The sequence below is a fragment of the Lepisosteus platostomus genome, chromosome 27, assembly GCF_059453375.1.
Source record: "Lepisosteus platostomus isolate fLepPlt1 chromosome 27, fLepPlt1.hap1, whole genome shotgun sequence".
Lineage (NCBI taxonomy): Eukaryota > Metazoa > Chordata > Actinopteri > Semionotiformes > Lepisosteidae > Lepisosteus > Lepisosteus platostomus.
This window is the reverse complement of record NC_142637.1, coordinates 13,394,699-13,466,787: the sequence shown is the minus strand read 5'-3', so window position 1 is coordinate 13,466,787 and position 72,089 is coordinate 13,394,699. Positions and strand designations below refer to the sequence as shown.

Genomic DNA, 72,089 nt, shown 5'->3' with positions numbered 1-72,089 from the left:
TAATTAAATAAATAAAAATTAGGAAAGTCGTAAAAAAATAAGAACAATTAAAGAGAACTAAAAAAAGAAACAGAAATAGAAAGAACAAAGAACCACTTTAACTAAAAGCAACATTTTCAAATGTTTTTTAAAACAATGTACCAAGCTTAACTGCCTAATAAAAAGTGGAAGTGAGTTTCATAATTTAGAAGCATAAAAACAAAAAGCAGCCTTTCCACTCTTTCTGCATTTCACATGTGGTATTTGCAGTAGGCCAGTATGTGCAGATCTCAGGTCACGTATAGGAACATATGAAGACAGACATTCAGTAAGGTACAGACGTGCTAGGTCGCTTAAAGCTTTAAAAACAAGTAAAAGAACTTTCAAATTTATCCTAGATAATACAGGTGACCAGTGAAGTTTTTTCAAAACAGGAATGATATTCTCTTTCTTGTATTTGTTAGGATCTGTGCTACTGCATTTCGAACAAGTAGTAAGGGATTTATTGTTTTCTTGGGAAGCCCACAAAACAGAGCATTATAATCATATCCACATCAATGTGAGCAATGGAGAAGTCAAATTAACGTGTCCAAATATCATCTAGTTCTATCCCAGGGAAGAGGGCTGTTGCCTACACAGACGACAAGACACAAAACGCTCAACTGTGCAAAACACGCATAAGGACATCAGTCAGGAGGAACAAGGTAAAGTGTTTTTACTTCTTCACCATGGTCATGTAGTTTCACTCCAAGCACTGTCATATGAAATAACTGTGGAAACGACCTCCCCAACATTTTGGGTTGTTGCATTTTGCTTCAATGAATTTTAACCTTTTCTTTTAGACATTAAGAGGAAGGACACATTCACCCTTGGTAGAGATTCAGTTGTTCTATGAGATGTCAAGGTGAGAATTAACCACTTCAGGCATAAGTCAATCCACATGACTGAAAAATGGGCAATGAACAGGATATGGGAATTTTGCTAGTTATAAAGTACAATAATCATCATTACATGATCTAAGACTACTGAAGTATAAGCTGTGTCCCTGACTGATTAATTAGCAAATTCATCTTTGTAGAGTGCAGCTACTATCTATTCAGTGGCATTTCCTTAAAACAACTGTATTCCCACATTCTGAATATGGAGTGAGATCATGTAAGGATGTTGGACTTGTAATAACTAATTGAAGGATAATAATAATCAACGAAAGTGCTTAAAAGTATCAACAAATGCCTTCAAAGTACTTGACACGTACTTTGCTTTCAAAAGTGAAACATAATTAATGCTTACGTAAGATTTCTCTTGACTTCTCAGGAGTATACTAACTCCAAGGACAAGTAACATCACAAACCATTATTTAAGTGCTGATGTTGGAGCTGCAATACTACTACCAAGACAAAAAATGATACAGGTAACACTGCTTTCAGATTTCTAAGAATTGCTAAAATAGTATGTTTACAGAGCATTCAGAGTCTCATAGAGAAAATAAGTTGAGAATATGACAAGTTCCTACCATCTCAAACACTGCCAATCTAGAACAAAAAGAAAGTACTTGAACGCCTGCAGTAATCGAACACAAACCAGAACATATCAGTGCATGACAATGAAATGTAGTCACAAAATGATTCTACCCTTTCAAGTCCCAAAAAGGACCGAGGAACTTACCGGAGGCGATACCTGGATTTCAAAAAGAGTACAATGTAGCCACTGTAGGGGAGAAGATCACAGAGAGCTCTTCTCAGATTGCTCAGAGTCAGCCCCAGCACCCTGTCCTGACTGAAGCAGACAAAGTGGTCAAACAGGTAGGTAGAAATGAGTAAGGAACAGAGAGTATGGTTATTCTTGCATTGTTTGTTCGTCTGTCAAAGAAAAGAGTGCTTCTGACTTTTGTCAATGTTCATCTTTATTTTAGGAGAAGAACAAACGGTGGTATCACACTTTGCTCAAGTGTATGATGCCATGTGTGTACAGCAGACATCACCAAAGGAACAGGAGACACCTGAGTAGAGAACAAGAATATGAAAAGACTGATGAAAAAAAGCACCAGGAGAAATCCATTGAATATGCACAATCTCGTCCAGAATTTCAATGAAAAGTTTCAGTGTTGTTTTTAGTGTCGTCGTATTGCATACATTTAAAACAATGTGTCTTGTTTAATGAACAATTTCATTTACTTTAGTAAAAAGTGTTGTTTACTGTAGTCCTAGCATGGATGCAATTGTTAGAAAAAACGGGAATGAAAAACTGAATGTTTAATACAACATGGGTTTGTGTTAACCCACACACCTAAGTGAAATGTTTGATTACGTTTACAAGACATAACACATAGTTCAGTTGAGTGTGAAAGGGAACAACAGAGAAAGTCACAAACAAAACATTTGTGAAGGACTTGATGAATGTTTTTTCTTTAGAAATTACAAAAAATAAAGAATTTTTCAACAAGATGTCTTTCTATAGCGAGTTTCATTTGAGATAGTCTTTTCTTAGAAGTGCAAGAGTGGTATTCCCTACAACTTATTCCCCAATTTGATCATTCTCAGAAATTAGGAGACGGAAACCACACCTACTGTAATATTAGACCTTGTAACAAGGCAACTAGGTTTCAATGGCTTAAAAGGTGCTTAAATAAAGTGTCTACAGAAAGCGTATACCCCCTTGAACTTTGTTCAGTTTGTTGCGCCAGTGCCAGAGTTTCATGCAATTAAATGAGGACCTCTTTCTCACACCACATATGTTATACTTTCAATGGGAAAAAAGGAAATATTACAATTGTATACATTTTCACCCACATGTTAATATTTGGTAGAAGCCCTTTTCACAGCAATTTCAGCTGTGAGTCTGTTGGTAATGGGCTCCACCACCTCTGCACCAACAAGATTTGATAATATTTGAGAATTTCAGAAGTCTGTCTGGTTTAGCTGAAGAATCAGCTAAGGTAAGTTTCAGGAAAAGCATCTGATTTCTTTCAATAAAGCAGAACAGAGAAAAAACACACAATACAAAATCATGAGAATTTGTATCCATATGACACTTTGACTCGAATACTTTTATCAGACCCACACAGAGTATATACTGTACACACTTTTTCAGCCCAGGTTTATACATTTGATACATTTGGAACTGCCATTTGTAGGTGTCTTTGTGTCTTAGCTCAACACTGTGAAACCTGTAGTTACAAACATGGAGGATGAAGACATGAAGACATATATTGTACCTCTGACCGGCCTACCTTCGAAGAGGTGAAAGATGAAACTTTTCCTTTATCGTCAACTCAGTGAATGTCTTTAAACTTTCGAAAACTGTAACAAAGAATAAGTTAAAAAACTTATTTTCATTGGACCCACAGAAAAGTCAAAGTTGTCCATAGAAATGCCCGTCTAAATCAGAAATCTACAGCACAAAGGCAGTGGCCTTTCGGGACATAAGAATGAAATCAGACTTTACTCAGACGAAGTGCCCTTGGTCACGGACATCTTGCTATCAGTCACTACAAAGATGTTTTCTCTCGTGCCATGGCTTGCCTGACTTGCTTCTTCAGCTGGATGGCTTCTGGTCGCTGGTCAGGATCGACAGCCAGCATGTCCTGGAGCAGTGTCCTTAGCTCCGTGCTTATGGCTCTATTTACTTTCAGGGGATGTGGAACTGCAGCCAGGGGTTCTCATGCAGGGCCTCTCCAACAGGCCCTGACAGACATATGCTCCTGTATCGGAAACACACTTTAGTTCAATTCTAAAATATTTCTCATAGGACTGAAGGAACCTTTGCCTGTTAAGAGTTAACAATTAGGTCCTCAAGAACTGTTTAACGGTTTTCTACACTCCTGGCTGGCCAAGGTCTCTTTAAGGTCTCTTACGTGGAGGTGTAACTCATGTATCCTACATGTGATTTAGCAACATGAAAGGGAATAGCTTCTTATCGGATTATGGTCTTGGTTAACTGCCTAAGGCTGACCTAAGTGCCTAACTTTCTGACTTTCTTTATACCTTATATGTTAAGAAGCTTCTTCTGACCAATCAGAAATGTATGCTTTATGTATGAACATTTTGCTCATCAAAGTGAGTGAGAGACAAGGTTAACAGAAATTAGCCACGGCAGTAAATGACAGCATATTTTTGGGTTCTTAAATGGTCTTTACCTGGCACACCTGCAGTGCAAACTGACACACACTGTTTAGAGAAACAGCTACTCTATTACTAATATTAATGAAACATTTCTTATTCTATGGAACAAAAACAAACAGTAAAACTAAAACACAGATCTCTTAGCTTCCTATTTCATGAACCAGATGACTGAATGACCAAGCCTAACTAGTAGCCAGAACCCCAGTTAACCCTCCGTAACACAAAGTTTAACCACACGACAGGAACTCTTTCAAACTGAGTGAAAATCATAAATGGATCCATAACTTTACATCAATTTACTATGTTGTGCCAATACCTGCATTTACATTTAGAACGAATGATGTCATAGAACCAGCATCACACCAGTTCCAGGTGTCTCCAAGGAGACAACAGAACTTCAGTTGTGTTTGCTAAAATACACACTTTGAAACATACTGTAACACTTAGTTAACATGTCTGGTTTAGTTGAAGAATCGGCTAAGGTAAGTTTCAGGGTTTAATGGTGGGATGGCACCTGTGCTTTTTTCCCCCAACCGCTAGAATATGATTCGCACCAAACCCAAAAGAAATACTGCACAGTTCAGGAACTTCATCAACCTAGCAACTGTAAAATAAGCTTACAAACAACTGAATTGAAATGCCAAAAAGTTCAGAGAAAGGCACAAACTATGTTTACTTGGGGTTTCCAAAATTAAAGCTAACTAAAACTGGAATGATAAACAATCATGCTGCCAATGGACAGAGAAATATCATGTTTTTTGAATAATGTATTATTTGTTATATAGGAACCCAGTATAAGGGAATCCCTTGCGATCCTGTCTGCAGAGATAAAGGTAAGTATTTTTTTCTCTTTAGCTCTGTCACTCCAAGAAATATAATGAACATAAATATATTTGACAATCTTTTCATAGTAATCCAAACAACTCTGCATGTATCTGACATTTGTAATATTTATCTACCGCAGTATAACTCTTCTGGCAAGGCGATTGCTATTGTACCTTGAAAGAAAACTGATTGGAAATGTCATGTACTCTATGGTTTCTATTGATGTCAAGTGGCAAATGTTGACTGGTGATGTTATGTGAATCTTAGGAAATGGTCATTTTTCAATCGAGTCTATGTTTCTCAGAATTTGAGACAGAGAGGTCAATCTCTGCAATCCGAGCTGAGGGCATTTCTTGGAATGGAAAGGTAAGAGCAACGTGTTCTTTGATATTCTCTTAAGACTCTTCGCCAGATTTTACGATGAAAAATGTAAATAATAATAACAAACATTATTTTATATAGTGCCTTGAAAGGTGGCTTCTTTACACAATGACAAAACCAACTACAATAAATAATACACAAGATATGCATGATGACAATACACAGTTAGAGGAGACAGTAGATGGTCATTGTCAGTGTATTCTGAAGGTAGTTTTCCAATTTTTTGGAACAGGGTAAAAGAGGCCACCTCTACTAGAATCTTTGTCCTAACCAAAAATGTAACAAAGTATAATAATAATATTAAAAATAATAATAATAAACTTTATTTATAGAGCACCTTTCATACAAATAGTGCATTGGTGCTTTAAAAACCAAGAGTAAAAATAAAATATTAAAATTGAGAGATATACTTTCAGTTGTAAAGGAAAATACAGCTATACAGTAAAGCAACATACATGTTAATTAAATAAATAAAAATTAGGAAAGTCGTAAAAAAATAAGAACAATTAAAGAGAACTAAAAAAAGAAACAGAAATAGAAAGAACAAAGAACCACTTTAACTAAAAGCAACATTTTCAAATGTTTTTTAAAACAATGTACCAAGCTTAACTGCCTAATAAAAAGTGGAAGTGAGTTTCATAATTTAGAAGCATAAAAACAAAAAGCAGCCTTTCCACTCTTTCTGCATTTCACATGTGGTATTTGCAGTAGGCCAGTATGTGCAGATCTCAGGTCACGTATAGGAACATATGAAGACAGACATTCAGTAAGGTACAGACGTGCTAGGTCGCTTAAAGCTTTAAAAACAAGTAAAAGAACTTTCAAATTTATCCTAGATAATACAGGTGACCAGTGAAGTTTTTTCAAAACAGGAATGATATTCTCTTTCTTGTATTTGTTAGGATCTGTGCTACTGCATTTCGAACAAGTAGTAAGGGATTTATTGTTTTCTTGGGAAGCCCACAAAACAGAGCATTATAATCATATCCACATCAATGTGAGCAATGGAGAAGTCAAATTAACGTGTCTAAATATCATCTAGTTCTATCCCAGGGAAGAGGGCTGTTGCCTACACAGACGACAAGACACAAAACGCTCAACTGTGCAAAACACGCATAAGGACATCAGTCAGGAGGAACAAGGTAAAGTGTTTTTACTTCTTCACCATGGTCATGTAGTTTCACTCCAAGCACTGTCATATGAAATAACTGTGGAAACGACCTCCCCAACATTTTGGGTTGTTGCATTTTGCTTCAATGAATTTTAACCTTTTCTTTTAGACATTAAGAGGAAGGACACATTCACCCTTGGTAGAGATTCAGTTGTTCTATGAGATGTCAAGGTGAGAATTAACCACTTCAGGCATAAGTCAATCCACATGACTGAAAAATGGGCAATGAACAGGATATGGGAATTTTGCTAGTTATAAAGTACAATAATCATCATTACATGATCTAAGACTACTGAAGTATAAGCTGTGTCCCTGACTGATTAATTAGCAAATTCATCTTTGTAGAGTGCAGCTACTATCTATTCAGTGGCATTTCCTTAAAACAACTGTATTCCCACATTCTGAATATGGAGTGAGATCATGTAAGGATGTTGGACTTGTAATAACTAATTGAAGGATAATAATAATCAACGAAAGTGCTTAAAAGTATCAACAAATGCCTTCAAAGTACTTGACACGTACTTTGCTTTCAAAAGTGAAACATAATTAATGCTTACGTAAGATTTCTCTTGACTTCTCAGGAGTATACTAACTCCAAGGACAAGTAACATCACAAACCATTATTTAAGTGCTGATGTTGGAGCTGCAATACTACTACCAAGACAAAAAATGATACAGGTAACACTGCTTTCAGATTTCTAAGAATTGCTAAAATAGTATGTTTACAGAGCATTCAGAGTCTCATAGAGAAAATAAGTTGAGAATATGACAAGTTCCTACCATCTCAAAAACTGCCAATCTAGAACAAAAAGAAAGTACTTGAACGCCTGCAGTAATCGAACACAAACCAGAACATATCAGTGCATGACAATGAAATGTAGTCACAAAATGATTCTACCCTTTCAAGTCCCAAAAAAGACCGAGGAACTTACCGGAGGCGATACCTGGATTTCAAAAAGAGTACAATGTAGCCACTGTAGGGGAGAAGATCACAGAGAGCTCTTCTCAGATTGCTCAGAGTCAGCCCCAGCACCCTGTCCTGACTGAAGCAGTCAAAGTGGTCAAACAGGTAGGTAGAAATGAGTAAGGAACAGAGAGTATGGTTATTCTTGCATTGTTTGTTCGTCTGTCAAAGAAAAGAGTGCTTCTGACTTTTGTCAATGTTCATCTTTATTTTAGGAGAAGAACAAACGGTGGTATCACACTTTGCTCAAGTGTATGATGCCATGTGTGTACAGCAGACATCACCAAAGGAACAGGAGACACCTGAGTAGAGAACAAGAATATGAAAAGACTGATGAAAAAAAGCACCAGGAGAAATCCATTGAATATGCACAATCTCGTCCAGAATTTCAATGAAAAGTTTCAGTGTTGTTTTTAGTGTCGTCGTATTGCATACATTTAAAACAATGTGTCTTGTTTAATGAACAATTTCATTTACTTTAGTAAAAAGTGTTGTTTACTGTAGTCCTAGCATGGATGCAATTGTTAGAAAAAACGGGAATGAAAAACTGAATGTTTAATACAACATGGGTTTGTGTTAACCCACACACCTAAGTGAAATGTTTGATTACGTTTACAAGACATAACACATAGTTCAGTTGAGTGTGAAAGGGAACAACAGAGAAAGTCACAAACAAAACATTTGTGAAGGACTTGATGAATGTTTTTTCTTTAGAAATTACAAAAAATAAAGAATTTTTCAACAAGATGTCTTTCTATAGCGAGTTTCATTTGAGATAGTCTTTTCTTAGAAGTGCAAGAGTGGTATTCCCTACAACTTATTCCCCAATTTGATCATTCTCAGAAATTAGGAGACGGAAACCACACCTACTGTAATATTAGACCTTGTAACAAGGCAACTAGGTTTCAATGGCTTAAAAGGTGCTTAAATAAAGTGTCTACAGAAAGCGTATACCCCCTTGAACTTTGTTCAGTTTGTTGCGCCAGTGCCAGAGTTTCATGCAATTAAATGAGGACCTCTTTCTCACACCACATATGTTATACTTTCAATGGGAAAAAAGGAAATATTACAATTGTATACATTTTCACCCACATGTTAATATTTGGTAGAAGCCCTTTTCACAGCAATTTCAGCTGTGAGTCTGTTGGTAATGGGCTCCACCACCTCTGCACCAACAAGATTTGATAATATTTGAGAATTTCAGAAGTCTGTCTGGTTTAGCTGAAGAATCAGCTAAGGTAAGTTTCAGGAAAAGCATCTGATTTCTTTCAATAAAGCAGAACAGAGAAAAAACACACAATACAAAATCATGAGAATTTGTATCCATATGACACTTTGACTCGAATACTTTTATCAGACCCACACAGAGTATATACTGTACACACTTTTTCAGCCCAGGTTTATACATTTGATACATTTGGAACTGCCATTTGTAGGTGTCTTTGTGTCTTAGCTCAACACTGTGAAACCTGTAGTTACAAACATGGAGGATGAAGACATGAAGACATATATTGTACCTCTGACCGGCCTACCTTCAGAGAGGTGAAAGATGAAACTTTTCCTTTATCGTCAACTCAGTGAATGTCTTTAAACTTTCGAAAACTGTAACAAAGAATAAGTTAAAAAACGTATTTTCATTGGACCCACAGAAAAGTCAAAGTTGTCCATAGAAATGCCCGTCTAAATCAGAAATCTACAGCACAAAGGCAGTGGCCTTTCGGGACATAAGAATGAAATCAGACTTTACTCAGACGAATTGCCCTTGGTCACGGACATCTTGCTATCAGTCACTACAAAGATGTTTTCTCTCGTGCCATGGCTTGCCTGACTTGCTTCTTCAGCTGGATGGCTTCTGGTCGCTGGTCAGGATCGACAGCCAGCATGTCCTGGAGCAGTGTCCTTAGCTCCGTGCTTATGGCTCTATTTACTTTCAGGGGGATGTGGAACTGCAGCCAGGGGTTCTCATGCAGGGCCTCTCCAACAGGCCCTGACAGACATATGCTCCTGTATCGGAAACACACTTTAGTTCAATTCTAAAATATTTCTCATAGGACTGAAGGAACCTTTGCCTGTTAAGAGTTAACAATTAGGTCCTCAAGAACTGTTTTACGGTTTTCTACACTCCTGGCTGGCCAAGGTCTCTTTAAGGTCTCTTACGTGGAGGTGTAACTCATGTATCCTACATGTGATTTAGCAACATGAAAGGGAATAGCTTCTTATCGGATTATGGTCTTGGTTAACTGCCTAAGGCTGACCTAAGTGCCTAACTTTCTGACTTTCTTTATACCTTATATGTTAAGAAGCTTCTTCTGACCAATCAGAAATGTATGCTTTATGTATGAACATTTTGCTCATCAAAGTGAGTGAGAGACAAGGTTAACAGAAATTAGCCACGGCAGTAAATGACAGCATATTTTTTCGTTCTTAAATGGTCTCTACCTGGCACACCTGCAGTGCAAACTGACACACACTGTTTAGAGAAACAGCTACTCTATTACTAATATTAATGAAACATTTCTTATTCTATGGAACAAAAACAAACAGTAAAACTAAAACACAGATCTCTTAGCTTCCTATTTCATGAACCAGATGACTGAATGACCAAGCCTAACTAATAGCCAGAACCCCAGTTAACCCTCCGTAACACAAAGTTTAACCACACGACAGGAACTCTTTCAAACTGAGTGAAAATCATAAATGGATCCATAACTTTACATCAATTTACTATGTTGTGCCAATACCTGCATTTACATTTAGAACGAATGATGTCATAGAACCAGCATCACACCAGTTCCAGGTGTCTCCAAGGAGACAACAGAACTTCAGTTGTGTTTGCTAAAATACACACTTTGAAACATACTGTAACACTTAGTTAACATGTCTGGTTTAGTTGAAGAATCGGCTAAGGTAAGTTTCAGGGTTTAATGGTGGGATGGCACCTGTGCTTTTTTCCCCCAACCGCTAGAATATGATTCGCACCAAACCCAAAAGAAATACTGCACAGTTCAGGAACTTCATCAACCTAGCAACTGTAAAATAAGCTTACAAACAACTGAATTGAAATGCCAAAAAGTTCAGAGAAAGGCACAAACTATGTTTACTTGGGGTTTCCAAAATTAAAGCTAACTAAAACTGTAATGATAAACAATCATGCTGCCAATGGACAGAGAAATATCATGTTTTTTGAATAATGTATTATTTGTTATATAGGAACCCAGTATAAGGGAATCCCTTGCGATCCTGTCTGCAGAGATAAAGGTAAGTATTTTTTTCTCTTTAGCTCTGTCACTCCAAGAAATATAATGAACATAAATATATTTGACAATCTTTTCATAGTAATCCAAACAACTCTGCGTGTATCTGACATTTGTAATATTTATCTACCGCAGTATAACTCTTCTGGCAAGGCGATTGCTATTGTACCTTGAAAGAAAACTGATTGGAAATGTCATGTACTCTATGGTTTCTATTGATGTCAAGTGGCAAATGTTGACTGGTGATGTTATGTGAATCTTAGGAAATGGTCATTTTTCAATCGAGTCTATGTTTCTCAGAATTTGAGACAGAGAGGTCAATCTCTGCAATCCGAGCTGAGGGCATTTCTTGGAATGGAAAGGTAAGAGCAACGTGTTCTTTGATATTCTCTTAAGACTCTTCGCCAGATTTTACGATGAAAAATGTAAATAATAATAACAAACATTATTTTATATAGTGCCTTGAAAGGTGGCTTCTTTACACAATGACAAAACCAACTACAATAAATAATACACAAGATATGCATGATGACAATACACAGTTAGAGGAGACAGTAGATGGTCATTGTCAGTGTATTCTGAAGGTAGTTTTCCAATTTTTTGGAACAGGGTAAAAGAGGCCACCTCTACTAGAATCTTTGTCCTAACCAAAAATGTAACAAAGTATAATAATAATATTAAAAATAATAATAATAAACTTTATTTATAGAGCACCTTTCATACAAATAGTGCATTGGTGCTTTAAAAACCAAGAGTAAAAATAAAATATTAAAATTGAGAGATATACTTTCAGTTGTAAAGGAAAATACAGCTATACAGTAAAGCAACATACATGTTAATTAAATAAATAAAAATTAGGAAAGTCGTAAAAAAAAAAGAACAATTAAAGAGAACTAAAAAAAGAAACAGAAATAGAAAGAACAAAGAACCACTTTAACTAAAAGCAACATTTTCAAATGTTTTTTAAAACAATGTACCAAGCTTAACTGCCTAATAAAAAGTGGAAGTGAGTTTCATAATTTAGAAGCATAAAAACAAAAAGCAGCCTTTCCACTCTTTCTGCATTTCACATGTGGTATTTGCAGTAGGCCAGTATGTGCAGATCTCAGGTCACGTATAGGAACATATGAAGACAGACATTCAGTAAGGTACAGGCGTGCTAGGTCGCTTAAAGCTTTAAAAACAAGTAAAAGAACTTTCAAATTTATCCTAGATAATACAGGTGACCAGTGAAGTTTTTTCAAAACAGGAATGATATTCTCTTTCTTGTATTTGTTAGGATCTGTGCTACTGCATTTCGAACAAGTAGTAAGGGATTTATTGTTTTCTTGGGAAGCCCACAAAACAGAGCATTATAATCATATCCACATCAATGTGAGCAATGGAGAAGTCAAATTAACGTGTCTAAATATCATCTAGTTCTATCCCAGGGAAGAGGGCTGTTGCCTACACAGACGACAAGACACAAAACGCTCAACTGTGCAAAACACGCATAAGGACATCAGTCAGGAGGAACAAGGTAAAGTGTTTTTACTTCTTCACCATGGTCATGTAGTTTCACTCCAAGCACTGTCATATGAAATAACTGTGGAAACGACCTCCCCAACATTTTGGGTTGTTGCATTTTGCGTCAATGAATTTTAACCTTTTCTTTTAGACATTAAGAGGAAGGACACATTCACCCTTGGTAGAGATTCAGTTGTTCTATGAGATGTCAAGGTGAGAATTAACCACTTCAGGCATAAGTCAATCCACATGACTGAAAAATGGGCAATGAACAGGATATGGGAATTTTGCTAGTTATAAATTACAATAATCATCATTACATGATCTAAGACTACTGAAGTATAAGCTGTGTCCCTGACTGATTAATTAGCAAATTCATCTTTGTAGAGTGCAGCTACTATCTATTCAGTGGCATTTCCTTAAAACAACTGTATTCCCACATTCTGAATATGGAGTGAGATCATGTAAGGATGTTGGACTTGTAATAACTAATTGAAGGACAATAATAATAAACGAAAGTGCTTAAAAGTATCAACAAATGCCTTCAAAGTACTTGACACGTACTTTGCTTTCAAAAGTGAAACATAATTAATGCTTACGTAAGATTTCTCTTGACTTCTCAGGAGTATACTAACTCCAAGGACAAGTAACATCACAAACCATTATTTAAGTGCTGATGTTGGAGCTGCAATACTACTACCAAGACAAAAAATGATACAGGTAACACTGCTTTCAGATTTCTAAGAATTGCTAAAATAGTATGTTTACAGAGCATTCAGAGTCTCATAGAGAAAATAAGTTGAGAATATGACAAGTTCCTACCATCTCAAACACTGCCAATCTAGAACAAAAAGAAAGTACTTGAACGCCTGCAGTAATCGAACACAAACCAGAACATATCAGTGCATGACAATAAAATGTAGTCACAAAATGATTCTACCCTTTCAAGTCCCAAAAAGGACCGAGGAACTTACCGGAGGCGATACCTGGATTTCAAAAAGAGTACAATGTAGCCACTGTAGGGGAGAAGATCACAGAGAGCTCTTCTCAGATTGCTCAGAGTCAGCCCCAGCACCCTGTCCTGACTGAAGCAGACAAAGTGGTCAAACAGGTAGGTAGAAATGAGTAAGGAACAGAGAGTATGGTTATTCTTGCATTGTTTGTTCGTCTGTCAAAGAAAAGAGTGCTTCTGACTTTTGTCAATGTTCATCTTTATTTTAGGAGAAGAACAAACGGTGGTATCACACTTTGCTCAAGTGTATGATGCCATGTGTGTACAGCAGACATCACCAAAGGAACAGGAGACACCTGAGTAGAGAACAAGAATATGAAAAGACTGATGAAAAAAAGCACCAGGAGAAATCCATTGAATATGCACAATCTCGTCCAGAATTTCAATGAAAAGTTTCAGTGTTGTTTTTAGTGTCGTCGTATTGCATACATTTAAAACAATGTGTCTTGTTTAATGAACAATTTCATTTACTTTAGTAAAAAGTGTTGTTTACTGTAGTCCTAGCATGGATGCAATTGTTAGAAAAAACGGGAATGAAAAACTGAATGTTTAATACAACATGGGTTTGTGTTAACCCACACACCTAAGTGAAATGTTTGATTACGTTTACAAGACATAACACATAGTTCAGTTGAGTGTGAAAGGGAACAACAGAGAAAGTCACAAACAAAACATTTGTGAAGGACTTGATGAATGTTTTTTCTTTAGAAATTACAAAAAATAAAGATTTTTCAACAAGATGTCTTTCTATAGCGAGTTTCATTTGAGATAGTCTTTTCTTAGAAGTGCAACAGTGGTATTCCCTACAACTTATTCCCCAATTTGATCATTCTCAGAAATTAGGAGACGGAAACCACACCTACTGTAATATTAGACCTTGTAACAAGGCAACTAGGTTTCAATGGCTTAAAAGGTGCAGAAAGAGGCTCATGTATAATGACCTCCAGTGTCCCACAGGTTTCCCAAATCATTTCTTAGACTATGGAAAAAGAGGAAATAAAGTGTCTACAGAAAGCGTATACCCCCTTGAACTTTGTTCAGTTTGTTGCGCCAGTGCCAGAGTTTCATGCAATTAAATGAGGACCTCTTTCTCACACCACATATGTTATACTTTCAATGGGAAAAAAGGAAATATTACAATTGTATACATTTTCACCCACATGTTAATATTTGGTAGAAGCCCTTTTCACAGCAATTTCAGCTGTGAGTCTGTTGGTAATGGGCTCCACCACCTCTGCACCAACAAGATTTGATAATATTTGAGAATTTCAGAAGTCTGTCTGGTTTAGCTGAAGAATCAGCTAAGGTAAGTTTCAGGAAGAGCATCTGATTTCTTTCAATAAAGCAGAACAGAGAAAAAACACACAATACAAAATCATGAGAATTTGTATCCATATGACACTTTGACTCGAATACTTTTATCAGACCTACACAGAGTATATACTGTACACACTTTTTCAGCCCAGGTTTATACATTTGATACATTTGGAACTGCCACTTGTAGGTGTTTTTGTGTCTTAGCTCAACACTGTGAAACCTGTAGTTACAAACATGGAGGATGAAGACATGAAGACATATATTGTACCTCTGACCGGCCTACCTTCGAAGAGGTGAAAGATGAAACTTTTCCTTTATCGTCAACTCAGTGAATGTCTTTAAACTTTCGAAAACTGTAGCAAAGAATAAGTAAAAAAAAATATTTTCATTGGACCCACAGAAAAGTCAAAGTTGTCCATAGAAATGCCCGTCTAAATCAGAAATCTACAGCACAAAGGCAGTGGCCTTTCGGGACATAAGAATGAAATCAGACTTTACTCAGACGAATTGCCCTTGGTCACGGACATCTTGCTATCAGTCACTACAAAGATGTTTTCTCTCGTGCCATGGCTTGCCTGACTTGCTTCTTCAGCTGGATGGCTTCTGGTCGCTGGTCAGGATCGACAGCCAGCATGTCCTGGAGCAGTGTCCTTAGCTCCGTGCTTATGGCTCTATTTACTTTCAGGGGGATGTGGAACTGCAGCCAGGTGTTCTCATGCAGGGCCTCTCCAACAGGCCCTGACAGACATATGCTCCTGTATCGGAAACACACTTTAGTTCAATTCTAAAATATTTCTCATAGGACTGAAGGAACCTTTGCCTGTTAAGAGTTAACAATTAGGTCCTCAAGAACTGTTTTACGGTTTTCTACACTCCTGGCTGGCCAAGGTCTCTTTAAGGTCTCTTAAGTGGAGGTGTAACTCATGTATCCTACATGTGATTTAGCAACATGAAAGGGAATAGCTTCTTATCGGATTATGGTCTTGGTTAACTGCCTAAGGCTGACCTAAGTGCCTAACTTTCTGACTTTCTTTATACCTTATATGTTAAGAAGCTTCTTCTGACCAATCAGAAATGTATGCTTTATGTATGAACATTTTGCTCATCAAAGTGAGTGAGAGACAAGGTTAACAGAAATTAGCCACGGCAGTAAATGACAGCATATTTTTGGGTTCTTAAATGGTCTCTACCTGGCACACCTGCAGTGCAAACTGACACACACTGTTTAGAGAAACAGCTACTCTATTACTAATATTAATGAAACATTTCTTATTCTATGGAACAAAAACAAACAGTAAAACTAAAACACAGATCTCTTAGCTTCCTATTTCATGAACCAGATGACTGAATGACCAAGCCTAACTAGTAGCCAGAACCCCAGTTAACCCTCCGTAACACAAAGTTTAACCACACGACAGGAACTCTTTCAAACTGAGTGAAAATCATAAATGGATCCATAACTTTACATCAATTTACTATGTTGTGCCAATACCTGCATTTACATTTAGAACGAATGATGTCATAGAACCAGCATCACACCAGTTCCAGGTGTCTCCAAGGAGACAACAGAACTTCAGTTGTGTTTGCTAAAATACACACTTTGAAACATACTGTAACACTTAGTTAACATGTCTGGTTTAGTTGAAGAATCGGCTAAGGTAAGTTTCAGGGTTTAATGGTGGGATGGCACCTGTGCTTTTTTCCCCCAACCGCTAGAATATGATTCGCACCAAACCCAAAAGAAATACTGCACAGTTCAGGAACTTCATCAACCTAGCAACTGTAAAATAAGCTTACAAACAACTGAATTGAAATGCCAAAAAGTTCAGAGAAAGGCACAAACTATGTTTACTTGGGGTTTCCAAAATTAAAGCTAACTAAAACTGTAATGATAAACAATCATGCTGCCAATGGACAGAGAAATATCATGTTTTTTGAATAATGTATTATTTGTTATATAGGAACCCAGTATAAGGGAATCCCTTGCGATCCTGTCTGCAGAGATAAAGGTAAGTATTTTTTTCTCTTTAGCTCTGTCACTCCAAGAAATATAATGAACATAAATATATTTGACAATCTTTTCATAGTAATCCAAACAACTCTGCGTGTATCTGACATTTGTAATATTTATCTACCGCAGTATAACTCTTCTGGCAAGGCGATTGCTATTGTACCTTGAAAGAAAACTGATTGGAAATGTCATGTACTCTATGGTTTCTATTGATGTCAAGTGGCAAATGTTGACTGGTGATGTTATGTGAATCTTAGGAAATGGTCATTTTTCAATCGAGTCTATGTTTCTCAGAATTTGAGACAGAGAGGTCAATCTCTGCAATCCGAGCTGAGGGCATTTCTTGGAATGGAAAGGTAAGAGCAACGTGTTCTTTGATATTCTCTTAAGACTCTTCGCCAGATTTTACGATGAAAAATGTAAATAATAATAACAAACATTATTTTATATAGTGCCTTGAAAGGTGGCTTCTTTACAGAATGACAGAACCAACTACAATAAATAATACACAAGATATGCATGATGACAATACACAGTTAGAGGAGACAGTAGATGGTCATTGTCAGTGTATTCTGAAGGTAGTTTTCCAATTTTTTGGAACAGGGTAAAAGAGGCCACCTCTACTAGAATCTTTGTCCTAACCAAAAATGTAACAAAGTATAATAATAATAATACTAAAAATAATAATAATAATAAACTTTATTTATAGAGCACCTTTCATACAAATAGTGCTTTGGTGCTTTAAAAAGCAAGCGTAAAAATAAAATATTAAAATTGAGAGATATACTTTCAGTTGTAAAGGAAAATACAGCAATACAGTAAAGCAACATACATGTCAATTAAATAAATACAAATTAGGAAAGTCGTAATAAAATAAGAACAATTAAAGAGAACTAAAAAAAGAAACAGAAATAGAAAGAACAAAGAACCACTTTAACTAAAAGCAACATTTTCAAATGTTTTTTAAAACAATGTACCAAGCTTAACTGCCTAATAAAAAGTGGAAGTGAGTTTCATAATTTAGAAGCATAAAAACAAAAAGCAGCCTCTCCACTCTTTCTGCATTTCACATGTGGTATTTGCAGTAGGCCAGTATGTGCAGATCTCAGGTCACGTATAGGAACATATGAAGACAGACATTCAGTAAGGTACAGACGTGCTAGGTCGCTTAAAGCTTTAAAAACAAGTAAAAGAACTTTCAAATTTATCCTAGATAATACAGGTGACCAGTGAAGTTTTTTCAAAACAGGAATGATATTCTCTTTCTTGTATTTGTTAGGATCTGTGCTACTGCATTTCGAACAAGTAGTAAGGGATTTATTGTTTTCTTGGGAAGCCCACAAAACAGAGCATTATAATCATATCCACATCAATGTGAGCAATGGAGAAGTCAAATTAACGTGTCTAAATATCATCTAGTTCTATCCCAGGGAAGAGGGCTGTTGCCTACACAGACGACAAGACACAAAACGCTCAACTGTGCAAAACACGCATAAGGACATCAGTCAGGAGGAACAAGGTAAAGTGTTTTTACTTCTTCACCATGGTCATGTAGTTTCACTCCAAGCACTGTCATATGAAATAACTGTGGAAACGACCTCCCCAACATTTTGGGTTGTTGCATTTTGCTTCAATGAATTTTAACCTTTTCTTTTAGACATTAAGAGGAAGGACACATTCACCCTTGGTAGAGATTCAGTTGTTCTATGAGATGTCAAGGTGAGAATTAACCACTTTAGGCATAAGTCAATCCACATGACTGAAAAAGGGGCAATGAACAGGATATGGGGATTTTGCTAGTTATAAAGTACAATAATCATCATTACATGATCTAAGACTACTGAAGTATAAGCTGTGTCCCTGACTGATAAATTAGCAAATTCATCTTTGTAGAGTGCAGCTACTATCTATTCAGTGGCATTTCCTTAAAACAACTGTATTCCCACATTCTGAATATGGAGTGAGATCATGTAGAGAATGTTGGACTTGTAATAACTAATTGATGGATAATAAAAATCAACGAAAGTGCTTAAAAGTATCAACAAATGCCTTCAAAGTACTTGACACGTACTTTGCTTTCAAAAGTGAAACATAATTAATGCTTACGTAAGATTTCTCTTGACTTCTCAGGAGTATACTAACTCCAAGGACAAGTAACATCACAAACCATTATTTAAGTGCTGATGTTGGAGCTGCAATACTACTACCAAGACAAAAAATGATACAGGTAACACTGCTTTCAGATTTCTAAGAATTGCTAAAATAGTATGTTTACAGAGCATTCAGAGTCTCATAGAGAAAATAAGTTGAGAATATGACAAGTTCCTACCATCTCAAACACTGCCAATCTAGAACAAAAAGAGAGTACTTGAACGCCTGCAGTAATCGAACACAAACCAGAACATATCAGTGCATGACAATGAAATGTAGTCACAAAATGATTCTACCCTTTCAAGTCCCAAAAAGGACCGAGGAACTTACCGGAGGCGATACCTGGATTTCAAACAGAGTACAATGTAGCCACTGTAGGGGAGAAGATCACAGAAAGCTCTTCTCAGATTGCTCAGAGTCAGCCCCAGCACCCTGTCCTGACTGAAGCAGACAAAGTGGTCAAACAGGTAGGTAGAAATGAGTAAGGAACAGAGAGTATGGTTATTCTTGCATTGTTTGTTCGTCTGTCAAAGAAAAGAGTGCTTCTGACTTTTGTCAATGTTCATCTTTATTTTAGGAGAAGAACAAACGGTGGTATCACACTTTGCTCAAGTGTATGATGCCATGTGTGTACAGCAGACATCACCAAAGGAACAGGAGACACCTGAGTAGAGAACAAGAATATGAAAAGACTGATGAAAAAAAGCACCAGGAGAAATCCATTGAATATGCACAATCTCGTACAGTATTTCAATAAAAAGTTTCAGTGTTGTTTTTAGTGTCGTCGTATTGCATACATTTAAAACAATTTGTCTTGTTTAATGAACAATTTCATTTACTTTCGTAAAAAGTGTTGTTTACTGTTGTCCTAGCATGGATGCAATTGTTAGAAAAAACGTGAATGAAAAACTGAATGTTTCATATAATATGGGTTTGTGTTAACCCACACCAAAGTGAAATGTTTGATTACGTTTACAAGACATAACACATAGTTCAGTTGAGTGTGAAAGGGAACAACAGAGAAAGTCACAAACAAAACATTTGTGAAGGACTTGATGAATGTTTTTTCTTTAGAAATGACAAAAAATAAAGAATTTTTCAACAAGATGTCTTTCTATAGCGAGTTTCATTTGAGATAGTCTTTTCTTAGAAGTGCAAGAGTGGTATTCCCCTACAACTTATTCCCCAATTTGATCATTCTCAGAAATTAGGAGACGGAAACCACACCTACTGTAATATTAGACCTTGTAACAAGGCAACTAGGTTTCAATGGCTTAAAAGGTGCAGAAAGAGGCTCATGTATAATGACCTCCAGTGTCCCACAGGTTTCCCAAATCATTTCTTAGAGTATGGAAAAAGAGGAAATAAAGTGTCTACAGAAAGCGTATACCCCCTTGAACTTTGTTCAGTTTGTTGCGCCAGTGCCAGAGTTTCATGCAATTAAATGAGGACCTCTTTCTCACACCACATATGTTATACTTTCAATGGGAAAAAAGGAAATATTACTATTGTATACATTTTCACCCACATGTTAATATTTGGTAGAAGCCCTTTTCACAGCAATTTCAGCTGTGAGTCTGTTGGTAATGGGCTCCACCACCTCTGCACCAACAAGATTTGATAATATTTGAGAATTTCAGAAGTCTGTCTGGTTTAGCTGAAGAATCAGCTAAGGTAAGTTTCAGGAAGAGCATCTGATTTCTTTCAATAAAGCAGAACAGAGAAAAAACACACAATACAAAATCATGAGAATTTGTATCCATATGACACTTTGACTCGAATACTTTTATCAGACCTACACAGAGTATATACTGTACACACTTTTTCAGCCCAGGTTTATACATTTGGAACTGCCATTTGTAGGTGTTTTTGTGTCTTAGCTCAACACTGTGAAACCTGTAGTTACAAACATGGAGGATGAAGACATGAAGACATATATTGTACCTCTGACCGGCCTACCTTCCAAGAGGTGAAAGATGAAACTTTTCCTTTATCGTCAACTCAGTGAATGTCTTTAAACTTTCGAAAACTGTAACAAAGAATAAGTTAAAAAACTTATTTTCATTGGACCCACAGAAAAGTCAAAGTTGTCCATAGAAATGCCCGTCTAAATCAGAAATCTACAGCACAAAGGCAGTGGCCTTTCGGGACATAAAAATGAAATCAGACTTTACTCAGACGAATTGCCCTTGGTCACGGACATCTTGCTATCAGTCACTACAAAGATGTTTTCTCTCGTGCCATGGCTTGCCTGACTTGCTTCTTCTGCTGGATGGCTTCTGGTCGCTGGTCAGGATCGACAGCCAGCATGTCCTGGAGCAGTGTCCTTAGCTCCGTGCTTATGGCTCTATTTACTTTCAGGGGGATGTGGAACTGCAGCCAGGGGTTCTCATGCAGGGCCTCTCCAACAGGCCCTGACAGACATATGTTCCTGTATCGGAAACACACTTTAGTTCAATTCTAAAATATTTCTCATAGGACTGAAGGAACCTTTGCCTGTTAAGAGTTAACAATTAGGTCCTCAAGAACTGTTTTACGGTTTTCTACACTCCTGGCTGGCCAAGGTCTCTTTAAGGTCTCTTAAGTGGAGGTGTAACTCATGTATGCTACATGTGATTTAGCAACATGAAAGGGAATAGCTTCTTATCGGATTATGGTCTTGGTTAACTGCCTAAGGCTGACCTAAGTGCCTAACTTTCTGACTTTCTTTATACCTTATATGTTAAGAAGCTTCTTCTGACCAATCAGAAATGTATGCTTTATGTATGAACATTTTGCTCATCAAAGTGAGTGAGAGACAAGGTTAACAGAAATTAGCCACGGCAGTAAATGACAGCATATTTTTGGGTTCTTAAATGGTCTCTACCTGGCACACCTGCAGTGCAAACTGACACACACTGTTTAGAGAAACAGCTACTCTATTACTAATATTAATGAAACATTTCTTATTCTATGGGACAAAAACAAACAGTAAAACTAAAACACAGATCTCTTAGCTTCCTATTTCATGAACCAGATGACTGAATGTCCAAGCCTAACTAGTAGCCAGAACCCCAGTTAACCCTCCGTAACACAAAGTTTAACCACACGACAGGAACTCTTTCAAACTGAGTGAAAATCATAAATGGATCCATAACTTTACATCAATTTACTATGTTGTGCCAATACCTGCATTTACATTTAGAACGAATGATGTCATAGAACCAGCATCACACCAGTTCCAGGTGTCTCCAAGGAGACAACAGAACTTCAGTTGTGTTTGCTAAAATACACACTTTGAAACATACTGTAACACTTAGTTAACATGTCTGGTTTAGTTGAAGAATCGGCTAAGGTAAGTTTCAGGGTTTAATGGTGGGATGGCACCTGTGCTTTTTTCCCCCAACCGCTAGAATATGATTCGCACCAAACCCAAAAGAAATACTGCACAGTTCAGGAACTTCATCAACCTAGCAACTGTAAAATAAGCTTACAAACAACTGAATTGAAATGCCAAAAAGTTCAGAGAAAGGCACAAACTATGTTTACTTTGGGTTTACAAAATTAAAGCTAACTAAAACTGTAATGATAAACAATCATGCTGCCAATGGACAGAGAAATATCATGTTTTTTGAATAATGTATTATTTGTTATATAGGAACCCAGTATAAGAGAATCCCTTGCGATCCTGTCTGCAGAGATAAAGGTAAGTATTTTTTTCTCTTTAGCTCTGTCACTCCAAGAAATATAATGAACATAAATATATTTTGCCAATCTTTTCATAGTAATCCAAACAACTCTGCATGTATCTGACATTTGTAATATTTATCTACCGCAGTATAACTCTTCTGGCAAGGCGATTGGTATTGTACCTTGAAAGTAAACTGATTGGAAATGTCATGTACTCTATGGTTTCTATTGATGTCAAGGGGCAAATGTTGACTGGTGATGTTATGTGAATCTTAGGTAATGGTCATTTTTCAGTCGAGTCTATGTTTCTCAGAATTTGAGACAGAGAGGTCAATCTCTGCAATCCGAGCTGAGGGCATTTCTTGGAATGGAAAGGTAAGAGCAACGTGTTCTTTGATATTCTCTTAAGACTCTTCGCCAGATTTTACGATGAAAAATGTAAATAATAATAACAAACATTATTTTATATAGTGCCTTGAAAGGTGGCTTCTTTACAGAATGACAAAACCAACTACAATAAATAATACACAAGATATGCATGATGACAATACACAGTTAGAGGAGACAGTAGATGGTCATTGTCAGTGCATTCTGAAGGTAGTTTTCCAATTTTTTGGAACGGGGTAAAAGAGGCCACCTCTACTAGAATCTTTGTCCTAACCAAAAATGTAACAAAGTATAATAATAATATTAAAAAGAATAATAATAAACTTTATCTATAGAGCACCTTTCATACAAATAGTGCTTTGGTGCTTTAAAAACCAAGCGTAAAAATAAAATATTAAAATTGAGAGATATACTTTCAGTTGTAAAGGAAAATACAGCAATACAGTAAAGCAACATACATGTCAATTAAATAAATAAAAATTAGGAAAGTCGTAATAAAATAAGAACAATTAAAGAGAACTAAAAAAAGAAACAGAAATAGAAAGAACAAAGAACCACTTTAACTAAAAGCAACATTTTCAAATGTTTTTTAAAACAATGTACCGAGCTTGACTGCCTAATAAAAAGTGGAAGTGAGTTTCATAATTTAGAAGCATAAAAACAAAAAGCAGCCTCTCCACTCTTTCTGCATTTCACATGTGGTATTTGCAGTAGGCCAGTATGTGCAGATCTCAGGTCACGTATAGGAACATATGAAGACAGACATTCAGTAAGGTACAGACGTGCTAGGTCGCTTAAAGCTTTAAAAACAAGTAAAAGAACTTTCAAATTTATCCTAGATAATACAGGTGACCAGTGAAGTTTTTCAAAACAGGAATGATATTCTCTTTCTTGTATTTGTTAGGATCTGTGCTACTGCATTTCGAACAAGTAGTAAGGGATTTATTGTTTTCTTGGGAAGCCCACAAAACAGAGCATTATAATCATATCCACATCAATGTGAGCAATGGAGAAGTCAAATTAACGTGTCTAAATATCATCTAGTTCTATCCCAGGGAAGAGGGCTGTTGCCTACACAGACGACAAGACACAAAACGCTCAACTGTGCAAAACACGCATAAGGACATCAGTCAGGAGGAACAAGGTAAAGTGTTTTTACTTCTTCACCATGGTCATGTAGCTTCACTCCAAGCACTGTCATATGAAATAACTGTGGAAAAGACCTCCCCAACATTTTGGGCTGTTGCATTTTGCTTCAATGAATTTTAACCTTTTCTTTTAGACATTAAGAGGAAGGACACATTCACCCTTGGTAGAGATTCAGTTGTTCTATGAGATGTCAAGGTGAGAATTAACCACTTCAGGCATAAGTCAATCCACATGACTGAAAAATGGGCAATGAACAGGATATGGGAATTTTGCTAGTTATAAAGTACAATAATCATCATTACATGATCTAAGACTACTGAAGTATAAGCTGTGTCCCTGACTGATTAATTAGCAAATTCATCTTTGTAGAGTGCAGCTACTATCTATTCAGTGGCATTTCCTTAAAACAACTGTATTCCCACATTCTGAATATGGAGTGAGATCATGTAGAGAATGTTGGACTTGGAATAACTAATTGAAGGATAATAATAATCAACGAAAGTGCTTAAAAGTATCAACAAATGCCTTCAAAGTACTTGACACGTACTTTGCTTTCAAAAGTGAAACATAATTAATGCTTACGTAAGATTTCTCTTGACTTCTCAGGAGTATACTAACTCCAAGGACAAGTAACATCACAAACCATTATTTTAGTGCTGATGTTGGAGCTGCAATACTACTACCAAGACAAAAAATGATACAGGTAAAACTGCTTTCAGATTTCTAAGAACTGCTAAAATAGTATGTTTACAGAGCATTCAGAGTCTCATAGAGAAAATAAGTTGAGAATATGACAAGTTCCTACCATCTCAAACACTGCCAATCTAGAACAAAAAGAAAGTACTTGAACGCCTACAGTAATTGAACACAAACCAGAACATATCAGTGCATGACAATGAAATGTAGCCACAAGATGATTCTACCCTTTCAAGTCCCAAAAAGGACCGAGGAACTTACCGGAGGCGATACCTGGATTTCAAACAGAGTACAATGTAGCCACTGTAAGGGAGAAGATCACAGAGAGCTCTTCTCAGATTGCTCAGAGTCAGCCCCAGCACCCTGTCCTGACTGAAGCAGACAAAGTGGTCAAACAGGTATTTAGAAATGAGTAAGGAACAGAGAGTATGGTTATTCTTGCATTGTTTTGTTCGTCTGTCAAAGAAAAGAGTGCTTCTGACTTTTGTCAATGTTCATCTTTATTTTAGGAGAAGAACAAACGGTGGTATCACACTTTGCTCAAGTGTATGATACCATGTGTGTACAGCAGACATCACCAAAGGAACAGGAGACACCTGAGTAGAGAACAAGAATATGAAAAGACTGATGAAAAAAAGCACCAGGAGAAATCCATTGAATATGCACAATCTCGTACAGTATTTCAATGAAAAGTTTCAGTGTTGTTTTTAGTGTCGTCGTATTGCATACATTTAAAACAATGTGTCTTGTTTAATGAACAAGATCATTTACTTTAGTAAAAAGTGTTGTTTACTGTAGTCCTAGCATGGATGCAATTGTTAGAAAAAACTTGAATGAAAAACTGAATGTTTCATACAATATGGGTTTCTGTTAACCCACACACCTAAGTGAAATGTTTGATTACGTTTACAAGACATAACACATAGTTCAGTTGAGTGTGAAAGGGAACAACAGAGAAAGTCACAAACAAAACATTTGTGAAGGACTTGATGAATGTTTTTTCTTTAGAAATGACAAAAAATAAAGAATTTTTCAACAAGATGTCTTTCTATAGCGAGTTTCATTTGAGATAGTCTTTTCTTAGAAGTGCAAGAGTGGTATTCCCTACAACTTATTCCCCAATGTGATCATTCTCAGAAATTAGGAGATGGAAACCACACCTACTGTAATATTAGACCTTGTAACAAGGCAACTAGGTTTCAATGGCTTAAAAGGTGCAGAAAGAGGCTCATGTATAATGACCTCCAGTGTCCCACAGGTTTTCCCACAGGTTTGTTGCGCCAGTGCCAGAGTTTCATGCAATTAAATGAGGACCTCTTTCTCACACCACATATGTTATACTTTCAATGGGAAAAAAGGAAATATTACAATTGTATACATTTTAAAGCCATGTGTTCATATTTGGTAGAAGCCCTAACAACACCTAAAAAACACCTAACAACGGGTGCAGGACCGAATTAGAGCAATACCCACTATTGATAAACATACAGAAAACAATATTAAAGTACTGGCTTTAATATTAGCCAGACACAGCTGGATGAGCTCTACCAGCCAGGACAGGAGGCTCTACTGTACACAGAGAGGGGAGGGAGGGGGGAACAAGCCGCCCAGCCGTGTGGAATGCTACAGAACCCTAAACAGACAAAACATATTCCCCGAATATTTGACCAAGATATCCAGACACAGCTGGATGAGCTCCACCAGTCAGGACAGGCTAATAAGATACACTCCACAGACATTCACAACAGCGACATATCATAAACACTTGAATTACTTATCTACTCTCTCGAAACAAAATTTCGAGAAAAAACACATTGCCCAACATTAGAAAGCACCTTGCATTACATTGCTTGAAAAACAATTTTATTTCGAAGGAATTATGGATCGGGAATTCTTCGAGGAAGTCGGGGTCACACAGCATGCCGCCCCATATATCAGGGAGCACATTGGATCAAGGCACAGTCTCTTTCAAGACAACGATCCGAAACACACAGCAGCAAGGGCGAGGCTTATAGCAGAACGAGTGAACTGGGTGAAAACTCCAGCCGAATCTCCAGATTTAAATCCAATAGAGATGGTATGGCATTAGCTGAAAGACTATGTTTGGAAAAGTCCTAAACCCAGCACAAAGCAAGAACTGATACTGATACAATGTCTGTTGATACTGATACTGTATGAGTAGGGCTGTTTCACCACTCCTTTTTTTTTGTTGCATACAGCAGTACTTCTTATGGTAGTACTTAAGTACAGTACAGTTGGTACTTACATAAGTACTTCTCGCGTTAAGAAAGTTAGGTTTTAGCATAAACTATTAGTAATAAATAATATTAAACTTAGCACTGTAATAAATTATGCTAATATTAAATTTGATTCTGCTCTGAGAATGTAGGGGGAAGGAAAAATGCCAGTAGTCTTTCCACTGATGAACTTGTGCCTGATGAACACCACTGCGTCACACCACACAGCTGCGAGTGCACCTCACTGTGCCTGGCCACCACTGCATCACACAACTGCCAGCGCACCTCACCGTACCAGGCCACCACTGCGTCACACAGCTGCAACCACACCTCACCGTGCCAGGCCACCACGGCGTCACAACACACAGCTGCCAGCGCACCTCACCGTGCCAGGCCACCACTGCGTCACACATCTGCCAGCGCACCTCACCATGCCAGGCCACCACGGCGTCACAACACACAGCTGCCAGCGCACCTCAAAGTACCCGGCCACCAGTGCGTCACACCACACAGCTGCCAGCGCAGCTCACCATGCCAGGCCAGCACTGAGTCACACCATACAGCTGCCAGCGCACCTCACCGTGCCAGGCCACCACTGCGTCACAGCACACAGCCGCCAGCGCACCTCACTGTGCCAGGCCACCACTGCGTCACACAGCTGAAAGCGCACCTCACCGTGCCAAGCCACCACTGCGTCACACAGCTGCCAGAACACCTCACCGTACCAGGCCACAACTGCGTCACACAGCTGAAAGCGCACCTCAAAGTTCCCAGCCACTACTGAATCACACCACACAGGTGGCAGCGCACCGTACCAGACCACCACTGCGTCACAGAGGTGCCAGTGCACCTCACCGTGCCCGGCCACCACTTCATCATACAACTGCCAGTACACCTGACCGTGCAAGGCCACCACTGAGTCACACAGCTGCCAGCACACCTCACCATGCCAGGCCACCACTGCGTCACACCACACACCCGCCAGTGCACCTCACCGTGCCAAGCCACCACTGCGTCACACAGCTGCCAGCACACCTCACCGTACCAGGCCACAACTGTGTCACACAGCTGCCAGCACACCTCACCGAGCACGGCCACAGCTGCATCACGCAGCTGCCAGCGCACCTCACCTTATTCTGCCACAGCTGCGTCACACAGCTGCCAGCGCACCTCACCGTGCCAGACCACCACTGCGTCACACAGCTGCCAGCGCACCTCACCGTGCCAGGCCACCACTGCGTCACACAGCTGCCAGCACACCTCACAGTGCTAGGCCACCACTGCGTCAAACCACACAGGTGCCAGTGCACCTCACTGTGCCTAGCAGCCACTGCATCACACAGCTGAAAGCACAACTCACCGTGCCAGGACACCACTGTGTCACACCACACAGCTGCCAGTGCACCTCACCATGCCAGGCCACCACTGCGTCACACCACACAGCTGCTAGCACACCTCACCATGCCAGGCACCCACAGAGTCACACCACACATCTGCCAGCACACCTCACCGTGCCGGGCCACCACTGCGTCACACCACACAGCCGCCAGTGCACGTCAGCGTGCCAGGCCGCCACTGAGTCACACCACACAGCCGCCAGCGCACCTCACCGTGCCAGGCCAGCACTGCGTCACACATCTGCCAACGCACCTCACCGTGCCAGGCCACCACTGCGTCACACAGCTGCCAGCGCACCTCACCGTGCCAGGCCACCACTGTGTCACACCACACAGCTGCCAGTGCACCTCACCGTGCCAGGCCACCACTGCGTCACACCACACAGCTGCCAGTGCACCTCACCATGCCAGGCCACCACTGCGTCACACCACACAGCTGCCAGTGCACCTCACCGTGCCAGGCCACCACTGCGTCACACCACACAGCTGCCAGTGCACCTCACCGTGCCAGGCCACCACTTCATCATAGAATTGCCAGCGCACCTCAAAGTACACGGCCACCAATGCGTCATTCCACACAGCTGCCAGCGTACCTCACCATGCCAGGCCAGCACTGAGTCAAACAGCTGCCAGCACACCTCACCGTGCCAGGCCACCACTGCATCACACACCTGCCAGAACACCTGAGCGTGCAAGGCCACCACTGCGTCACACAGCTGCCAGCGCACCTCACCGTGCCAGGCCACAACTGCGTCACACTACACAGCTGCCAGCGCACCTCACCGTGCCAGGCCACCACTGCGTCAGACCACACACAGCTGAAAGCCCACCTCACCGTGCCAAGCCACCACTGCGTCAAACAGCTGCCAGCACACCTCACCGTGCCAGGCCACCACTGCATCACACAGCTGCCAGCATACCTCACCGTACCAGGCCACCACTGCCTCACACAGCTGCCAGCATACCTCACCGTACCAGGCCACCACTGCGTCACACAGCTGCCAGCGCACCTCACCATGCCAGCCACCACTGCGTCACACCACACAGCTGCCAGCGCACCTCACCGTGCCAGGCCACCACTGCGTCAGACCACACACAGCTGAAAGCGCACCTCAACGTGCCAGGCCACAACTGCATCCCACAGCTGCCAGCACACCTCATGCCTTGTTATGTGAAACTTTAATTCTCTTTTTAGGAGAATTACAATTCGTGAACCACAATTCACGCTCAACCACATCACAGATCTACTACACACACCTCAGGATGGTGACGTCACTGCCTTTCATATGGAAACATTTTGACACCGCGCTCAACAATCTTAGGAAGATCACAAAACAAGCCTGCTAGCCTGGATTTTACCTAAAAAAATCACGCCCGAGAAAGTGAAGTACTGTAGCATTAACTAGCAAAGGTGTATTGCAGACATAGGCATAGTACGCAATACAGGCTTTATGAAATCTAATAATATTGTTTCGGCTGTGAATCCCTCTTCAGCTGTGAGGGTCTTCAGCTCATAATGAAACGCTTGGAGTTTGCAATGTACGGCGCTCTGAACGAGTTCAACTTTAATGCAGGAAAAATGGATTTCCCAGAAGCTATACTGATTCTTATGGAAGCCCGTTTCCGCCAGGGAGTAGAAAAAATGCGCCCTGGTATTCTCTGGGATTCAGTGCAGTTAAAACTGTTCACTGTTACTGACCATACTGCCTGCCTGCGGGCACTTTTCCTTTCCGTGGGGGAGGGTGGACTGTCTTTCATTAGAAGGTTAGCCTATTCTACTCGGAGAATGTAGAGGGGGTGGAAAGTGCCCGCGGTCATTTAATTAGTATTACAATTCGCACTGATTCCCCTGCGAAGATATGGACATAAGAATATTCGTGTGTGGTCAAAAAATGCCATAAAAACGACAAAATGAAGGCTGTGAAAACATTCACAATGTGCTGTATACACAAAGCACGTGTTCTCACAGCTCGAGGAGGTTTCGTGAAAACTTTATATCGTCACACAAAATAAAGTTTTTTTGTTTACAAAGACGATTACAAAGAATGTGGACCAGGGTAATACTTTGAGTTTACAGCTTGTCCAAGGTCATTCATTATTAATACTATTAGGGATATCTTCGGTAAAGACTGACAGCAGGAACATTCCTGTTCTTTACTCAGCAGCTTATTAAAAACAGGGTGTTCAAAACGTTTTTTTTTTACCCAGAAGAGTGACACAGCTTCGCGTTGTGAATCTGTTATTCCGTATTTACAAAGAAAGTGGAATACAGTAATACCACCTGCTATATAGATACATATTTTTAGATATTCAGATCCTTAAATTAATATCATTATTCATTTCTTTAGATACGTGATTCCATACTATATTCCCTATTACAAAACCAATAATTCCAGTCCTGAAATCTGATTGGCTGACACACATTCGAAGAACATACTGTAACACTTAGTTAACATGTCTGGTTTAGTTGAAGAATCGGCTAAGGTAAGTTTCAGGGTTTAATGGTGGGATGGCACCTGTGCTTTTTCCCCCCAACCGTTAGAATATGATTTGCACAAAACCCAAAAGAAATACTGCACAGTTCAAGAACCTAGCAACTGTAAAATAAGCTTAAAAACAACTGAACTGAAATGCAAAAAAGTTCAGAGAAAGGCACAAAATATGTTTACTTGGGGTTTAAAAAATTAAAACTAACTAAAACATTCCAAACAGAAGCCGGCCTACCTTCTTTTCTTTGTACCTGATAAAGATGAGGATGGCTTTAAAGATACAGCTAAACTTTTGCAGAACCATTCAAGCGCATTGTTACTGTTTGCTGTAGAAGCCAAAAATATGAGAATCTCAAAATCTAAAAATCTCATGGCGTCAGAATGTACAACTTTAAAAAAATAAATAATAATAATAATAATAAACATTAAGTTATATAGCGCCTTGAAAGGTGGCTTCTTAATAGAATGACAAAACCAACAACAATAAATAATACACAAGATATGCATGCTGACAATACACAGTTAGAGGAGACAGTAGATGGCGGTAATAAACACAGTGAGAGCAGAAGGATAAAGAACAGGGGTGAGTTTCCCGAAAACAACTAATCTTAGAGACTTTCAAGCAACTTTACGATGTACGTATGTACGTATGTAAACAATCGATTGACAATTCTTTCATTATATGGTGTCGGTTTTGGTCCTTCAGTGGGATGGAATAAAGTTGTGAAAAGGAATATGAAGTAAACTTGACATCATAGTTTAAGCAAAAGCATATAGATAGGCACAAAAAGGGACCTTATTGTTTCTAAGAGCAAAGAAAAGAAATGACTGAAAACCAAGATTAACTGCGTGGACAGTGTATGCGTCCCGCACGACGTCCTTGATTTAAAGCAATATTTTTTGGCGCGCTGCCATAGTTAAGAATCAATATTTCATGAGAAAAAACTGTTATTTATAGTTATTGGGTGTACTGGAACTCAATGGAAACATTAACTACTAAGCTTGGCATGTGTCACTCAACAAATACAGGACCTATAATCAAATTTAAAAACAAGTAGATCTAAGCTTTACCGTCAACAATCACGACAGAACATCAAACGGTGTTGAACTACGCGGTATCGACCGCGGGTTTGGGTACGGAATGGAGCAGGCGTGGGACTCAGGACTGGGGCTGAACAACACATTTATTAACTCGAATCGGGAAAGGTACACACACAGGGACAGGGGTTACAGCGCTGCACCTTCACTAACACACACACACACCTGAAGGGAAGAGACTGTATCCCAGCCTCCGTCCCGCTATACAGTCCGGTAGAACCCAGGTGCTGTTCTCAGCCCGCCCTGCGTGCGCAGGACTAAAGCGCCCTGCGTGGCGCTACATTATAAATACATGTTAGGCCCAATGATTTCACTAAAATAATGCATTGCTGCACTTCATACTGAAAATAATATCATCTAGTCAAGTATAAAAATGAATATGAAATATACCCAAGATGACTCATAAATTCATCACTGTATAAATAAATGTTCTTTTTTCGAATTTCCTCTGACACAGTACAACACAATATCAAAGTCCTTCATATAAACTCTTAGTGTCCTGTATTCCCAGAGGATGCCCCTGCCGTGAAGTGACTGTGCTCTGTCTGGCGATCTCTGGCGCTCAGGGTGGGCAGGAGGAGGCCAGTTTAAGAAGCACTTAGTGATGAACGAGCGGGTCGGGGAGCACGTAGATGACGAAGGATTTAACGTGCTACTTCAGTTACGATGGGTTTTGGGAAACACTCGTCAATTAACGATCGAGCTTAAGAGCGAGTTTACGATGTTCTTAGCGCTACGATGCTTTCGGGAAACAGAATCATAATATCTAGAAGGATTACCATATATAAAGGATTACCATATATAAAAAAGAAAGAATGATATATGATATATACAAGTAATTATATCATATCATATATTATTAACACCATACCCACCATCTATGTACATTCACATGACCACACATATCAGATCAATATCAAATCAATCACAATGATTAGAATGCGCGCAGAAATCGCCCCTTTCTCTTCCCATCTTTCAGCACATTATACGTCCTCTCCACGATACAAGCCGATATCCGTTATCTTACTCTACAATGCACCTTTTCCCGTGTTGTACGTTAACATTTGGTTCATAAAATCGACACACCTGAAATACTAAATAAGAAAGAAAACAATTATAACACAACGGATGACAGAGCCTCTAGAACAGAAAACCCGTTGGCGTCACACGCTGAATGTCTCTCTCTCTCCTGCTCAGCAAAACACAACATGTGGGTCAACACCGTGTGAGGCATTAAACATCACCTTCGTGCATTACCGCGATTCATCTGGCACACAACTGTACTACTACAGAAATAATATATATATAATGTCGCCACTCGAATCTGTAATGAAAATAAAATTAAAAATGCCGCTGGCGTCTCACCCGACTGGCGGCCACAGCGCGTCTGAGGGCTCCCCAGAGAAACGAGCCGCCTGTGACCCCAGGGGCACCTTCACAAACCCCAAGGGCTGTCGCAAAGCCAACTCCATACAGAAAAACGGAACTCATCTGGGGGAAGTTCACAAAATAAAATAATAAAATAAAAGATGACATCATATAACCACGGCTCAACGCAGCTGGCTACACGTGTGAGAAGGTGCAGTACTTGAAGTGCGCTGGGCAAACTTCCGAGGTCAAATTCTTCCAGCACGGTTGTACCTTTAAAGCGGAGACGACGGCACCGACATTTTTTGGCGCGCCTTCTCTTTAAAGCCCTGGCCAAATATGAAGACAGTACGTACAGTTATAATTCAAACGGAATTAAAAACTACACATCCCAGTTACCATGGTGGTGCTTGTGATCATTGCGTTTAACCAACGAAACAGGGCGAAAAATCAGTCACATGAATTTGGGGCAGAGTTTCGAAAGCTTAACCTATCAGCAACAAAGCGAAATTTACACGATAGGCTACCTCAAACTGTCAGTTACACGACTGTGTATGTCGCTTAAGCCACTCCTATTTGGCATTTTAGTTATGGAGGCGAGAAGACGCCCCCCCCCCTCTCTGGGTGCCTGATTTGCCGCCATCTTTAACCGCTTCGTGTCCAAATCGCAGTAGCTACGCGTACGAAATAAAGTTCATCCCAGCTACAAAACATATATATTTTTGTAGTAAGAGGAAGCAAAACATCAGTATTTACTGCTATTAATTAGTGTACGATTTATAGTTGAAATCTGAGCCTAAATATAAAGTTAAAATCTCGACAAAGCAATGTAGGAAATACAGAGAAAATAAATCCTTTCTGACATCTAAAATCAGTTTCAATCAAGGTCTCTAAAACGAACAAGAAAAAGAGGATTTTCGGAGGGCAATTACGCTGTATTTATATAGAATAAGTGATTTATGAGCAATCTAATTTCTTGTTCGTTTAAAACAGTGAAATGTCAGCTGCAAAAGATCGCCCCAGAAACAGCAATCTCTCTGCCTGTCATAGACGTTCAGGAAAGGCTGAATGAAGTCATGGTGATCAATAATAACAGTTGTAGGACAAGAAACAAAAGATAGTGAAAACTTAAGATTTTTAAGGCTAAAACTCAAATTCATTCTACAAATTAAGGCAAATGAAAATTCAGGACGTTAAAGTGCTAGAGGTGTAAAAAAATACAAAAATGCACATGAGCAAAAAGTTTTAGAAATGGAGCAAACAGAATAAAAGCCATGCCTATAGTGCAGAAGAGGGATGCAGGAACACTTGCTTAGATATACAACAACATTACTTTATTAACCCTTTACAATTTCTTGCATTAGTAATTATCTTTTCGCATACCCCAGCTTGCAATCCATGAGATACACAGACACACAGATGAAAGAGATAGGGAGAGAGCCTGTGGTCAGAGTACAGGGTCAGCCATTGTACAGCGCCCCTGGAGCAGTTGGGGTTAAGGGCCTTGCTCAGCAGCCCAACGGAGTAGGAAATCTTCTGCTGGGTGCGGGATTTATTGTTAAATTATTACTTTAAATGAATACTTTGAGTTACTGAAACAGCCCGCTAATAAAATTGTCGCAATTTTGTTCTCGTTTGGAAGAGAGAATCAAAAATGAGACATAATGATGGTTTCCGGCTTAGACCTTTAAAGGTACCCCCATCACGGAAGAATTTGACCTCGGAACGTTTACCCAGCGTAATATTGTATTTCATTTCACTTTGACCGATTGTCTTTAAATCAATTGTTGTCAGAATATCCCCACCTCCAAACAAGAACAAAATTGCAACGATTTTATTAACTGGCTGTTTCAGTAACTTAAAGTACATATTTAAAGTAATAATTTAACAAGATATGTAAATGTTTTAAGATATGTATATGTTGTGAATGTCTGTAGATTGTATCTTATGATTTAAATACTTTTATTTTTTCACAATCTGGCAATGCCAGACAGAATTCTAATGGCCTTGCAGATCAGAAAATCAAGGAACAAAACAATTATTGCGCCCAGCTCCTCAATGGGATAGCTTTAACTTGCTAATGCGTTGGTGTAACAGTCCGGGTGTGGCAAGCTTCTAATGTCTCCAGACTTCGCGAAAGGAACCCGTCTTTCATAGGCACTCTTTCCCCTAGTTTAACAGTCTGTCCAGAAACAAAACATTCCTGTTAAACAAGAGGAATGTAAAACAAATTGTACAAAAGTAAAAAACAATTACTTTTTGACAATGAAAACTGGTGTGTATCTCTCTCTTTGCTGGCGCGGTGGGGTGCTGTACCACCCGCACAGAACATTAAAGTGTCCCTTTCCATTCAATGGGTGTCTGAGTTGCTGTGTCCTATCTTCTGACAGTCGCTGTTGTGAATGTCTGCAGAGTGTGTCTTATTTTTAGCATTGTAGCGCTTTCGGCCTGGGGGGCGGCTGAAGAACACCCGGCTGGGGTGCGCGGTGAGGGGCAGGACAGGAGTGGTCAGGGCGGGGTTTAGGTAGGCCGCTGACTATTGCAGCTGCCACACAGTGAAAGGGACATACGGGCTGGGGAGATCGCCCGTTTTCCATGTAAATAGTTCCCTGGTTCCGCACCCCTCTCTCCCTCCCTCTCCAGATACAGCTGTATGAGCTCCACCAGTCAGGACAAGAGGCTCTACTGTACGCACAGAGGGGTGGTAGAGGGGAACAAGTTGCAAGCCGTGGGGTTGAAGCTGATACCCTGGATCCTCTCCAGACACAGCTGTATGAGCTCCACCAGTCAGGAAGGAGGCTCTACTGTACACAGAGAGGGGTGGGAGGGGGGAACAAGCTGCCCAGCCGTGGGTTTGAAGCTGATACCCCGCTTGATCCTCTCCAGATACAGCTGAATGAGCTCCACCAGTCAAGACAGGAGGCTCTACTGTACACAGAGAGGTGCAGGGGGGGAAACAAGCTGCATAGCCATGGGGTTGACCCTGATACCATGGATCCTCTCCAGACACAGTTGTATGAGCTCCACCAGTCAGGACAGGAGCCTCTACTGTACAGAGAGAGGTGTGGGAGGGGGGAACAAGCTGATACCCTGGCTTCTCACACAAACCTTAAAATCACGTAATAGGTTTATTCCATGCTGAAAAAAAGAAGAAAGAATACACATTCCATAGGAATCAGTGCCTTTATATAGCGCCTTTAAAGGTGGCTTCTCAAAGTGCCTTACGGGATAAAAACAACAAAAACAAAAACAATATTGTTTTCCATTGCACTTTGACAGATCATCTTTAAATCAATTGTTGATTTAAAGTTTGACAGTAAATGTTTATATTGTAAAGCATACAGCCGCCATTTCTTTCTAAAAATTAAAACAATTGTTTGCGCAGTCTAAGAGGGGGGGGGGGGTCTGCTGACAATCCCCCATACACTCAAGTGAAATATTAATAACCCCAATGTAAACAGCGTATTTACAATTTGTTGATAATAAAAATGTTAAGTTCTCTAAGACTTTGCGATACTTTACCCAGGGAGCTGTGTAAGCATGCGTGGTGACTATTCATTGTTATTAAAAAATGACTTAGATTCGAACATGTTGTGATATTTAGAAATATAAAAAGTCAATTAATTGTCCATAATATTGCTATTTTATTTTTTCAAAGAAATGCTTGTTAAAAGAAAAGTCATGGCACAGGCTGGATTTGAACAGCCAACCTCTCACTTACAAGTTCAGCACATGAATAGAATTATATCATTATTAATTTCTTTAGATATGCGATTCCATATTATATTCCCTATTAATCAAATTCTAAAAGTATGCTTGTTTGCTCCTGTATTGAGCGTATTTGCAGAAAAGCTTAAAACTACCACTTTTTATACACACGTTATTTTACATGTTAGTTAAAGACTTCGATGCTTAATATTGTTTAGGGAGAAATGGAATACTGGTGTGTATTTTTGTACCGAGACCAGCCATATACAGTTTACATACTGTAATACTGTATATTTATGTTCCAAAATTAATATCGTTTATGGCCTTCACACGCGTTATGCTCCTATTCTTTTTATGCTCAGCTACTAAGATTTCCCTTCAGTGGTAAAATTCCATATAAATATTTAATACTTAAACGGGCACAGTAAAGACATTAAATATACATATACATACTGTATACAGTACAGTTTGCATACAGTAATATGTTTATGTTCCTAAATCAATATCTCTTATGAGCATGCAAAATGCATGGTGAATTGGAGATTCTCAAAAATGACTGTACTTTGCATGATTGGAAACAAATGCGTGATTGGATCAACGAAATGCTGTGGTGCTACTTCCAGAAAAAGTCCAGACTAGCACTGCGTACACAGTCTGGTCACAAACCATTCACAAGGCAAGAAAATATCAATACAGTAATAACTTAGCTTTCTGGGGCTACCTTTCAGGTCATTGGGTAGAGAGTACAATTTAGTTATGCTTTTGTTTCCTGTGAGTGCTATTTGCTTGATATCTCATGTAGATTCTTACAACAGAATTCAGAAGTCACTAAGATCCATTTATTCTGTCTTACAAATGTGCAATTGCGGCATTTTTTCAGAAGAGTACTTCATTAAACACTTATTTATTGTTTACATTGATTTATAAGCTGAGTCTGACTCTAGGAGAAAACAACGGAAGCTTGGAAAGAGTTTAAGGATAGCCCTTACCACGATTGGCGGTTTAACCTTCTTCTTATGGATGTATGTCTCCAGTTCTGTTCCCTTGGCCCTGTGCTTGAAAGAGTCAAAAACCTTCCTCTTTGAATTCTGAAACTTCTTGCAGATCTTGCTGTTTCACCGGCCTCTCTACAGCAAATTTCCTGTGAAACAGTTCACAGGGCACCAGCCGAGGGTTTCCACTCTGGCTATTCTCATATGGAAATTGCTCAGCGGTAGGGCACATCAGACTTGTAGGGGACAAATATCTGTTTTCCACTGACAGAGTTTGTTCATCCAGACATGCGGTGTTATTTCTGAAGTGGGCCTGCGCGGCCTCTGCCGCTGACACGTCGCTTTCAGGGAGCCTTGCTTTCTTGAGATACTTTCTCCTTCCACAGGGGACGTCTTCTAGCCCACGGCTGCAAGGGCTCACTTGACGTCTCTCCTGATGGGAAAGCGCAGAGGGAAAGTGCGATTCTGCGCATCCGCCATCTTCCATTAGAGAAGCATAATCAAGGTTGTCTCCTCTGAAAGGAAGGGCTTTCCTTGGAGTGAAGGCTTTTTGCTTCTCCATTCTGCAGGTCAGAAGAGCCACGGACTTAGAGCGGTGGTTGGCCCACAGTCCTCTGGGGCGAAGCTCACTCTGCCTCGCCTGGAGTGTCTTCCGTCGGGTCAGGAGTCCTCTATTTTCCCTTCCGGCCACCTCTCTGGAGTCTTCCATCTCTCTCTGAACCATCCTCAGCTCCTCCTGAGCTCTGAAGAGCTTCGCCTGCATCATGGTCTCCTTCTGGCGAATGTCGTCCTTCATCATGGCCTTCTTCTGGCGCATTTCATCCTGCAGACTGGCCTCCCTCCGGCGATGCTCCTCCTTCAGCGCGGCCTCTGCCTCGGCCACTTTTCGTAGCTCCTCTTGCAACTGAAAGTGCTCCTTCCCATTGGCATGAGAAGGGCATTGCCCTGGAGTGGTCGCCACCATGGGGAGGACAGTCCTGTCCTTAGGTTTGCGTACTCTTGAGCGCCTCCTGCTCGGCCTCTCGCAGGGCCTCTCATGACAATCCTGAGGCGGGGTGGGGGCAAACAAGGAATCACTCTGTGCTTCCGGGCGGTCCACAGCCCGAACCTCACCAGGGCCGGAGACTTTCCTGTTACCCATAGGCTTCAGGGGGTAAGACCGATCATACCCCACAATGTTCTTCTCGGGGCCCTGTTGGGCTTGGAAGCGATAGCTGTTCCCCGTCTTCTTCTCCGCAGCGTATTTGACATATTGGAAAGATTTTCTCATCTTCTGTAGAGCCGCCTCCTGCCGTCGATTGTACATGGTGATCATTTTTTTCTCCTTTTCCTGCATCAGTTTCTCTTGGAAGGTGTCCTTCAGAAGCTGTATCTTGGGAGGCGGGCAGTACGTGGAGATCAGATCCTGTCGCCTTAAGGGCGCGGGTCGATTGGAGTCTGTGTCCTTCGGGGAGGGGGACAGAGCACCAGGCTTAGGACTGGGCTCCATTGGCAAATGAGATATGAGCTTTGTTTCCCAGGTATCTGGAAAAGGCAAAAATGGCAAATAAATGATATCCTGCACAGTCTAGTATGGTCTAATAGAAAAGAATAAAAAAAAAACAATTCAGGAAATACACAACTTTTTAATATTAAACCTAATGGTGTTGAATGCTGCATGCTGACTCAGTAGGAGACAGATCCTAAACATAAACATTATAATAAACATTTGTTTCCCAAATAACATTCTCAATGTTCAGAATGCTTAAAGTCATGAGCTTTTTTAAAAATGTTTAACTGAAACCTGGAAATGTACTATTTCATTTCAAAGCTTGTATTATATCTATGATATAAATGTTTTTTATATAAAATTAACCCATTATGCAACAGGGGTTTGAGCAAAAGTCACTGTGAATAAGGGAATTTATCAATATTAATTAGCCGTTTCACTACATTATAGATAGCTGAAGGATTATGATACAGTATATCGAATTCGCTACAAATTGACAAGCATATTTGATGACACTTACCAAACAAGTTTTAAACAGCGGAGAAATAGTTCACCACGACGATAGCAATGCAATGTTTGACTGCATCTCCCTAGGTGATATACCTGTATTTGGGTATATACAGATCACGTAATTCAGGCAGCACTGTTACGTCAGGTCACCAACCATTATTACGACGCTCATATGTCATAGAGCTCCTTAGGATGTTTGTATAATCTTTATCCAAATTTTCATATGGCCGCAGTTACGGCGTTTATTTTACAGTTAATGTAACAGGGTGTCATTATATTTTTCTGTCTTTATGGTGGCAGACCACTTAACTAAATCTGAGTAGGCGGTTTCTACAAATGGGTCAGATAAAATATTAAATATACAGAAAAAGCTCACACCTTTTCATACCCTTTATGTACTGTATATCTTCAATTACGTTTACTGTATAATACGATAACTACCATTACAAAATGTCTCCCTTTTGATTTGAAGTGGTTCTTTTAAATAAGTAAATTGCAATCACTTAGCCTACATCTGAGCTCCTAATTCATCGCGACGACGGACTGAGACTCCAGTTGGATTTGTGAGAAGAAAAGGGGTGTGCCTGTTTTAAAACCGATTCATACGTCTTAAACACATGGACATTGATAGCAGTCTGTGTAATAATTTATCTTTTTAAAAATAATTTATCTTTTTATTTTATTTAAATTTAAGTATCACATACACATTTTCAAAGTAACTGTACCCCTTTTAATTATGATCCCCATCGCTCACAGCTCCGAAGGTGAGACGAGGGCTACTTCAGATCGGATTTCCAGTATTTCTCTTTTTGCTTGTATACCGGTGGAAAGGAGAGGGCTCTTAAAACGTGTTGATAGTAAGATTGGGATGTATTTGCAGTCTAGACATAGTTTTTTTAATGTTCGGAGCCGGCACAGATTCATTTTCTTACGACTGCTTTTCTGGATGACAATGACAATGCAAACGATGGTGTTAAGGCGAGGCTGTGCCTTAAGGCTCCTCTGCTTACAATGTTCAGCGTGTAAATCGCAAACGAGCGCCTCTCTTACGATGAAAATGCGGCAAATAAGAACACGAGATTTAAACCTACGGCTTACAAATTTATGCGTAAACACTAAAACCGTATCTTTAGCAAAACTGGCGAGACAATGTGTTTTATCATTTGAAAAAGTACTGGAAAATAATTAAAGGTTATCACGATAAACAGAGGTTACTGATCTACTACTGTACGCTGTGACCAAAAATGAGAGTCCCCCGATCCTCGCAGCCTTCATGCTTTGGTCTTGGCCTGGCCGTTTTTTTTTTAAGATAATGGGGTCAAGTTAAGAAATTATGCAAGTTTCTAATCAAATCCAAGGGCGCCTCGATCTCCTAAACATCTTTAGAAGGCCGGCGGACCACACTGCACGGTCCGGGTCCGGGCCCTGACCCGGTTCTGGATAATGCCAGCTTAAGGTGAAAAATTCTACTGTACATATTATGTTTCTTATTATGGTATATATGTATAATGTGGCGCGACCGCTTCACGAAGCTAGAAAGAAAGTTATCCGCCATTTTTATTTTACCTGCAATTGAATTTGCCATTAAAATCATTATTAATACCGCAGCTGCTAAATTACTTACCTAAAAGCGTTCAGATACAAAAGCACTTGAGCTGTAATGTTTATATACTGTTGGCCCGATGACCTACTTCAAGAAGAATTGTTACATAGACCGCCAAGGACTGTCATCACACTTTACATCATAAAGCGCTTTAAAACTTTAGACAAGTTCAACACCTCATATTTTGTACTGTTTATCATGGTAAAAGCAACTCAAAGCAATTATAAAAATGATCGAAAGGTAAAAATACAAGCTTATACGAGCTGTCATTTTAACATTTATAACATATATTTAAACAAAACATATATAATCTATTTTAATAAAATAGAAAAGTGTTCTTAGTCTTCACTTAAAAGCTGTTAGAAGCTGCCTTTCTGACAAGAGAGTTCTGTGAATTCCACAGTCTCAGTGCATTAAAGTCAAAACCAGTTGCTTTTTATTTCCTGTTTTACGACAGAGCAAGGAGGGTGTCCACAGACCACTGTGCACCTGCAGACTGATATGGGGGGTAAAAAGTCTAGAAGTTAGTAAATAAGATTTTAACATATGTTCTAAAACAAACCGGACACCTGTACAGTGATGCCAACACAGTGATCTGAGCTCCTTCTTTGAGTTAAATCCTAGCATCTGCATTTTTTACAAGTTGTTGCTATGGCAGAGCATGACCAGAGCATAACAGAAACCACCCATTTTCTAACCGCTTCATCCAATTCAGGGTCAGGGGATCAGGGGGTCGCGGGGCACGGGGGAGCCAGAGCCTCAGAAAGTAATAAGCAGGAGATACCTGGGACTGGATGGTAGTCCAATGCAGGGAAGACACAGACACTCACCAATTATCCCAGAAGCCAATTAACCTACCAGTAGTTCTTTGAACTGTGGGAGGAAGCCGGAGCACCCAAAGCAAACTCATCCAAACATGGGGAGAACATACAAGCTCCATACAGATAGCACCCCAGGTCCAGAAGTGTACCCAGGGCCTCAGCACTGTGAGCTAGCAATGCTAAACGCTGGGCTACTGTGCATGCTAACTTCTAGACATCAGGTGATCAATCAGGTAGTGTTTCTCAGATAAAAGGACACCAGTAATTTAGTATGAGATTCAAATTGACCTCAGAACAAAATATAACTTGTGTTATATAACTTATATATAGCTTACTACAGCATAACTGTCTTATTTGGCTCTTGTAGAAAATATTAACAGCATGCCTATTAAACATACAGAATCTAGCAATCAGCAATCAAAATAAAAACATTTCCAAACATGGAAACTGCCCAGTTAAAGAAGCATTTCAAAGACATTAATCTATTTAATAATTACAGTTTTAAGTAGATAACAGATTTATATTCAGATTACGAAAGTATCATAACAACGGCTGCTTGTGTAAGGAATCCATGAATACCACTGTACATGAGAATTCCACACCTATTTGTAATCAATACACAAAATCCTATTGAATTTCAGGTACTTGTTTATTCAGCATTGGTTGACTCAGCGGACTCCTTGTTGTTTCAATATTCTAGCAATAGGACTAATCGCCAATACAGTGCCGTTGTAATCTATTTCTTCTGCCAGCAGAGGACGGTATTCGCACAGCCAGTTCAGGATAAGATACGGTCCTCGCAGTTCACAGTACAACTGGCCACAGCCGTACTCGGAATATGCTCTCGATAACCTCGTTTAGTTTAAGTACGGCCGTATTTCATATCAACCCACAGATGCATTGCATAAACACTAGAATTCTGGTTGTACTTAAATTGACCTTATACGTTTTGGATTATGTTTAACCTTCTTCAATTTCTTCAACCATATTTTGAGATGATTACGTTTATAAAACCAAATATTATTCAGTGCTTTTTCTTCACTCCTTTAATCAAACCCACATTTCTTTAAGGAGGGCCATTGTGAAACTCCCCAAAGTGAGCTGAATTAATCTTTTATTCTTCTCACCTGCGAAGTCATTCCTTCATTGTGTAATATGAAGGCCTTTCATTATTCACGTATACTACAACATCTGAAAATAATGGGTCTTGAAATAGTTGAATGAAAGAAAATCGTGAATAACTCCTCCAAATGCGTGTTACACTTTCATCAAGTACACACACTTTGAATGTGATGAACGATAAAAAGTTATTTTAATCATACCCAATGGAGCTCAGGAGTGCGATTGCATACACAATCATGTTTTCAGTGTTTGGACATCAGCCGTACATCAGAACAATCATTTCACTAACACAGCTCCATGTTGAGTGACTTCCCTCCAAAAACACAAAGTCACTTTCCCTTAGCAATTATTGCATGGACTTAGATTATCTGCCTTCTGCATCAAGCCCTGTATGATATACTGTACAAAGCCAAGCTTTGGGATAGTGCTTTGTTTGGATCCTTGTCTTGATCCTTTTGGATCCCAGGCTGCTCATTTGCAAATGAGTTTTGACATTAATTATAGTGACTATAGCAATGAGGTGGCACTGTGGTTCATAGAGCTGGGGTCCTGGGTTCAATTCCTGGGGTGCAGTCTGGATGGAATTGTATGTTCTCCCTTCATTTGTGTGGATTTCTTCCAGGTGCTCCAGTTTCTTCCCACAGTCCAAAGACATACAGTACTATTAGGTTAAGGTGGAACTACAGTCAAAATTTTGCAGACACAAAAGTATTTAATTTCAGTCACAAAATAAAATCATTGACATTATAGAAAAACTTTACAAACTCAAAATTGAGCACAAAATCATGAATTTTGTGAAAGTACTGTAAGTTACGCCATGTTGTAACAAAAGTTCCATACAAATTGCGATGTGATGCAGCCCCTTCCTGCTCACTAATCACTGTAATGACTAATGCAATGTGATGTAGGAGAGAAAAGGTATAGGTTATGCAGCAAACATTTCACTGCAAAAAACGTTCCATTCCAAGGTTCTTTATGCAGAGTTAACAATGTAATATTATTTATTGGCAAAAACGTAAAAAGGTTGAGAGCAATATTTCCATTGGATTAAACGAGATGTATTCACAAGTCTGCTCCTTTACAATGTCACAGGGCCACATCAGATTACAGGAAGTTTTGCTGCCTCGTTCTGAATCGCAGAACATGGTAATTCTTTAACCTTGAAATGTAGTCTATTTTGTGATGTAAATTGGAGGTTTTACAAGTTATTGTGTGTTCCCCTTTAGATGGCTTCTGGGAAAACTGGCCTCAACACTGTATTGGATAAGGCACTTAGAAAACAGATTCATGCGTGGACCACAGCAATGTCCCTTTACTGAGAGCCAGCAATCAACGGATGTGTCTGATCGTGAATGGTTTTCCCTGTTGTTTGTTGTATTACTCGGTGTTGCATTTTAAGCTGTACATGAAGCAGGACCCGGAGGCTGCTGCTTCTGCTGGGATTGAGGAAGAGCTGAGCGCCATGTAAGGCAAAGACACTGCGTTCCACTTTATCAGGTGCCTGGAGTGTAAGAGCTGCAGATAATATTGAGTCACATTAATCCCAACATATTTCAAATATTATGAAAATTAAATAAATTAAATCAAATAACTTTCATTAAAAAAATCAATCACACTTTACCTTGCTTTTTCAGTTGTTTTAAAGGAAAATTGATGCAGAGAATGTGTGAATACTACTTTTTGATGGTTCCAAGGCCAATGTGACCTGTTCTATTGCCTGCTAATTGTACGTTCCAGGTTGAACAATTATTTTTAGGAGGTCAAGGTGTATGAATGATAAGAACAGCTTGAAATTTATTTTCACGGTCGACACACATTTTCGCAAGGGAAAAAAACTGAAATAACCACAGTTACGCAAACACCAGTCCACCAAAAAAAAATCATTTTATTAAAACAAGGTAACATTTTTTTTATCATCATACGGATGAACTGTGCTAAATATATTTCTAAAAAGAAAAAGCAGGACGTGAGTCGTGAGCCAAGATCATGACTCTTTTACTCTTCTTCACATCAGTTTTCATCTGTGAGGAGGAGGAGGGGGGCGGCTCCTGATGTGCTGACACTTGGGGATGTGCCTCTGTGCCGGCCTGGGGGCAAAGCGCCGGCCGCAGTGAGGGCAGGGCACGTAGTCGGGGTTTGGATTCGCGGGGGGCTGGGGCAGGTTCACAACCTTCCCTCCTTGCGTGATCACCTGCTGCACCTCCCTGGCCTATTTGATGCTCCGAATGAAATCCTCGTGCTTCTGCCTCCAGTTGTTCTTTCTCAGCTGGGAACAGGAAATGAAACCAATGAAACAGCTTCCAGAAAAAGTCCAGACTAGCACTGCGTACACAGTCTGGTCGCAAACCATTCACAAGGCAAGAAAATATCAATACAGTAATAACTTAGCTTTCTGGGCCTACCTTTCATGTCATTGGGTAGAGAGTACAATTTAGTTATGGTTTTGTTTCCCGTGAGTGCTATTTGCTTGATATCTCATGTAGATTTTTACAACAGAATTCAGAAGTCACTAAGACCCATTTATTCTGTCTGGCAAATGTGCCTTTGCGGCAGTTTTTCAGAAGAGTACTTCATAAAACACTTATTTATTGTTTACATTGATTTATAAGCTGAGTCTGACTCTAGGAGAAAACAAGGGAAGCTTGGAAAGAGTTTAAGGATAGCCCTTACCACGATTGGCGGTCTAACCTTCTTCTTATGGATGTATGTCTCCAGTTCTGTTCCCTTGGCCCTGTGCTTGAAAGAGTCAAAAACCTTCCTCTTTGAATTTTGAAGCTTCTTGCAGATCTTGCTGTGTTTCTCCAACCTCTCTACAGGAAACTTCCTGTGACACAGTTCACAGGGCACCAGCTGAGGGTTTCCACTCTGGCTATTCTCATATGGAAATTGCTCAGCGGTAGGGCACATCAGACTTGTAGGGGACTGTTGTAACAGAAGAAATAAGGTTCTTGATCCCGAGATGAAGTAAAACAAATGAGTTTATTGCATGCAAGGAACAATAAAGCAGAAGTCATGTTTCCCGCAAGAAACAACAAAACCGAAGTATTGTTAGCCGTACTGTTACAAACTTTTGGGTTATATAGTGTTTTCTTCTCCGTTTCTGACGTCACTTGGTCTGATGGTAAAGAGGGGGTTCATGGTATTTGGCCAGTTTACGATGTTCTGGACAAATGGTCAGTTTAAGATTACACCCAGGGGGGTTCCTAGCTTGCATCTGCAGTCCTTATCAGTTAATCCCCTTTCCTGCCATAAACCCCAGCTTGTGACTTAGAAGTCTAAACCCCCTACAGAAAGGATTAAATTCAAACCCCCGTCTTCACATCATTCTTCAATGTCAAGTGGCAAATGTTGACTGGTGATGTTATGTGAATCATAGGAAATGGTCATTTTTCAATCGAGTCTATGTTTCTCAGAATTTGAGACAGAGAGGTCAATCTCTGCAATCCGAGCTGAGGGCATTTCTTGGAATGGAAAGGTAAGAGCAACGTGTTCTTTGATATTCTCTTAAGACTCTTCGCCAGATTTTACGATGAAAAATGTAAATAATAATAACAAACATTATTTGATATAGTGCCTTGAAAGGTGGCTTCTTTACAGAATGACAAAACCAACTACAATAAATAATACACAAGATATGCATAATGACAATACACAGTTAGAGGAGACAGTAGATGGTCATTGTCAGTGTATTCTGAAGGTAGTTTTCCAATTTTTTGGAACGGGGTAAAAGAGGCCACCTCTACTAGAATCTTTGTCCTAACCAAAAATGTAACAAAGTATAATAATAATATTAAAAATAATAATAATAAACTTTATCTTTAGAGCACCTTTCATACAAATAGTGCTTTGGTGCTTTAAAAACCAAGCGTAAAAATAAAATATTAAAATTGAGAGATATACTTTCAGTTGTAAAGGAAAATACAGCAATACAGTAAAGCAACATACATGTCAATTAAATAAATAAAAATTAGGAAAGTCGTAATAAAATAAGAACAATTAAAGAGAACTAAAAAAAGAAACAGAAATAGAAAGAACAAAGAACCACTTTAACTAAAAGCAACATTTTCAAATGTTTTTTAAAACAATGTACCGAGCTTGACTGCCTAATAAAAAGTGGAAGTGAGTTTCATAATTTAGAAGCATAAAAACAAAAAACAGCCTCTCCACTCTTTCTGCATTTCACAAGTGGTATTTGCAGTAGGCCAGTATGTGCAGATCTCAGGTCACGTATAGGAACATATGAAGACAGACATTCAGTAAGGTACAGACGTGCTAGGTCGCTTAAAGCTTTAAAAACAAGTAAAAGAACTTTCAAATTTATCCTAGATAATACAGGTGACCAGTGAAGTTTTTTCAAAACAGGAATGATATTCTCTTTCTTGTATTTGTTAGGATCTGTGCTACTGCATTTCGAACAAGTAGTAAGGGATTTATTGTTTTCTTGGGAAGCCCACAAAACAGAGCATTATAATCATATCCACATCAATGTGAGCAATGGAGAAGTCAAATTAACGTGTCTAAATATCATCTAGTTCTATCCCAGGGAAGAGGGCTTTTGCCTACACAGACGACAAGACACAAAACGCTCAACCGTGCAAAACACGCATAAGGACATCAGTCAGGAGGAACAAGGTAAAGTGTTTTTTCTTCTTCACCATGGTCATGTAGTTTCACTCCAAGCACTGTCATATGAAATAACTGTGGAAACGACCTCCCCAACATTTTGGGTTGTTGCATTTTGCTTCAATGAATTTTAACCTTTTCTTTTAGACATTAAGAGGAAGGACACATTCACCCTTGGTAGAGATTCAGTTGTTCTATGAGATGTCAAGGTGAGAATTAACCACTTCAGGGATAAGTCAATCCACATAACTGAAAAAGGGGCAATGAACAGGATATGGGGATTTTGATAGTTATAAAGTACAATAATCATCATTACATGATCTAGGACTACTGAAGTATAAGCTGTGTCCCTGACTGATAAATAGCAAATTCATCTTTGTAGAGTGCAGCTACTATCTATTCAGTGGCATTTCCTTAAAACAATTGTATTCCCACATTCTGAATATGGAGTGAGATCATGTAGAGAATGTTGGACTTGTAATAACTAATTGAAGGATAATAATAATCAACGAAAGTGCTTAAAAGTATCAACAAATGCCTTCAAAGTACTTGACACGTACTTTGCTTTCAAAAGTGAAACATAATTAATGCTTACGTAAGATTTCTCTTGACTTCTCAGGAGTATACTAACTCCAAGGACAAGTAACATCACAAACCATTATTTAAGTGCTGATGTTGGAGCTGCAATACTACTACCAAGACAAAAAATGATACAGGTAACACTGCTTTCAGATTTCTAAGGATTGCTAAAATAGTTTGTTTACAGAGCATTCAGAGTTGAGAATATGACAAGTTCCTACCATCTCAAACACTGCCAATCTAGAACAAAAAGAAAGTACTTGAACGCCTGCAGTAATCGAACACAAACCAAAATTTTGACTGTAGTTCCACCTTAACCTAATAGTACTGTATGTCTTTGGACTGTGGGAAGAAACTGGAGCACCTGGAAGAAATCCACACAAATGAAGGGAGAACATACAATTCCATCCAGACTGCACCCCAGGAATTGAACCCAGGACCCCAGCTCTATGAACCACAGTGCCACCTCATTGCTATAGTCACTATAATTAATGTCAAAACTCATTTGCAAATGAGCAGCCTGGGATCCAAAAGGATCAAGACAAGGATCCAAACAAAGCACTATCCCAAAGCTTGGCTTTGTACAGTATATCATACAGGGCTTGATGCAGAAGGCAGATAATCAAAGTCCATGCAATAATTGCTAAGGGAAAGTGACTTTGTGTTTTTGGAGGGAAGTCACTCAACATGGAGCTGTGTTAGTGAAATGATTGTTCTGATGTACGGCTGATGTCCAAACACTGAAAACATGATTGTGTATGCAATCGCACTCCTGAGCTCCATTGGGTATGATTAAAATAACTTTTTATCGTTCATCACATTCAAAGTGTGTGTACTTGATGAAAGTGTAACACGCATTTGGAGGAGTTATTCACGATTTTCTTTCATTCAACTATTTCAAGACCCATTATTTTCAGATGTTGTAGTATACGTGAATAATGAAAGGCCTTCATATTACACAATGAAGGAATGACTTCGCAGGTGAGAAGAATAAAAGATTAATTCAGCTCACTTTGGGGAGTTTCACAATGGCCCTCCTTAAAGAAATGTGGGTTTGATTAAAGGAGTGAAGAAAAAGCACTGAATAATATTTGGTTTTATAAACGTAATCATCTCAAAATATGGTTGAAGAAATTGAAGAAGGTTAAACATAATCCAAAACGTATAAGGTCAATTTAAGTACAACCAGAATTCTAGTGTTTATGCAATGCATCTGTGGGTTGATATGAAATACGGCCGTACTTAAACTAAACGAGGTTATCGAGAGCATATTCCGAGTACGGCTGTGGCCAGTTGTACTGTGAACTGCGAGGACCGTATCTTATCCTGAACTGGCTGTGCGAATACCGTCCTCTGCTGGCAGAAGAAATAGATTACAACGGCACTGTATTGGCGATTAGTCCTATTGCTAGAATATTGAAACAACAAGGAGTCCGCTGAGTCAACCAATGCTGAATAAACAAGTACCTGAAATTCAATAGGATTTTGTGTATTGATTACAAATAGGTGTGGAATTCTCATGTACAGTGGTATTCATGGATTCCTTACACAAGCAGCCGTTGTTATGATACTTTCGTAATCTGAATATAAATCTGTTATCTACTTAAAACTGTAATTATTGAATAGATTAATGTCTTTGAAATGCTTCTTTAACTGGGCAGTTTCCATGTTTGGAAATGTTTTTATTTTGATTGCTGATTGCTAGATTCTGTATGTTTAATAGGCATGCTGTTAATATTTTCTACAAGAGCCAAATAAGACAGTTATGCTGTAGTAAGCTATATATAAGTTATATAACACAAGTTATATTTTGTTCTGAGGTCAATTTGAATCTCATACTAAATTACTGGTGTCCTTTTATCTGAGAAACACTACCTGATTGATCACCTGATGTCTAGAAGTTAGCATGCACAGTAGCCCAGCGTTTAGCATTGCTAGCTCACAGTGCTGAGGCCCTGGGTACACTTCTGGACCTGGGGTGCTATCTGTATGGAGCTTGTATGTTCTCCCCATGTTTGGATGAGTTTGCTTTGGGTGCTCCGGCTTCCTCCCACAGTTCAAAGAACTACTGGTAGGTTAATTGGCTTCTGGGATAATTGGTGAGTGTCTGTGTCTTCCCTGCATTGGACTACCATCCAGTCCCAGGTATCTCCTGCTTATTACTTTCTGAGGCTCTGGCTCCCCCGTGCCCCGCGACCCCCTGATCCCCTGACCCTGAATTGGATGAAGCGGTTAGAAAATGGGTGGTTTCTGTTATGCTCTGGTCATGCTCTGCCATAGCAACAACTTGTAAAAAATGCAGATGCTAGGATTTAACTCAAAGAAGGAGCTCAGATCACTGTGTTGGCATCACTGTACAGGTGTCCGGTTTGTTTTAGAACATATGTTAAAATCTTATTTACTAACTTCTAGACTTTTTACCCCCCATATCAGTCTGCAGGTGCACAGTGGTCTGTGGACACCCTCCTTGCTCTGTCGTAAAACAGGAAATAAAAAGCAACTGGTTTTGACTTTAATGCACTGAGACTGTGGAATTCACAGAACTCTCTTGTCAGAAAGGCAGCTTCTAACAGCTTTTAAGTGAAGACTAAGAACACTTTTCTATTTTATTAAAATAGATTATATATGTTTTGTTTAAATATATGTTATAAATGTTAAAATGACAGCTCGTATAAGCTTGTATTTTTACCTTTCGATCATTTTTATAATTGCTTTGAGTTGCTTTTACCACGATAAACAGTACAAAATATGAGGTGTTGAACTTGTCAAAAGTTTTAAAGCGCTTTATGACGTAAAGTGTGATGACAGTCCTTGGCGGTCTATGTAACAATTCTTCTTGAAGTAGGTCATCGGGCCAACAGTATATAAACATTACAGCTCAAGTGCTTTTGTATCTGAACGCTTTTAGGTAAGTAATTTAGCAGCTGCGGTATTAATAATGATTTTAATGGCAAATTCAATTGCAGGTAAAATAAAAATGGCGGATAACTTTCTTTCTAGCTTCGTGAAGCGGTCGCGCCACATTATACATATATACCATAATAAGAAACATAATATGTACAGTAGAATTTTTCACTTTAAGCTGGCATTATCCAGAACCGGGTCAGGGCCCGGACCCGGACCGTGCAGTGTGGTCCGTCGGCCTTCTAAAGATGTTTAGGAGATCGAGGCGCCCTTGGATTTGATTAGAAACTTGCATAATTTCTTAACTTGACCCCATTATCTTAAAAAAAAAACGGCCAGGCCAAGACCAAAGCATGAAGGCTGCGAGGATCGGGGGACTCTCATTTTTGGTCACAGCGTACAGTAGTAGATCAGTAACCTCTGTTTATCGTGATAACCTTTAATTATTTTCCAGTACTTTTTCAAATGATAAAACACATTGTCTCGCCAGTTTTGCTAAAGATACGGTTTTAGTGTTTACGCATAAATTTGTAAGCCGTAGGTTTAAATCTCGTGTTCTTATTTGCCGCATTTTCATCGTAAGAGAGGCGCTCGTTTGCGATTTACACGCTGAATATTGTAAGCAGAGGAGCCTTAAGGCACAGCCTCGCCTTAACACCATCGTTTGCATTGTCATTGTCATCCAGAAAAGCAGTCGTAAGAAAATGAATCTGTGCCGGCTCCGAACATTAAAAAAACTATATCTAGACTGCAAATACATCCCAATCTTACTATCAACACGTTTTAAGAGCCCTCTCCTTTCCACCGGTATACAAGCAAAAAGAGAAATACTGGAAATCCGATCTGAAGTAGCCCTCGTCTCACCTTCGGAGCTGTGAGCGATGGGGATCATAATTAAAAGGGGTACAGTTACTTTGAAAATGTGTATGTGATACTTAAATTTAAATAAAATAAAAAGATAAATTATTTTTAAAAAGATAAATTATTACACAGACTGCTATCAATGTCCATGTGTTTAAGACGTATGAATCGGTTTTAAAACAGGCACACCCCTTTTCTTCTCACAAATCCAACTGGAGTCTCAGTCCGTCGTCGCGATGAATTAGGAGCTCAGATGTAGGCTAAGTGATTGCACTTTACTTATTTAAAAGAACCACTTCAAATCAAAAGGGAGACATTTTGTAATGGTAGTTATCGTATTATACAGTAAACGTAATTGAAGATATACAGTACATAAAGGGTATGAAAAGGTGTGAGCTTTTTCTGTATATTTAATATTTTATCTGACCCATTTGTAGAAACCGCCTACTCAGATTTAGTTAAGTGGTCTGCCACCATAAAGACAGAAAAATATAATGACACCCTGTTACATTAACTGTAAAATAAACGCCGTAACTGCGGCCATATGAAAATTTGGATAAAGATTATACAAACATCCTAAGGAGCTCTATGACATATGAGCGTCGTAATAATGGTTGGTGACCTGACGTAACAGTGCTCCCTGAATTACATGATCTGTATATACCCAAATACAGGTATATCACCTAGGGAGATGCAGTCAAACATTGCATTGCTATCGTCGTGGTGAACTATTTCTCCGCTGTTTAAAACTTGTTTGGTAAGTGTCATCAAATATGCTTGTCAATTTGTAGCGAATTCGATATACTGTATCATAATCCTTCAGCTATCTATAATGTAGTGAAACGGCTAATTAATATTGATAAATTCCCTTATTCACAGTGACTTTTGCTCAAACCCCTGTTGCATAATGGGTTAATTTTATATAAAAAACATTTATATCATAGATATAATACAAGCTTTGAAATGAAATAGTACATTTCCAGGTTTCAGTTAAACATTTTTAAAAAAGCTCATGACTTTAAGCATTCTGAACATTGAGAATGTTATTTGGGAAACAAATGTTTATTATAATGTTTATGTTTAGGATCTGTCTCCTACTGAGTCAGCATGCAGCATTCAACACCATTAGGTTTAATATTAAAAAGTTGTGTATTTCCTGAATTGTTTTTTTGATTCTTTTCTATTAGACCATACTAGACTGTGCAGGATATTATTTATTTGCCATTTTTGCTTTTTCGAGATACCTGGGAAACAAAGCTCATATCTCATTTGCCAATGGAGCCCAGTCCTAAGCCTGGTGCTCTGTCCCCCTCCCCGAAGGACACAGACTCGAATCGACCCGCGCCCTTAAGGCGACAGGATCTGATCTCCACGTACTGCCCGTCTCCCAAGATACAGCTTCTGAAGGACACCTTCCAAGAGAAACTGATGCAGGAAAAGGAGAAAAAAATGATCGCCATGTGCAATCGGCGGCAGGAAGCAGCTCTACAGAAGATGAGAAAATCTTTCCAATATGTCAAATACGCTGCGGAGAAGAAGACGGGGAACAGCTATCGCTTCCAAGCCCAACAGGGCCCCGAGAAGAACATTGTGGGGTATGATCGGTCTTACCCCCTGAAGCCTATGGGTAAAAGGAAAGTCTCCGGCCCTGGTGAGGTTCCGGCTGTGGACCGCCCGGAAGCACAGAGTGATTCCTTGTTTGCCCCCACCCCGCCTCAGGATGGTCATGAGAGGCCCTGCGAGAGCCCGGGCAGGAGGGGCTCAAGAGTACGCAAACCTAAGGACAGGACTGTCCTCCCCATGGTGGCGACCCCTCCAGGGCAATGCCCTTCTCATGCCAATGGGAAGGAGCACTTTCAGTTGCAAGAGGAGCTACGAAAAGTGGCCGAGGCAGAGGCCGCGCTGAAGGAGGAGCATCGCCGGAGGGAGGCCAGTCTGCAGGATGAAATGCGCCAGAAGAAGGCGATGATGAAGGACGACATTCGCCAGAAGGAGACCATGATGCAGGCGAAGCTCTTCAGAGCTCAGGAGGAGCTGAGGATGGTTCAGAGAGAGATGGAAGACTCCAGAGAGGTGGCCGGAAGGGAAAATAGAGGACTCCTGACCCGACGGAAGACACTCCAGGCGAGGCAGAGTGAGCTTCGCCCCAGAGGACTGTGGGCCAACCACCGCTCTAAGTCCGTGGCTCTTCTGACCTGCAGAATGGAGAAGCAAAAAGCCTTCACTCCAAGGAAAGCCCTTCCTTTCAGAGGAGACAACCTTGATTATGCTTCTCTAATGGAAGATGGCGGATGCGCAGAATCGCACTTTCCCTCTGCGCTTTCCCATCAGGAGAGACGTCAAGTGAGCCCTTGCAGCCGTGGGCTAGAAGACGTCCCCTGTGGAAGGAGAAAGTATCTCAAGAAAGCAAGGCTCCCTGAAAGCGACGTGTCAGCGGCAGAGGCCGCGCAGGCCCACTTCAGAAATAACACCGCATGTCTGGATGAACAAACTCTGTCAGTGGAAAACAGATATTTGTCCCCTACAAGTCTGATGTGCCCTACCGCTGAGCAATTTCCATATGAGAATAGCCAGAGTGGAAACCCTCGGCTGGTGCCCTGTGAACTGTTTCACAGGAAATTTGCTGTAGAGAGGCCGGTGAAACAGCAAGATCTGCAAGAAGTTTCAGAATTCAAAGAGGAAGGTTTTTGACTCTTTCAAGCACAGGGCCAAGGGAACAGAACTGGAGACATACATCCATAAGAAGAAGGTTAAACCGCCAATCGTGGTAAGGGCTATCCTTAAACTCTTTCCAAGCTTCCGTTGTTTTCTCCTAGAGTCAGACTCAGCTTATAAATCAATGTAAACAATAAATAAGTGTTTAATGAAGTACTCTTCTGAAAAACTGCCGCAATTGCACATTTGTAAGACAGAATAAATGGATCTTAGTGACTTCTGAATTCTGTTGTAAGAATCTACATGAGATATCAAGCAAATAGCACTCACAGGAAACAAAAGCATAACTAAATTGTACTCTCTACCCAATGACCTGAAAGGTAGCCCCAGAAAGCTAAGTTATTACTGTATTGATATTTTCTTGCCTTGTGAATGGTTTGTGACCAGACTGTGTACGCAGTGCTAGTCTGGACTTTTTCTGGAAGCTGTTTTATTGGTTTCATTTCCTGTTCCCAGCTGAGAAAGAACAACTGGAGGCAGAAGCACGAGGATTTCATTCGGAGCATCAAACAGGCCAGGGAGGTGCAGCAGGTGATCACGCAAGGAGGGAAGGTTGTGAACCTGCCCCAGCCCCCCGCGAATCCAAACCCCGACTACGTGCCCTGCCCTCACTGCGGCCGGCGCTTTGCCCCCAGGCCGGCACAGAGGCACATCCCCAAGTGTCAGCACATCAGGAGCAGCCCTCCTCCTCCTCGCAGATGAAAACTGATATGAAGAAGAGTAAAAGAGTCATGATCTTGGCTCACGACTCACGTCCTGCTTTTTCTTTTTAGAAATATATTTAGCACGGTTCATCTGTATGATGATAAAAAAAATGTTACCTTGTTTTAATAAAATGATTTTTTTTTTGGTGGACTGGTGTTTGCGTAACTGTGGTTATTTCAGTTTTTTTCCCTTGTGAAAATGGGTGTCGACCGTGAAAATACATTTCAAGCTGTTCTTATCATTCATACACCTTGACCTCCTAAAAATAATTTTTCAACCTGGAACGTACAATTAGCAGGCAATAGAACAGGTCACATTGGCCTTGGAACCATCAAAAAGTAGTATTCACACATTCTCGGCATCAATTTTCCTTAAAAACAACTGAAAAAGCAAGGTAAAGTGTGATTGATTTTTTTAATGAAAGTTATTTGATTTAATTTATTTAATTTTCATAATATTTGAAATATGTTGGGATTAATGTGACTCAATATTATCTGCAGCTCTTACACTCCAGGCACCTGATAAAGTGGAACGCAGTGTCTTTGCCTTACATGGCGCTCAGCTCTTCCTCAATCCCAGCAGAAGCAGCAGCCTCCGGGTCCTGCCTCATGCACAGCTTAAAATGCAACACCGAGTAATACAACAAACAACAGGGAAAACCATTCACGATCAGACACATCCGTTGATTGCTGGCTCTCAGTAAAGGGACATTGCTGTGGTCCACGCATGAATCTGTTTTCTAAGTGCCTTATCCAATACAGTGTTGAGGCCAGTTTTCCCAGAAGCCATCTAAAGGGGAACACACAATAACTTGTAAAACCTCCAATTTACATCACAAAATAGACTACATTTCAAGGTTAAAGAATTACCATGTTCTGCGATTCAGAACGAGGCAGCAAAACTTCCTGTAATCTGATGTGGCCCTGTGACATTGTAAAGGAGCAGGCTTGTGAATACATCTCGTTTAATCCAATGGAAATATTGCTCTCAACTTTTTTACGTTTTTGCCAATAAATAATATTACATTGTTAACTCTGCATAAAGAACCTTGGAATGGAACGTTTTTTGCAGTCAAATGTTTGCTGCATAACCTATACCTTTTCTCTCCTACATCACATTGCATTAGTCATTACAGTGATTAGTGAGCAGGAAGGGCTGCATCACATCGCAATTTGTGTGGAACTTGAATGCGAATTTGTTACAACATGGCGTAACTTACAGTACTTTCACAAAATTCATGATTTTGTGCTCAATTTTGAGTTTGTAAAGTTTTTCTATAATGTCAATGATTTTATTTTGTGACTGAAATTAAATACTTTTGTGTCTGCAAAATTGGGACTGTAGTTCCACCTTAACCTACTAGTACTGTATGTCTTTGGACTGTGGGAAGAAACTGGAGCACCTGGAAGAAATCCACACAAATGAAGGGAGAACATACAATTCCATCCAGACTGCACCCCAGGAATTGAACCCAGGACCCCAGCTCTGTGAACCACAGTGCCACCTCATTGCTACAGTCACTATAATTAATGTCAAAACTCATTTGCAAATGAGCAGCCTGGGATCCAAAAGGATCAAGACAAGGATCCAAACAAAGCACTATCCCAAAGCTTGGCTTTGTACAGTATATCATACAGGGCTTGATGCAGAAGGCAGATAATCTAAGTCCATGCAATAATTGCTAAGGGAAAGTGACTTTGTGTTTTTGGAGGGAAGTCACTCAACATGGAGCTGTGTTAGTGAAATGATTGTTCTGATGTACGGCTGATGTCCAAACACTGAAAACATGATTGTGTATGCAATCGCACTCCCGAGCTCCATTGGGTATGGTTAAAATAACTTTTTATCGTTCATCACATTCAAAGTGTGTGTACTTGATGAAAGTGTAACAGACATTTGGAGGAGTTATTCAGGATTTTCTTTCATTCAACTATTTCAAGACCTATTATTTTCAGATGTTGTAGTATACGTGAATAATGAAAGGCCTTCATATTACACAATGAAGGAATGACTTTGCAGGTGTGAAGAATAAAAGATTAATTCAGCTCACTTTGGGGAGTTTCACAATGGCCCTCCTTATAGAAATGTGGGTTTGATTAAAGGAGTGAAGAAAAAGCACTGAATAATATTTGCTTCTGTAAACGTAATCATCTCAAAATATGGTTGAAGAAATGAAAGAAATTGAAGAAGGTTAAACATAATCCAAAATGTATAAGGTCAATTTAAGTACAACCAGAATTCTAGTGTTTATGCAATGCATCTGTGGGTTGATATGAAATATGGCCGTACTGCATTTCGAACAAGTTGTAAGGGATTTAGCCAGGAGAGGTATTCTCATTCACTCAGTAAGGTCTTTATTCATTTTGCAATATGGGAAAAAGCCATCACCTGTCTGCGCAGAGAAGTGAAAGCTGATTCAAGGCAAAGCAGTCATTTTCCATTCCTTATAGGTTTTTGCTTTAAGCAAAGAAGAGCAGTTATTCAAATGGTTTCTCACACTCCCTTCTTCAAGCAGCCGAGATAAACAGTATTAAAACATCCTGTGCCCTTGACAAGTTGGGTGCTATCACACTTTGTTCTAAGTATCCAGCTGCTTCTGCAGCACAGCTCTGTCCGTAAACAACATAGAATAAAACACTTTTTCTCAGTAACTTTTCATTACATTCCCTCCTTTTTATCCTTAAATGTGTTCATACCACAGAGTCCTCATAGGGGTCACCCTAGTCAGACAACAGCACAACAGCAAAAACACTACAACAGGCATGAATAGCTTTAAGAAAAACAGTCCCCATGACCCAAAAAATGATTTTAACCATGAAAAGAAGGGGAACTCATTGCCAATGCCCTGTTCTTGATTTACCCTGTTCTTAAGTTCTTTCAGCCGGTGTATTGCGAGGGTGAGGTGACCATGGTCATCATCACTAGCAGGGATATACAGATGCAGCCATTCAAAACAAGCGGGCGATACCGCATTATTTTGCGGTGTGCTTATCGCGGTGTAACACAAGTTACCATATTAATACCGTGTATTCTCGCATAGTACCGCATAATACCACATGTTCTAATGAATGACCTTGGACAAGCTGTAAACTCAAAGTATTGCCCTGGTCCACATTCTTTTTTTCATTGACCGTCTTTGTAAAAGTAACACCACAGCATTTCGTTGATCCAATCACGCATTTGTTTCCAATCATGCAAAGTACAGTCATTTTTGAGAATCTCCAATTCACCATGCCTTTTGCATGCTCATAAGAGATATTGATTTAGGAACATAAACATATTACTGTATGCAAACTGTACTGTATACAGTATGTATATGTATATTTAATGTCTTTACTGTGCCCGTTTAAGTATTAAATATTTATATGGAATTTTACCACTGAAGGGAAATCTTAGTAGCTGAGCATAAAAAGAATAGGAGCATAACGCGTGTGAAGGCCATAAATGATATTAATTTTGGAACATAAACATACAGTATTACAGTATGTAAACTGTATATGGCTGGTCTCGGTACAAAAATACACACCAGTATTCCATTTCTCCCTAAACAATATTAAGCATCGAAGTCTTTAACTAACATGTGAAATAACGTGTGTATAAAAAGTGGTAGTTTTAAGCTTTTCTGCAAATACGCTCAATACAGGAGCAAACAAGCATACTTTTAGAATTTGATTAATAGGGAATATAATATGGAATCGCATATCTAAAGAAATTAATAATGATATAATTCTATTCATGTGCTGAACTTGTAAGTGAGAGGTTGGCTGTTCAAATCCAGCCTGTGCCATGACTTTTCTTTTAACAAGCATTTCTTTGAAAAAATAAAATAGCAATATTATGGACAATTAATTGACTTTTTATATTTCTAAATATCACAACATGTTCGAATCTAAGTCATTTTTTAATAACAATGAATAGTCACCACGCATGCTTACACAGCTCCCTGGGTAAAGTATCACAAAGTCTTAGAGAACTTAACATTTTTATTATCAACAAATTGTAAATACGCTGTTTACATTGGGGTTATTAATATTTCACTTGAGTGTATGGGGGATTGTCAGCAGACCCCCCCCCCCCATTTAGACTGCGCAAACAATTTTTTTAATTTTTAGAAAGAAATGGCGGCTGTATGCTTTACAATATAAACATTTACTGTCAAACTTTAAATCAACAATTGATTTAAAGATGATCTGTCAAAGTGCAATGGAAAACAATATTGTTTTTGTTTTTGTTGTTTTTATCCCGTAAGGCGCTTTGAGAAGCCACCTTTAAAGGCGCTATATAAAGGCACTGATTCCTATGGAATGTGTATTCTTTCTTCTTTTTTTCAGCATGGAATAAACCTATTACGTGATTTTAAGGTTTGTGTGAGAAGCCAGGGTATCAGCTTGTTCCCCCCTCCCACACCTCTCTCTGTACAGTAGAGGCTCCTGTCCTGACTGGTGGAGCTCATACAACTGTGTCTGGAGAGGATCCATGGTATCAGGGTCAACCCCATGGCTATGCAGCTTGTTTCCCCCCCTGCACCTCTCTGTGTACAGTAGAGCCTCCTGTCTTGACTGGTGGAGCTCATTCAGCTGTATCTGGAGAGGATCAAGCGGGGTATCAGCTTCAAACCCACGGCTGGGCAGCTTGTTCCCCCCTCCTGCCCCCCTCTGTGTACAGTAGAGCATTCCTTCATGACTGGTGGAGCTCATACAGCTGTGTCTCGAGAGGATCCAGGGTATCAGCTTCAACCCCATGGCTGGGTAGCTTGTTCCCCCCTCCCAACCCTCTCTGTGTACAGTAGAGCCTCCCTCCTGACTGGTGGAGCTCATACAGCTGTGTCTGGAGAGGATCCAGGGTATCAGCTTCAACCCCACGGCTTGCAACTTGTTCCCCTCTACCACCCCTCTGTGCGTACAGTAGAGCCTCTTGTCCTGACTGGTGGAGCTCATACAGCTGTATCTGGAGAGGGAGGGAGAGAGGGGTGGAACCAGGGAACTATTTACATGGAAAACGGGCGATCTCCCCAGCCCGTATGCCCCTTTCACTGTGTGGCAGCTGCAATAGTCAGCGGCCTACCTAAACCCCGCCCTGACCACTCCTGTCCTGCCCCTCACCGCACACCCCAGCCGGGTGTTCTTCAGCCGCCCCCCAGGGCGAAAGCGCTACAATGCTAAAAATAAGATACACTCTGCAGACATTCACAACAGCGACTGTCAGAAGATAGGACACAGCAACTCAGACACCCATTGAATGGAAAGGGACACTTTAATGTTCTGTGCGGGTGGTACAGCACCCCACCGCGCCCGCGCGCCAGCAAAGTGAGAGATACACACCAGTTTTCATTGTCAAAAAGTAATTGTTTTTTACTTTTGTACACCAACGCATTAGCAAGTTAAAGCTATCCCATTGAGGAGCTGGGCGCAATAATTGTTTTGTTCCTTGATTTTCTGATCTGCAAGGCCATTAGAATTCTGTCTGGCATTGCCAGATTGTGAAAAAATAAAAGTATTTAAATCATAAGATACAATCTACAGACATTCACAACATATACATATCTTAAAACATTTACATATCTTGTTAAATTATTACTTTAAATATGTACTTTAAGTTACTGAAACAGCCAGTTAATAAAATCGTTGCAATTTTGTTCTTGTTTGGAGGTGGGGATATTCTGACAACAATTGATTTAAAGACAATCAGTCAAAGTGAAATGAAATACAATATTACGCTGGGTAAACGTTCCGAGGTCAAATTCTTCCGTGATGGGGGTACCTTTAAAGGTCTAAGCCGGAAACCATCATTATGTCTCATTTTTGATTCTCTCTTCCAAACGAGAACAAAATTGCGACAATTTTATTAGCGGGCTGTTTCAGTAACTCAAAGTATTTATTTAAAGTAATAATTTAACAATAAATCCCGCACCCAGCAGAAGAATCCTACTCCGTTGGGCTGCTGAGCAAGGCCCTTAACCCCAACTGCTCCAGGGGCGCTGTACAATGGCTGACCCTGTACTCTGACCACAGGCTCTCTCCCTATCTCTTTCATCTGTGTGTCTGTGTATCTCATGGAGAGCAAGCTGGGGTATGCGAAAAGATAATTACTAATGCAAGAAATTGTAAAGGTTTAATAAAATAATGTTGTTGTATATCTAAGCAAGTGTTCCTGCATCCCTCTTCTGCACTATAGGCATGGCTTTTATTCTGTTTGCTCCATTTCTAAAACTTTTTGCTCATGTGCATTTTTGTATTTTTTTACACCTCTAGCACTTTAACGTCCTGAATTTTCATTTGCCTTAATTTGTAGAATGAATTTGAGTTTTAGCCTTAAAAATCTTAAGTTTTCACTATCTTTTGTTTCTTGTCCTACAACTGTTATTATTGATCACCATGACTTCATTCAGCCTTTCCTGAACGTCTATGACAGGCAGAGAGATTGCTGTTTCTGGGGCGATCTTTTGCAGCTGACATTTCACTGTTTTAAACGAACAAGAAATTAGATTGCTCATAAATCACTTATTCTATATAAATACAGCGTAATTGCCCTCCGAAAATCCTCTTTTTCTTGTTCGTTTTAGAGACCTTGATTGAAACTGATTTTAGATGTCAGAAAGGATTTATTTTCTCTGTATTTCCTACATTGCTTTGTCGAGATTTTAACTTTATATTTAGGCTCAGATTTCAACTATAAATCGTACACTAATTAATAGCAGTAAATACTGATGTTTTGCTTCCTCTTACTACAAAAATATATATGTTTTGTAGCTGGGATGAACTTTATTTCGTACGCGTAGCTACTGCGATTTGGACACGAAGCGGTTAAAGATGGCGGCAAATCAGGCACCCAGAGAGGGGGGGGGGCGTCTTCTCGCCTCCATAACTAAAATGCCAAATAGGAGTGGCTTAAGCGACATACACAGTCGTGTAACTGACAGTTTGAGGTAGCCTATCGTGTAAATTTCGCTTTGTTGCTGATAGGTTAAGCTTTCGAAACTCTGCCCCAAAGTCATGTGACTGATTTTTCGCCCTGTTTCGTTGGTTAAACGCAATGATCACAAGCACCACCATGGTAACTGGGATGTGTAGATTTTAATTCCGTTTGAATTATAACTGTACGTACTGTCTTCATATTTGGCCAGGGCTTTAAAGAGAAGGCGCGCCAAAAAATGTCGGTGCCGTCGTCTCCGCTTTAAAGGTACAACCGTGCTGGAAGAATTTGACCTCGGAAGTTTGCCCAGCGCACTTCAAGTACTGCACCTTCTCACACGTGTAGCCAGCTGCGTTGAGCCGTGGTTATATGATGTCATCTTTTATTTTATTATTTTATTTTGTGAACTTCCCCCAGATGAGTTCCGTTTTTCTGTATGGAGTTGGCTTTGCGACAGCCCTTGGGGTTTGTGAAGGTGCCCCTGGGGTCACAGGCGGCTCGTTTCTCTGGGGAGCCCTCAGACGCGCTGTGGCCGCCAGTCGGGTGAGACGCCAGCGGCATTTTTAATTTTATTTTCATTACAGATTCGTGTGGCGACATTATATATATTATTTCTGTAGTAGTACAGTTGTGTGCCAGATGAATCGCGGTAATGCACGAAGGTGATGTTTAATGCCTCACACGGTGTTGACCCACATGTTGTGTTTTGCTGAGCAGGAGAGAGAGAGACATTCAGCGTGTGTGACGCCAACGGGTTTTCTGTTCTAGAGGCTCTGTCATCCGTTGTGTTATAATTGTTTTCTTTCTTATTTAGTATTTCAGGTGTGTCGATTTTATGAACCAAATGTGAACGTACAACACGGGAAAAGGTGCATTGTAGAGTAAGATAACGGATATCGGCTTGTATCGTGGAGAGGACGTATAATGTGCTGAAAGATGGGAAGAGAAAGGGGCGATTTCTGCGCGCATTCTAATCATTGTGATTGATTTGATATTGATCTGATATGTGTGGTCATGTGAATGTACATAGATGGTGGGTATGGTGTTAATAATATATGATATTATATAATTACTTGTATATATCATATATCATTCTTTCTATTTTTATATGTGGTAATCCTTCTAGATATTATGATTCTGTTTCCCGAAAGCATCGTAGCGCTAAGAACATCGTAAACTCGCTCTTAAGCTCGATCGTTAATTGACGAGTGTTTCCCAAAACCCATCGTAACTGAAGTAGCACGTTAAATCCTTCGTCATCTACGTGCTCCCCGACCCGCTCGTTCATCACTAAGTGCTTCTTAAACTGGCCTCCTCCTGCCCACCCTGAGCGCCAGAGATCGCCAGACAGAGCACAGTCACTTCACGGCAGGGGCATCCTCTGGGAATACAGGACACTAAGAGTTTATATGAAGGACTTTGATATTGTGTTGTACTGTGTCAGAGGAAATTCGAAAAAAGAACATTTATTTATACAGTGATGAATTTATGAGTCATCTTGGGTATATTTCATATTCATTTTTATACTTGACTAGATGATATTATTTTCAGTATGAAGTGCAGCAATGCATTATTTTAGTGAAATCATTGGGCCTAACATGTATTTATAATGTAGCGCCACGCAGGGCGCTTTAGTCCTGCGCACGCAGGGCGGGCTGAGAACAGCACCTGGGTTCTACCGGACTGTATAGCGGGACGGAGGCTGGGATACAGTCTCTTCCCTTCAGGTGTGTGTGTGTGTGTGTGTGTGTTAGTGAAGGTGCAGCGCTGTAACCCCTGTCCCTGTGTGTGTACCTTTCCCGATTCGAGTTAATAAATGTGTTGTTCAGCCCCAGTCCTGAGTCCCACGCCTGCTCCATTCCGTACCCAAACCCGCGGTCGATACCGCGTAGTTCAACACCGTTTGATGTTCTGTCGTGATTGTTGACGGTAAAGCTTAGATCTACTTGTTTTTAAATTTGATTATAGGTCCTGTATTTGTTGAGTGACACATGCCAAGCTTAGTAGTTAATGTTTCCATTGAGTTCCAGTACACCCAATAACTCTAAATAACAGTTTTTTCTCATGAAATATTGATTCTTAACTATGGCAGCGCGCCAAAAAATATTGCTTTAAATCAAGGACGTCGTGCGGGACGCATACACTGTCCACGCAGTTAATCTTGGTTTTCTTTTACGGCATGTCAGTCATTTCTTTTCTTTGCTCTTAGAAACAATAAGGTCCCTTTTTGTGCCTATCTATATGCTTTTGCTTAAACTATGATGTCAAGTTTACTTCATATTCCTTTTCACAACTTTATTTCATCCCACTGAAGGACCAAAACCGACACCATATAATGAAAGAATTGTCAATCGATTGTTTACATACGTACATACGTACATCGTAAAGTTGCTTGAAAGTCTCTAAGATTAGTTGTTTTCGGGAAACTCACCCCTGTTCTTTATCCTTCTGCTCTCACTGTGTTTATTACCGCCATCTACTGTCTCCTCTAACTGTGTATTGTCAGCATGCATATCTTGTGTATTATTTATTGTTGTTGGTTTTGTCATTCTATTAAGAAGCCACCTTTCAAGGCGCTATATAACTTAATGTTTATTATTATTATTTATTTTTTTAAAGTTGTACATTCTGACGCCATGAGATTTTTAGATTTTGAGATAATCATATTTTTGGCTTCTACAGCAAACAGTAACAATGCGCTTGAATGTTTCTGCAAAAGTTTAGCTGTATCTTTAAAGCCATCCTCATCTTTATCAGGTACAAAGAAAAGAAGGTAGGTCGGCTTCTGTTTGGAATGTTTTAGTAAGTTTTAATTTTTTAAACCCCAAGTAAACATATTTTGTGCCTTTCTCTGAACTTTTTTGCATTTCAGTTCAGTTGTTTTTAAGCTTATTTTACAGTTGCTAGGTTCTTGAACTGTGCAGTATTTCTTTTGGGTTTTGTGCAAATCATATTCTAACGGTTGGGGGGAAAAAGCACAGGTGCCATCCCACCATTAAACCCTGAAACTTACCTTAGCCGATTCTTCAACTAAACCAGACATGTTAACTAAGTGTTACAGTATGTTCTTCGAATGTGTGTCAGCCAATCAGATTTCAGGACTGGAATTATTGGTTTTGTAATAGGGAATATAGTATGGAATCACGTATCTAAAGAAATGAATAATGATATTAATTTAAGGCTCTGAATATCTAAAAATATGTATCTATATAGCAGGTAGTATTACTGTATTCCACTTTCTTTGTAAATACGGAATAACAGATTCACAACGCGAAGCTGTGTCACTCTTCTGGGTAAAAAAAAACGTTTTGAACACCCTGTTTTTAATAAGCTGCTGAGTAAAGAACAGGAATGTTCCTGCTGTCAGTCTTTACCGAAGATATCCCTAATAGTATTAATAATGAATGACCTTGGAAAAGCTGTAAACTCAAAGTATTACCCTGGTCCACATTCTTTGTAATCGTCTTTGTAAACAAAAAAACTTTATATTGTGTGACGATATAAAGTTTTCACGAAACCTCCTCGAGTTGTGAGAACACGTGCTTTGTGTATACAGCACATTGTGAATGTTTTCACAGCCTTCATTTTGTCGTTTTTATGGCATTTTTTGACCACGCACGAATATTCTTATGTCCATATCTTCGCAGGGGAATCAGTGCGAATTGTAATACTAATTAAATGACCGCGGGCACTTTCCACCCCCTCTACATTCTCCGAGTAGAATAGGCTAACCTTCTAATGAAAGACAGTCCACCCTCCCCCACGGAAAGGAAAAGTGCCCGCAGGCAGGCAGTATGGTCAGTAACAGTGAACAGTTTTAACTGCACTGCATCCCAGAGAATACCAGGGCGCATTTTTTCTACTCCCTGGCGGAAACGGGCTTCCATAAGAATCAGTATAGCTTCTGGGAAATCCATTTTTCCTGCATTAAAGTTGAACTCGTTCAGAGCGCCGTAAATTGCAAACTCCAAGTGTTTCATTATGAGCTGAAGACCCTCACAGCTGAAGAAAGATTCACAGCCGAAACAATATTATTAGAGTTCATAAAGCCTGTATTACGTACTATGCCTATGTCTGCAATACACCTTTGCTAGTTAATGCTACAGTACTTCACTTTCTCGGGCGTGATTTTTTTAGGTAAAATCCAGGCTAGCAGGCTTGTTTTGTGATCTTCCTAAGATTGTTGAGCGCGGTGTCAAAATGTTTCCATATGAAAGGCAGTGACGTCACCATCCTGAGGTGTGTGTAGTAGATCTGTGAAGTGGTTGAGCGTGAATTGTGGTGAGCCTCTGATTGGGGGAAAAAAAGACCATGTTCAAAAAATCCTAAAAAGAGAATTAAAGTTTCACATAACAAGGCATGAGGTGTGCTGGCAGCTGTGGGATGCAGTGGTGGCCTGGCATGGTGAGGTGGGCTTTCAGCTGTGTGGTGTGACGCAGTGGTGGCTGGCATGGTGAGGTGCGCTGGCAGCTGTGTGACGCAGTGGTGGCCTGGTACGGTGAGGTGTGCTGGCAGCTGTTTGACGCAGTGGTGGCTTGGCACGGTGAGGTGCGCTTTCAGCTGTGTGTGGTCTGACGCAGTGGTGGCCTGGCACGGTGAGGTGCGCTGACAGCTGTGTGACGCAGTGGTGGCCTTGCACGCTCAGGTGTTCTGGCAGGTTTGTGATGCAGTGGTGGCCTTGCACGGTGAGGTGCACTGGCAGCTGTGTGGTGTGACACAGTGGTGGCCTGGCATGGTGAGGTGCGCTGGCAGCTGTGTGGTGTGACTCAGTGCTGGCCTGGCATGGTGAGGTACGCTGGCAGCTGTGTGGTGTGACGCATTGGTGGCCGGGTACTTTGAGGTGCGCTGGCAATTCTATGATGAAGTGGTGGCCTGGCATGGTGAGGTGCACTGGCATCTTTGTGGTGTGACACAGTGGTGACCTGGCACGGTGAGGTGCGCTGGTGGCTGTGTGGTGTGACGCAGTGGCGGCCTGACACGCTGAGGTGCACTGGCAGCTGTGTGGTGTGACGCAGTGGTGGCCTGGCACGGTGAGGTGCACTGGCAGCTGTGTGGTGTGACACAGTGGTGTCCTGGCACGGTGAGTTGTGCTTTCAGCTGTGTGATGCAGTCGCTGCTGGGCACAGTGAGGTGCACTGGCAGCTGTGTGATGCAGTGGTGGCCGGGCACGGTGAGGTCTGCTGGCAGCTGTGTGATGCAGTTGTGGCCTGGTACGGTGAGGTGTGCTGGCAGCTGTGTGGTGTGACGCAGTGGTGGCCTGGCACGGTGAGGTGCGCTGGCAGCTGTGTGGTGTGACGCAGTGGTGGCCTGGCACGGTGAGGTGCGCTGGCAGCTGTGTGATGCAGCTGTGGCCGGGCTCGGTGAGGTGTGCTGGCATCTGTGTGACGCAGTGGTGGCTTGGCACGGTGAGGTGCACTGGCGGCTGTGTGGTTTGACGTAGTGGTGGCCTGGCACGGTGAGGTGCGTTGGTAGATGTGTGACGCAGTGGTGGCCTGGCACGGTGAGGTGCGCTGGTGGCTGTGTGGCGTGACTCAGTGCTGGCCTGGCACGGTGAGGTGCGCTGGTGGAAGTGTGGTGTGACTCAGTGCTGACCTGACACGGTGAGGTGCGCTGGTGGCTGTGTGGTGTGACTCAGTGGTGGCCTGGCACGGTGAGGTGCACTGGTGGCTGTGTGGTGTGACTCAGTGGTGGCCTGGCACGGTGAGGTGCACTGGTGGCTGTGTGGTGTGACACAGTGGTGTCCTGGCACGGTGAGTTGTGCTTTCAGCTGTGTGATGCAGTGGCTGCTGGGCACAGTGAGGTGCACTGGCACCTGTGTGGTTTGACGCAGTGGTGGCCTGGCACTGTGAGGTACGCTGGCAGCTGTGTGGTGTGACGCATTGGTGGCCGGGTACTTTGAGGTGCGCTGGCAATTCTATGATGAAGTGGTGGCATGGCACGGTGAGGTGCACTGGCATCTTTGTGGTGTGACACAGTGGTGACCTGGCACGGTGAGGTGCGCTGGTGGCTGTGTGGTGTGACGCAGTGGCGGCCTGACACGCTGAGGTGCACTGGCAGCTGTGTGGTGTGACGCAGTGGTGGCCTGGCACGGTGAGGTGCACTGGCAGCTGTGTGGTGTGACACAGTGGTGTCCTGGCACGGTGAGTTGTGCTTTCAGCTGTGTGATGCAGTGGCTGCTGGGCACAGTGAGGTGCACTGGCACCTGTGTGCTTTGACGTAGTGGTGGCCTGGTATGGTGAGGTGCGCTGGCAGCTGTGTGATGCAGTGGTGGCCGGGCACGGTGAGGTGCGCTGGCAGCTGTGTGACGCAGTGGTGGCCTGGCGCGGTGAGGTGCGCTGGCAGCTGTGTGATGCAGTGGTGGCCTGGCACGGTGAGGTGCGCTGGCAGCTGTGTGACGCAGTGGTGGCCTGGCACGGTGAGGTGCGCTGGCAGCTGTGTGGTGTGACGCAGTGGTGGCCTGGCACGGTGAGGTGCGCTGGCAGCTGTATAACGCAGCTGTGGCCGGGCTCGGTGAGGTGTGCTGGCATCTGTGTGACGCAGTTGTGGCCTGGTACGGTGAGGTGTGCTGGCAGCTATGTGATGCAGTGGTGGCCTGGCACGGTGAGGTGCGCTGGTGGCTGTGTGACGTGACTCAGTGGTGGCCTGGCACGGTGAGGTGCGCTGGTGGCAGTGTGGTGTGACGCAGTGGTGGCCTGACACGGTGAGGTGCGCTTGTGGCTGTGTGGTGTGACTCAGTGCTGGCCTGACACGGTGAGGTGCGCTGGTGGCTGTGTGGTGTGACTCAGTGGTGGCCTGGCACGGTGAGGTGTGCTTGCAGCTGTGTGACGCAGTGGTGGCCTGGTACGGTGAGGTGCGCTGGCAGTTGTGTGATGCAGTGGTGGCCGGGCACAGTGAGGTGCACTCGCAGCTGTGTGGTGTGACGCAGTGGTGTTCATCAGGCACAAGTTCATCAGTGAAAAGACCACTGGCATTTTTCCTTCCCCCTACATTCTCAGAGCAGAATCGAATTTAATATTAGCATAATTTATTACAGTGCTAAGTTTAATATTTTTTATTTACTAATAGTTTATGCTAACACCTAACTTTTTTAACGTGAGAAGTACTAATGTAAGTACCTACTGTACTGTACTTAAGTACTACCATAAGAAGTACTGCTGTATGCAACAAAAAAAAAAGGAGTGGTGAAACAGCCCTACTCATACAGTATCAGTATCAACAGACATTGTATCAGTATCAGTTCTTGCTTTGTGCTGGGTTTAGGACTTTTCCAAACATAGGCTTTCAGCTAATGCCATATCATCTCTATTGGATTTAAATCTGGAGATTCGGCTGGAGTTTTCACCCAGTTCACTCGTTCTGCTATAAGCCTCGCCCTTGCTGCTGTGTGTTTCGGATCGTTGTCTTGAAAGAGACTGTGCCTTGATCCAATGTGCTCCCTGATATATGGGGCGGCATGCTGTGTGACCCCGACTTCCTCGAAGAATTCCCGATCCATAATTCCTTCGAAATAAAATTGTTTTTCAAGCAATGTAATGCAAGGTGCTTTCTAACGTTGGGCAATGTGTTTTTTCTCGAAATTTTGTTTCGAGAGAGTAGATAAGTAATTCAAGTGTTTATGATATGTCGCTGTTGTGAATGTCTGTGGAGTGTATCTTATTAGCCTGTCCTGACTGGTGGAGCTCATCCAGCTGTGTCTGGATATCTTGGTCAAATATTCGGGTAGTATGTTTTGTCTGTTTAGGGTTCTGTAGCATTCCACAGGGCTGGGCAGCTTGTTCCCCCCTCCCTCCCCTCTCTGTGTACAGTAGAGCCTCCTGTCCTTGCTGGTAGAGCTCATCCAGCTGTGTCTGGCTAATATTAAAGCCAGTACTTTAATATTGTTTTCTGTATGTTTATCAATAGTGGATATTGCCCTAATTCGGTCCTGCACCCGTTGTTAGGTGTTTTTTAGGTGTTGTTAGGGCTTCTACCAAATATGAACACATGGCTTTAAAATGTATACAATTGTAATATTTCCTTTTTTCCCATTGAAAGTATAACATATGTGGTGTGAGAAAGAGGTCCTCATTTAATTGCATGAAACTCTGGCACTGGCGCAACAAACTGAACAAAGTTCAAGGGGGTATACGCTTTCTGTAGACACTTTATTTCCTCTTTTTCCATACTCTAAGAAATGATTTGGGAAACCTGTGGGACACTGGAGGTCATTATACATGAGCCTCTTTCTGCACCTTTTAAGCCATTGAAACCTAGTTGCCTTGTTACAAGGTCTAATATTACAGTAGGTGTGGTTTCCGTCTCCTAATTTCTGAGAATGATCAAATTGGGGAATAAGTTGTAGGGAATACCACTCTTGCACTTCTAAGAAAAGACTATCTCAAATGAAACTCGCTATAGAAAGACATCTTGTTGAAAAATTCTTTATTTTTTGTAATTGCTAAAGAAAAAACATTCATCAAGTCCTTCACAAATGTTTTGTTTGTGACTTTCTCTGTTGTTCCCTTTCACACTCAACTGAACTATGTGTTATGTCTTGTAAACGTAATCAAACATTTCACTTAGGTGTGTGGGTTTACACAAACCCATATTGTATGAAACATTCAGTTTTTCATTCAAGTTTTTTCTAACAATTGCATCCATGCTAGGACTACAGTAAACAACACTTTTTACTAAAGTAAATGAAATTGTTCATTAAACAAGACACATTGTTTTAAATGTATGCAATACGACGACACTAAAAACAACACTGAAACTTTTCATTGAAATACTGGACGAGATTGTGCATATTCAATGGATTTCTCCTGGTGCTTTTTTTCATCAGTCTTTTCATATTCTTGTTCTCTACTCAGGTGTCTCCTGTTCCTTTGGTGATGTCTGCTGTACACACATGGTATCATACACTTGAGCAAAGTGTGATACCACCGTTTGTTCTTCTCCTAAAATAAAGATGAACATTGACAAAAGTCAGAAGCACTCTTTTCTTTGACAGACGAACAAAACAATGCAAGAATAACCATACTCTCTGTTCCTTACTCATTTCTACCTACCTGTTTGACCACTTTGTCTGCTTCAGTCAGGACAGGGTGCTGGGGCTGACTCTGAGCAATCTGAGAAGAGCTCTCTGTGATCTTCTCCCCTACAGTGGCTACATTGTACTCTGTTTGAAATCCAGGTATCGCCTCCGGTAAGTTCCTCGGTCCTTTTTGGGACTTGAAAGGGTAGAATCATTTTGTGACTACATTTCCTTGTCATGCACTGATATGTTCTGGTTTGTGTTCGATTACTGCAGGCGTTCAAGTACTTTCTTTTTGTTCTAGATTGGCAGTGTTTGAGATGGTAGGAACTTGTCATTTTCTCAACTCT

General features: G+C 40.5%; 1 protein-coding gene across 1 annotated transcript; it reads right to left on the bottom strand.

The window, feature by feature from the left end:
- Positions 1 to 37,874: 37,874 nt before the first annotated feature.
- LOC148639350 (uncharacterized) lies at positions 37,875 to 41,564 on the bottom strand. Its single transcript, XM_088622171.1, has 2 exons — positions 41,506 to 41,564; positions 37,875 to 39,406 (listed from the first exon to the last, which is right to left on the bottom strand). The coding sequence occupies exon 2, from the start codon at positions 39,369 to 39,371 to the stop codon at positions 37,956 to 37,958; it is 1,416 nt and encodes a 471-aa protein (XP_088478297.1). The 5' UTR covers positions 39,372 to 39,406; positions 41,506 to 41,564; the 3' UTR covers positions 37,875 to 37,955.
- Between the last annotated feature and the right edge of the window lie 30,525 nt (positions 41,565 to 72,089).

What these genes read in the sequence shown, in the direction of transcription:
- LOC148639350 (XM_088622171.1), bottom strand. Translation starts at nt 39,371, where the DNA reads ATGGAGCCCAGTCCTAAGCCTGGTGCTCTGTCCCCCTCCCCGAAGGAC.